At 36.0% G+C, this 62,305-nt stretch overlaps 7 protein-coding genes and 4 pseudogenes across 12 annotated transcripts in view; 5 read left to right on the top strand and 6 right to left on the bottom strand.

Annotated features, from left to right (window-relative positions):
* LOC145602507 (ABC transporter G family member 5 pseudogene) overlaps window positions 1–1,401 on the bottom strand; it is a 3,055-nt pseudogene extending 1,654 nt beyond the window's left edge. The window contains exon 1 of the transcript XR_014104563.1: window positions 1–1,401. This exon is cut by the window's left edge and continues 621 nt beyond it. The product of XR_014104563.1 is annotated as an ABC transporter G family member 5 pseudogene (transcript).
* A 1,450-nt stretch (window positions 1,402–2,851) lies between these two features.
* On the top strand, window positions 2,852–6,914 carry LOC145602848 (uncharacterized; annotated as a pseudogene). Its single transcript, XR_014104630.1, has 6 exons — window positions 2,852–3,059; window positions 4,546–4,611; window positions 5,320–5,394; window positions 6,055–6,184; window positions 6,253–6,369; window positions 6,467–6,914. The product of XR_014104630.1 is annotated as an uncharacterized LOC145602848 (transcript).
* Window positions 6,915–7,568: 654 nt separating this feature from the next.
* Window positions 7,569–9,372, top strand: LOC145603118 (pentatricopeptide repeat-containing protein At2g21090 pseudogene; annotated as a pseudogene).
* A 715-nt stretch (window positions 9,373–10,087) lies between these two features.
* LOC145602243 (uncharacterized) lies at window positions 10,088–16,269 on the bottom strand. 3 transcript variants are annotated; one of them, XR_014104514.1, is made up of 7 exons: window positions 15,804–16,268; window positions 14,416–14,527; window positions 13,696–13,857; window positions 12,596–12,642; window positions 12,030–12,171; window positions 10,649–10,728; window positions 10,088–10,553 (listed from the first exon to the last, which is right to left on the bottom strand). XR_014104514.1 is itself a non-coding variant. In XM_081658418.1 (7 exons), the coding sequence occupies exons 4-7, from the start codon at window positions 12,611–12,613 to the stop codon at window positions 10,524–10,526; spliced, it is 270 nt and encodes an 89-aa protein (XP_081514544.1). In that variant the 5' UTR covers window positions 12,614–12,642; window positions 13,696–13,857; window positions 14,416–14,527; window positions 15,804–16,269; the 3' UTR covers window positions 10,088–10,523. The 3 variants fall into 3 exon arrangements, 2 of the variants coding, with proteins under 2 accessions (XP_081514544.1, XP_081514543.1); XM_081658418.1 differs by having other exon boundaries at window positions 15,804–16,269; XM_081658417.1 differs by having other exon boundaries at window positions 10,662–10,728; window positions 15,804–16,269.
* Window positions 16,270–16,808: 539 nt separating this feature from the next.
* Window positions 16,809–22,071, top strand: LOC145601631 (O-fucosyltransferase 38-like). Its single transcript, XM_081657685.1, has 11 exons — window positions 16,809–17,123; window positions 17,575–17,671; window positions 17,875–17,942; window positions 18,527–18,615; window positions 18,696–18,873; window positions 19,068–19,196; window positions 19,383–19,519; window positions 19,917–20,130; window positions 20,242–20,426; window positions 21,425–21,520; window positions 21,658–22,071. The coding sequence occupies exons 1-11, from the start codon at window positions 16,869–16,871 to the stop codon at window positions 21,773–21,775; spliced, it is 1,566 nt and encodes a 521-aa protein (XP_081513811.1). The 5' UTR covers window positions 16,809–16,868; the 3' UTR covers window positions 21,776–22,071.
* A 1,558-nt stretch (window positions 22,072–23,629) lies between these two features.
* Window positions 23,630–26,351, top strand: LOC145602515 (uncharacterized). The gene has a single exon (XM_081658706.1). The coding sequence runs from the start codon at window positions 23,799–23,801 to the stop codon at window positions 26,013–26,015; it is 2,217 nt and encodes a 738-aa protein (XP_081514832.1). The 5' UTR covers window positions 23,630–23,798; the 3' UTR covers window positions 26,016–26,351.
* Window positions 26,352–27,449: 1,098 nt separating this feature from the next.
* On the bottom strand, window positions 27,450–28,067 carry LOC145603150 (uncharacterized; annotated as a pseudogene).
* Window positions 28,068–29,741: 1,674 nt separating this feature from the next.
* On the top strand, window positions 29,742–33,831 carry LOC145602083 (uncharacterized). Its single transcript, XM_081658223.1, has 5 exons — window positions 29,742–29,880; window positions 29,977–30,022; window positions 30,370–30,561; window positions 31,093–32,865; window positions 33,315–33,831. The coding sequence occupies exons 1-4, from the start codon at window positions 29,850–29,852 to the stop codon at window positions 32,507–32,509; spliced, it is 1,686 nt and encodes a 561-aa protein (XP_081514349.1). The 5' UTR covers window positions 29,742–29,849; the 3' UTR covers window positions 32,510–32,865; window positions 33,315–33,831.
* Window positions 33,832–34,316: 485 nt separating this feature from the next.
* Window positions 34,317–39,439, bottom strand: LOC145602069 (putative inactive ATP-dependent zinc metalloprotease FTSHI 4, chloroplastic). Its single transcript, XM_081658201.1, has 3 exons — window positions 38,998–39,439; window positions 37,247–37,502; window positions 34,317–36,823 (listed from the first exon to the last, which is right to left on the bottom strand). The coding sequence occupies exons 1-3, from the start codon at window positions 39,301–39,303 to the stop codon at window positions 34,779–34,781; spliced, it is 2,607 nt and encodes an 868-aa protein (XP_081514327.1). The 5' UTR covers window positions 39,304–39,439; the 3' UTR covers window positions 34,317–34,778.
* A 1,944-nt stretch (window positions 39,440–41,383) lies between these two features.
* Window positions 41,384–58,586, bottom strand: LOC145602141 (peroxisomal nicotinamide adenine dinucleotide carrier-like). 2 transcript variants are annotated; one of them, XM_081658307.1, is made up of 12 exons: window positions 58,431–58,586; window positions 56,685–56,800; window positions 56,460–56,573; window positions 56,223–56,297; window positions 55,603–55,733; window positions 55,310–55,364; window positions 54,680–54,832; window positions 54,193–54,261; window positions 54,005–54,112; window positions 42,564–42,632; window positions 42,051–42,105; window positions 41,384–41,741 (listed from the first exon to the last, which is right to left on the bottom strand). In XM_081658307.1, exons 2-12 carry the CDS (start codon window positions 56,763–56,765, stop codon window positions 41,551–41,553), a joined length of 1,101 nt encoding a protein of 366 aa, XP_081514433.1. In that variant the 5' UTR covers window positions 56,766–56,800; window positions 58,431–58,586; the 3' UTR covers window positions 41,384–41,550. The 2 variants fall into 2 exon arrangements, with proteins under 2 accessions (XP_081514433.1, XP_081514434.1); XM_081658308.1 differs by lacking the exon at window positions 58,431–58,586 and adding an exon at window positions 56,903–56,923.
* A 332-nt stretch (window positions 58,587–58,918) lies between these two features.
* On the bottom strand, window positions 58,919–61,441 carry LOC145602736 (uncharacterized). The gene is made up of 5 exons (XM_081658903.1): window positions 61,168–61,441; window positions 60,581–61,082; window positions 60,195–60,396; window positions 59,541–60,026; window positions 58,919–59,417 (listed from the first exon to the last, which is right to left on the bottom strand). Exons 1-5 carry the CDS (start codon window positions 61,439–61,441, stop codon window positions 58,989–58,991), a joined length of 1,893 nt encoding a protein of 630 aa, XP_081515029.1. The 3' UTR covers window positions 58,919–58,988.
* Window positions 61,442–62,305: the final 864 nt, after the last annotated feature.

Below are 62,305 nucleotides of genomic sequence, written 5' to 3'. Positions count from 1 at the left end.
AGGAAAATAGGCAGTGCTTCTGTGGTGCAGGTCAGCAAAAATGTTAAGATAAATGCGAATAATCCAACCCTTTCAAATGCCCCTTCCAAATTATGCTTAAGATCATAGAATATGGAACCTAACACTAGCCCTGAAACCAACATCTGCAGGGTCCTGCAGGCAAACAGCTCTTTTGTCCTGAGAACAAGCTTAGAAAATCTGTGACTTAGGATAATTATTTCCCTCAACCTGGAGTTAGCAAAATTGTGGGTTTCAAGCTCAATTCCCATATATGCACTCTCTTCATCCATCACCTTAGATTGCTGAAAGAGCTGTTGAAGGGTCTTTCTCCTCTGCTGTGGGGCAGCTGCAGGAGCTGCTTGTTGCAATAATGATGAAGCTGAAATTTCTTCCTCTTGTTGTTGTTGAATTGTTTCCAGGTAATCAATTGCAAATTCTACGACATTACAATGAGGGAGGAGCTCAAGACCCATTAGTCCGAGTTTGGATCCAAGCCGATCAACTGTACCATGGTGCAGAACTGTGCCATTTGATAATAACAGGATTGAATTAATCTGCTTCACAATGCGAAAACCAGGTTGATGGATGCTCAAAATGATCGTTCGACCTCTAGTTTCTGCCATATTTTTCAACATATCAATAATTTGCAGTGCTGAGGTACTGTCAAGCCCTGATGTTGGCTCATCCAGGATTAGCACCTTCGGGTCATGGATCACATCAACACCAATGGAGACTCTCCTGCGCTCTCCTCCAGAGATTCCGCGTATCCCATCATTTCCCACCCGGGTATTCGCCACATGATCAAGTCCTAGCTCTTGCATTAATGACTTCACCTTGGAGCTTAATTCCGAAGGTGGGAGCTTCAGCCTTAATTTTGCACTAAACATCAGTGTTTCCTCCACAGTAAGGAGTGGGAAAAGCATGTCTTTCTGAGTAACAAACCCTGAAATCTTGTTAAAGTTGGCTGTTTCAATGGCATTGCCATTAATGAGAATTGAACCAGCTTGTGGGGTGAGCTTCCCTGCTAGTATCTCAAGCAATGAAGATTTCCCTGCACCACTCGGCCCCACGATAGCGAGGATTTCCCATGGCTTTGCTCTGCAGCTCACCTGGTTTAGCACTGTTCTAACGCCAGAAGATGATGTTGTTTGATGACCTTGTTGATCAGTCTCTCTCTTGAAGATGCTGAATGGGTTTTCATTGTTATGGCTGTAGATTTTGTAAGTTATGCCTACTGCTTCAATCTCACACCCTTGTTTCTTCATTGAGCTCTAGTCTCTAGAAGAATATTAGGTACTCTCTCGCTCTCTTTCTCTCTGTCTGTGTGTGTCTTTATAGATTCTTCTGTATTTTTCTAATCTATGTTTCTGAAGTTTTATAGCTGGAAGTGGCGGAGTTGAATATGTTGGTTGTTATTTCACACAAAATCGACGTAACACATTCTTTATTGTACATCCTGTTTTTAAAGTCGGATTTTAATAATATTCATATACGGAGTAACAAGGTAACACCAATATATACACGTATATTCAAAACACATTCAGTTTTAAACATAAAAAATCTAGCTCTAATCATAGTTACTAAAAATATATTGTACACCCGATGCACACAGGACGGTATAGCATTCTCGAATAATGGGGTGTTTAATATGTTTTGGCTGGAGCCTGGGGTATAACTGAAAACAGTGAGTGGTGTTCTACTATGCTCTTGTGACTGATATATTGGATTCACGTGCTCTGTTAAAAGTAGCAGTTGTTTCTTATTTGCGTCTTGAAATGAAATTGGAGGTTGGCAATGGAAAATTGTATAGTTCACATGCTAAGCTAAAGTTTGGCATTGGCATTATTTATTTGTAGTTTATTTAGTTTTGGTTGTTGTTTTGTGATTTTAATAATACTGTATACATTTGTAATTTGTTTGCAATTATTATAATCCCAATCTCTAGCATTATGGAGTCACGGGTGTGACAATTTTTTATTTTCTAATACTATATGGTTATGGTCTATATCCTAACATAGTTACAAAGTAAAAGTAACATGACTAAGAAGCACTATAAGTCTATAAATACAAATACAAATACCAGTAGATTTTTTTTTTTTTTTTTAATTCTCTGTTTAAGGAGTTTATAGTGATTGTGAATACTTTTTAATCAACCAAAAAATAATCATTGATCAGCCACAATTCCACTAAAGTAAAATTAAATAAATATTCATGTACATCAAATTGAAATTAAAATAATTCATGACATTGGTGATTAGTGTTTATATCATGAGCCATAAATCATAATAATTTCAAATAAATAAATAAGAAAAATTATTATGTTTATATCATGCACAGGGTACAACCGATTGTACAATAAAAATTGTTTATCGTCATAGCCAACAAACAGACACTTGACAGTTGACATGCTTAGATTTTCTATGGGCTATATTCAACTTTTTCATGCAAATCATAGTGTTTTACACCATTAGTCCATTACTCATCTATCTATCTATCTAGTCTAGATATCTACAAACCATGATTTATTATTGAGATTGACCGATTGAACAATAATAACCTTTCATAACAACACCTTCCGTTAAATTGCTCGACCTCAAAACTGGTTATTTTATCGTGATTTTTTCTAGTAAAGACAAAGTGGTTAGTGTCTTAGTGATTTCTTTTTTTTTGATAAATAAATAAATAAATAAAATAATAAAAAGAAGGAAAAAAAAAAAAAAGTGGTTAGTGATTAGTTTGATTGGGTTGGGCTAAGAACCTAAGTTGCCAATTAGTAACTAACCGTAGACTCGTAGAGTAGGAAAGAACCCAATCACTTAATTTTGGGTCAAACGCCATTTTTGTAAGAAAGGCTTAACTTTGTTAGGGTTTATCTGATAAATCTCAACAAAAAAAATGCAGAGAAGATGTACGACGCCATTGATGCACTCACTTCGAAGCTTCAGCACCACCACTAGTAGTACTAACACTGATAAGATCGTCGCTTCTGTGCTCTTTGAGAGGCTTCCTGTTGTCATCCCCAAAATCGACCCTGTTATTTACGCTTTTCAGGAATTCTCGTAAGCCCTAATTTTTTCTACCTTTTTTTCGATTTTCAATTTGTTGAAGTGAAAATGTTTTTTGTTTTTCATTGTTTGTTTGATTTCGGGATCAAATGAGGTTGGGATTGAAAAAATTGGTACTTGATTTTTGGTGATTGAATGATGAATTTGATGAATTGCTTAAATGTATATGCTAGAACGAATGTGAAAGTACGAAGTAAAAGTTTGGAGTTACGATTGTGATTTCTGAAATACATTTTCGAAAGAAAGAAAGATTTATTGGGTGCATTTTTAGGGGTTATTGCCTTTTTGCTTGGTGATTGAATAAGTAATTTGATGAATTGCTGATATTTGTAAGGTTGAATGTATGTGAAAGAACAAAATTGGACTTCTGAGTACGAGTTTATACACTTTAGTATAAGTTGAATTGGGTGCATTTTAGGGGAGATTTTTGCCTTGAGATCAGAAGAAGTGGTTAAGAAACTACTATGAGTCACTTTACCTATTGGTGCGTCAAAAGTAATGTCATTTTCTTTTGCTCAGAAGAATATTAGTGTTGGAAGTTTTGAGAGAGTGGAATACAAGAGTAGAAGTTAGTCATACTGGAGTTAACTTTAATGGATTGAACTTGTGGAAGTTAGTCTTTTTATTTGAAGCTTAAGAAGATGGTTCTAGTCTACCAAGAATGAGGATGGGTTGAAACAGCTATGGTTAATAATAGATTAATAGTCCGTAGCTCTACAAGTCTAATTTATAATTGTCAGCGAGATTGACTATTAGTTTGAACACTTCTAAATAGTATATACATAGTAGGCATTTGAATTGCTTTAAAGCGGAAACTGATATGTATCATGTTTGCTTGAATTTTGGATGATTGCCTAGGTCACTGTTACATTGGCATTGGGTTAGGATAAATATACAATCTGGCAATTGTATTAAGACTCTTTGTTTTATCGTGTATCTTCGCGTATGCAGTCGTGTTAGATACTTAACAGCGTGCATGGCCTCATGGGTATGGTCACTTGGCACTTTATTTTGGACAAGAAAATAGCTGGTTTTGACACTTGAAACGTGTCCAACGCTAGTAGCCATTGGGATTTAGGCATATGATTGGTATGGAAGATAATGGACAAGAAAAATATGGTATTTCTAGGATGGTACTAAACCTTATAGAGTGTTCTCGGGAAAGAAGAAAGGAAGGGGGATTGGTAGAACTGTAGAAGCTTCATTTCAAGTTCTAACATCATGAATTTCCTCAGTGGCTCAATTTTTTATACATGGATAATAGTCATGCAACTCGCTGCATTTTTTGAGATCTCCCATCTGTGAATGAGTGAAATTTAATACTCCGTAATTATGATCAAATGATGCAAGATTTTTCAGAAAATTATGCTATTAAAGTAATAATTTCTGCATATACTGTATTGTAGTAATTTCTTCTGTATTCTATATAGGAAAGTTATTCTGTACCTCCTTAAGTGAAGTTTTCTTTGATTATGTATAGGTTTCGATGGAAGCAGCAATATCGACGGGTATACCCTGATGAATTCTATAAGAAATACGAAGCTCGGTAATTGCTTGGTTTTATAATCTCTGATCTCTCCCTCATCTAGGTTAAAGTCATGAAATTGGATATATGTCTCATAGGATAATATGGAGACTAATTGTTGCAATTTAGAGTTGATGGAAACTATTATCCGTATATCATGTTGTTACAGTTTATGAGTTCCTCCTTCTGTTTCATCACAATTACCATATTTGGTGGAATCTAATATTTGTTGCATGCTACAAAAAATGGTTTGGAAACATAATCTACATATATGTCTATTATAATGTTAACAACTTATCTGGCATGATAATTAGTTTACACTCTCTGTGTAGGTGAATTATTGTGCCTAGATGGCTTGTCATATTGGTGATTCTATTTACAAACTTGTTTACTTTTGTTCTGTCTTAATGTGCTATAGCTGTTGCGAAACTGATGAAAGTGAATTACAATCTAACCCACTAGAGATCAGATTGATGTAAATAATTCGTTTGTTTGCCTAACTCTGTAATCTAGCTCCAAATGAGTAGAATTGTGGCTTGTAAAAGTTGTGAATGACCTAAGCTAAGAACATTTAAGTCTGTGACTAACTAATTACAAATTTAGGTTAGGTGTTATAATATATGCCTCTTCAGTAAGTTCTTTTCTTGTTCTTCGTGGTGTCAACTCGTGCATTGTCCATAAATCTATTGCCTACTTATGTTGATTCTTTTTGTTTGCATTTTCTGGCAGAGGAAAGGGTGATTATCAAATTGACTACAAACCAGCTTAACGGATCACTGAAGCTGACAAAGCAAATGATAAAAGGTATTAGAAGGTGTTTCCTTTATACATAGCATTTTTGTGTTATTAATACATAAGATCCAATCAGATAGGCTGGCAGAACAGTACTTTGGATCAAGGGTGATTTTGGTTTAGTTATTTTGTAATTGCAGGTGCTGGCTACATACAGCCGACCCCCACCCCCATCCTGTCATGAGCAAGAGCCTCTTTGTAGGTTTTATGTCTTTGTTGCAATTTGATGCATAAATTTTACTTGATTACTCATCTTTCTGAATATTGCTCTCTTGTTTGAAATATTGATCAGTCACATGATATCCTATAATTAACTGATTACAAAAGACTGACTCACCATCTTATAGTATTTTTGCCGTTGTCCTCTATTCTTGCTTTATGTAAATCACTTGTCGTTATTTGCTTTAGCTGCTTCATTCACATGATTTCAGAGTATGCTGTCAGTTTTTACCTGCTTAGCCCAAAACTTCTTTTCCCATAGCTTTTTTTTTTTTAAAAAAAAAAATCTTTTGTGTGTGCAACTTCTTGCTTCAAAGAGCTTCATATACGACCTTTATCTTCCTGTTTGAAAGAGTGGGGATGTATTTCTGTGAATTGTTATTGTGGGTCTGGAATCCTTGATATATGTTTATGTATGATAAACATTATACCATTTCCTTTTTGTCCTTTTAGGTCATTGCAAAGAGCTCTTGATCGGAGGCTCTATCTTCTCCTTCATGGAACTTCTTATGGCTCTTCTGATGGGAAGCCTGTTTGGCATTTTCCAGAAAAGGTCTATGATAATGAAGAGACGTTGCGGAAGGTTGGTAATCTTAGAAAGTGGTATCCCTTTTTTTTTCTTCTTTTCTCATAGTCCACTGCCCATTTCAGTGTGCAGAGTCTGCTCTACAATCCGTTCTCGGTGACCTTACACACACATATTTTGTCGGAAATGCACCCATGGGCCATATGGCTGTACAGGCAGCTGACAAAGCAGATCCATTGAAGGTGTGTGTCTATGTGCTACACAAATAAACTTGCATCTGTTCTATTCTCATGCCTGAAACACAAATGAAATATCTTATCCTGAATAATTTTTTTATAGCAGAGATTCTTCTTCAAATCACAAGTGATTTCAGCGAACAAGATTAACATTGGTGGATGTGATGATTATGTTTGGGTGACCAAGGATGAACTATTGGAGTATTTCCCCGACCAAGCTGAGTATTTGAAGCAGATGATTATTAGTTAATTGGCATATAAGGATGACCATAGATTTGAGTCATATTGTAGACCTCTTTAGCCTTCAACTACTGGAGTATATGTATTGTGATCTGTGGAGTTGTCCAAAATTCCTGCTAAATTGTGACTTTGTGAGGCAACAGATGATTAAGCTGTTCCGAGTTTTGTTTTGGTTTCCTTCATGGTATCTCAGCAGGCATCTGAAGTGCAATCTTTTGAAAATAAACTATGCTTCTATTACTAGGCTAATGAAATTTTGTTTGTTAATCTTGTAACTATGACAGTTTGATTTATCAAATATATCCAATGATCACTGAATAGGATTAACTTATTAATGCAACTATGCTATTTATATATCAAAATCATGTTTTTTAAGTCGTTCATATGTTATTATATTGAAGATCCTATATCTCCTTTCAAATTGGCAGAGGATCCTATGATCAATAGATATGATGTTACTTATACAAAATTATTTACCCTTTTTACACTTAAAAATTTAGTTGACTAAGAAAAGTTCTTTTGCTTCTAATAAATCACATGTTAACTTTACACTATTCATCTGCAATTGTTAATCACATAATTTTAATCAATAACATATAACTATATAAAGCTCAAATGTAGTTATAATAAAACTTTTTTCTATTTTTATTACTACATTTTTTTACAATGATCAAAGTTGTGTATGGAGGATTGGAGGGAGTAGCTTTTGGAGTCATTTTGCATTTAAGACATTCCCTACACTTGCCAAGCCTCTAATTACAAAGGGATAATATACCCTTCGCCAGTTGATCTAAACACTTGGTGGTGTAATACACTCGTTAACAATTAGACTATTAGACATGTATAGTAGCAAAGAATAATGAGAGACTCTAAATTGATCAACAATTGCAAACACCAAAACAAAATCCAACCACCAAACTCTACTGTGTTTTATCTAGAAACATAGGCTTAATTTATGACCCAAATTAACCAAATAGCTTAATTTCACTATTTTCACTATACATGTTGAACACTCCTAAACAATGTGCATCATTCTTAACTCACTGCATTGCAACCAAAGACCTGCAATTTGGCAGAATTCTTCACTCTCACTTCATAAAAACATCCTTCATTCTCAACTCTTTTATCTCGAACCGCCTTGTCGAGTTATATTCCAAATGCAACTCCATTGAAAGTGCCCAGAAAGCTTTTGATGATCTCCCTGAGAAGAATAGTTTTTCTTGGAACACAATTATATCTGGGTATTCCAAAAATGGTCTTTTTGATCATGCACACCAACTGCTTGATAAAATGCCTGAACCAGATATTGTCAGTTACAACTCTGTGGTTTCTGGGTTAGCCCATTATGGGTTTTATAGTGAGTCTTTGTGTTTTTTCAAGAAGATGCAAAGTGTGTGTAGTGGGTTTGGGTTGTTCTTGGATGAGTATACAATTGTCAGTGCTGTTAGTAGTTGTGCTGTTTTGGGTTTGAAAAATATGCTGCAACAACTTCATAGTGTGGCAGTTGTGCTTGGATTAGAGTATGATGTTATCATATGTAATTCTTTGATTGATGGTTATGGTAAATGTGGTCATCCTGATTTATCTCACTCGATATTTGCTCGAATGCCTGAACGAGATATTGTGTCATGGACTTCGATGGTTGCTGCCTATGCCAGAGCGTCTAGGATGGAAGATGCTTGCCTGGTTTTTAAGCAAATGCCTGTGAAGAATTCAGTATCTTGGACTGCATTGATCACGGGTTTTTCTCAAAGTGGAGGAGGAATTGAAGCTCTTGATCTCTTTGATCAGATGCAGAAAGATGAGGTTCCACCTAGCGCCTTTACATATGTTGCTGTGTTAGGTGCTTGTGCTGATTTAGCACTTACAGAAAAAGGGAAACAACTTCATTGTCGAATCCTTAGATCAAACACCAGAGTTCCTTTGATGAATTCGTTTATTTGTAACGCTTTGATTAACATGTATTGCAAGTGTGGAAACATGAGATCAGCAAGGCTGGTTTTTGAGAGGATGCCGGAAAAGAATGATGTTTCTTGGAACTCCATTATAAATGGGTTGGCTTATAATGGACATAATGAAGAATCGCTTGAAATGTTTGAAAGGATGATTGTAGCAAAAGTAAAGCCTAATGAAGTCACATTTCTTGGAGTGTTATCTGCTTGCTGCCACACAGGTCTAGTTGATGAAGGCATCAGAATTCTTGACTTAATGACAAAGTATGGTTTGAAGCCAAGACCAGAACACTATGCTATCATGATTGATTTGCTTGGAAGAAAGAACAGACTTAATGATGCAGTAGAGCTTATTGAGAAAGCTCCTGCTGTTTCTGATCATGTTGGAATGTGGGGTGCGCTCTTAGGTTCTTGCCGGGTCCATGGAAATACGAGTCTTGCTCATAAGGCTGCAGAAATGCTATTTAAGTTGGAGCCAAGTAATGCTGCTAGATATGTGATGCTGTCAAACGTTTATGCAGCAGGTAAAAGATGGGATGATTCTCGTCATGTGAGAAGGCTTATGGGTGAGAAAGGATTGAGAAAAGACGCGGGTTTAAGTTGGATTGAAGTAAAGAATATCAGGCATGAGTTCGTTGCCAAAGACATGTCACATAGTTTTCGAGAAAATATATATGAAGTAATCCATGAACTGGTGGATCAAATGAGTGAAGTGGGATATTCTCCTTGTGTTGAGATAGGTCTTGAAGAAGATGAATTGTGTGATTATGATCCAGGTTTATTTTATGACTTAAACAAATACTGATTATTTTTGAGCTCATGCAATAGTGTGATTTCATCACTCTTCTTTTTCTTCAATTTCAGCTGTAAAATCATCTACCTCCTCAACCTATTTGTGAAACCAAAAAATGAGGTTTTGGGAGTAATACATTGGGTCAAAATTATGCAATAAGTGTAAATAGACTAACTACGCATGTTGTATACATTGAATTCAAGTTTTTGCCTTTATATTTAAATAGTATAAATTCTCCAAACAATTTAGAGCATGTACAGCCGTTAACCTTTGGGGTTGGATAATGGGAGAGAGAAAGTGTAAATACAATAAAAAGTTAAAGGGAGAAAATTTTGCGGAAAATTTGCAATAACCAGGTTCTAGAATAAGCGGTTATTTACATGTAGTTATAGAATAAAATATTGCAACTTGATGGTTTTTATGTCTACCCATGATGACGTGACACAAAAAGATTGTGGCACCCATGGATATAAGAGAGAAATTGTGTGGTGGGATTGGGTACGACTAATTCGAATTGATTGAGTCAGACTCTAGTTAAAGGGAAAGTTCTCCCAGCAAATGATGTTGCAATTCAAGCTCTTATTGGTTTATTACTTTATTATGGTCAATTTTGTTGAGCTTCACCTTCCTTTTACTACAAATCTACAATGGCTATCTATAGACTATAGGTACATGATTTTTGTTTATAAAAAAAAAAAAATTAAAAAAAATAATAAAAAAAATTAAATAAAACCACACAGAGGAATTCATCATAGATTGAACTAAAAAAGAGTATACAAATTGTTACAAAACTTCACCTAAGTCCTATGTAGAGAGCAATTTGTACCCTTTTGAAGTTGAGTACAAGAATACACTTTTCTCTAAGACAAGTTGTTAACAAAGCTGAATTAAGTGCCATCAGCATATATACAAAGCCAATTAAACAATAAACACATTCCCTGAACCTAAACATCCTAATGTATTTCTTCATTTTGTTCCTCTGGAAACAGCATTATATGGAGAGGCAAGTTGTCATAATTTCAAGAGACTATACATTCGTCGTCATTCAACTCCCAAAAAGACCAACTTCTTGTTAGCAGGCTTCGGTAACAAAAAAATTAGCTACAAAACACTACTTCTATTTTCTAAAACCTCATTCGCCAAACAACAATTAGCTCTTTTCTTCCTCTTCAGTGTCACAAAGAACAGCTCCTCTGTTTTTGGCTCTGCAGGGAGTACAAGACATTGATTAAGATCAAATTTTCAGCAATGTAAAGCACAAAAAAAAGCAAAAAGGTCAACGTTAGCAGATACAGCATACCTGCGGTAAGCACCTGCGGTATGCAGGTACAACACGATGAACAACTTTAGCAGATTTGCCTTCAGCAACAGTCTGTTTATCTGGGGTGAAGTAGAGAATACAAGAAGTCAATTTGTTTTCAAAGCATTTACAAGGCAGAAGTAACAATTACAATAGCAAACTACAGATCTGGGCTGATTTAACAAATGCTTGTCAAGTTAAGATTATTCGACATAATTGAGGGCTAAGTAAATGATATTCCATGGTTCAAAATTAAAGTTTCTTTTGGGTGCTCCTCATTATTCATTTACTAAAGATTCGCCAGCTTTGAGCAAGAGAGTAAACGCTTAATGGCGTGCCATGGTGGCGGGGTGAGTGAATGAGTTCTATGAGTGAGATTTATGTTTGCATTTAGATGTAGGAAAGTAAAATAAGTAAAATGTGAAGTGACAATTAAAGAATAATAATTTGTGAAAGTTAAAGTGGTAGGTACCATTTCCAAAAATAGTAAGTTGAGTGTAAATTAAAAGAAACATTCAAAAAAGAAAGTGAGAAAGAAAGAATGTCATTTGTAAGTTTGAGCAAGGTTAACTTATTATGGTCTGCTGCAAAAATTTCATTAAATGGTGAAACAACTTCCTGTGAATTTGTTTTGAAGAGCTAAAATTTGGAGCTTCTAATTTCCCCTTTGCCAAAGCTATTTTAGGCTTCTGTAGAAGCAGAAACAACATAAATTATATGCCCCACCCACCCATCCCAACAATTGGCCTAATGTCTGTTTTCTCAAGTTGTGAAGCAATGTGAGAAACTTGACCAAAAGCACGTAACTCCTAGTACAAGAAAAAGGAAGCCAAAGATAAAAGGCCAAAGTAACAACTGAAAAGCCTTGTTTTTGACTTGCAGTTCCTCTTTTTTTTTTTTTTTTTTTTTTTTTTTTTTTTTTTTTTTTTTTTTTTTTTTTTTTATGAAAAGCCTTGTTTTTGACTTGCGGATCTTTTTTTTTTTTTTTTTTTTTTTGCGCTAGAGGAAAATGATTGAAGACAAAAAAATCCCAGTAATGTAGTCAACTGTGCAAGGAGGAGTCTGCTAATCAAACAAAAAATTACATTCACATAAGAAATGAAAAGTCTCCAAATGAAACATGTTAATACTCCGTATTATATTCACATGGATGTTTGGTTTAGAGAAGAAAAGGCTTCAGATAGAATGGGATTATAGGAATAAAATTTGCTTGTCTAGGGGAGTAAAAAGTATCAAGATGAAGGAATAGATGATGGAATAATCAAGAAAAGTATATTCACCAAACAACTCGAAAGTAGTTTTTAAGAGATGTTTTGCACTTTTACAGGAAGGATCATACTAGCCTCTCCAAAACAAATATTAGTTAATCAAAATTACATACCTGAGGAATTCAGTGCAACAGTAACAGATGAAGAGTCAGAGTACATAGGAGAAACTATATTTCCAATCCCTGTTGTTTTCTGTAGCCTTTGTTGGTCCGACTGCATCATATCAAGCTTCCTCTTAATTGCTTGGTTCTTTTCCTACATGGGATGGAGAAAAATATATGATGGTCCAAGGAAAAAAAAAAGGGAAAAGAAACTTGAGATTGATGCGCCAGAACATATGATGCCAGCCAATGCAAATGTTAATTCATCCACATCTACTGAGGTAAGCAATTGGCACAAGGAACATTAAGATCTGGATGAGAAGCAACGCTTGAAACTTGAATAAGACAATACAGCAAAAGAAAAGTAAAATAATTATCAACAGCCTTCAAAATCCAGGATTTATCGTATCTCTCTTTAAAATCGACTATAAGCATTCAGTGCAGCTATGAATGAAAACAAAATTAGCAATGACCATGTGACCAATGAGTGCCATGACCTAGTCAGAAATCCTAAGAAGCAGATAATGCAGCAAAAGATATATTATGAACTACAGGTTATACTAAAGAAACTAAAATACCTTTTCTGCAGAAATCATTTGGGTCAATTGACAGCAGCGCTCTTGCTCTGGATGAACATTCAAAACCAAGTAACCAACAGTTTAATGACAGTTGAACAAAAGTGTAGCATGAAGTTGACAAGCAAACATGAAAGCAAAAAAATTCAAGATTCTCATAGCAATTTAGCATTGTAATGCATACTTCTCAACCAAAATATAATATTTCACCTATCCGTTCCAACGAGCTTGATAAAACATGCCATCTTTATTACATATTTCTTTTAGTAGTTCGGTACTACTTATCTATATGCTCCTATCAAGGGTCTATATAGAACTACCGATCTCCAAGTATAGCAGAGGTAATGTTTCACAAAGGCACAAAGCTATCTCCCAGATTTGCAAATAGCCTCGAGGAAGACACTTTTGGGAAATTGGGATCAAAATGAAAAAGAAATAATCATTTTTTAAACACTTGATGCAAGATATACTTACTCTCACAAATCAAGATAGAAGGAGAAACGGAAGATGAAATCACTATATATGTGAGTATTACCATTTTTTTCATGGATACTACGTCACCAATCCTATAAGTCTATCCTCCTTTGTTTGGGGTTTGGGGGGGTTGAGGCTCTGTGGTTCAGTTAGAAATTATTTGAATTCCTAGCTATACAAGTGCGGAATTCAACTCACAATAGAAGTAAACAATTTTTTAAATGCGGAACTCTACTCAGAATATTAGAAAACAATGCTCATTCAACCTACAGGTATGGGTCAACACCAACTACCTTCAAGCAGCTTTGTCAGGCATCTATATACAAAAAATATTCATGAATATATGTCTGTCTTTTCTTTTCTTCTTTAATAAGGACCTTTCAAGTCGTGCTTACTGCTTAAGACATTGCAAATTTCAGGAGCAAATATCTTTCCCCTCAATTTGATTCAGAATTCTAGTCTCACAAGTTTATATTTGATATCAATTCAAAGTTCCGACAAACCACCACATAGTTAGTACTAACTAAAGTTAAAAGTTAAAAGGCTTGGCCCATAGACTAGAACTGAAGTATAATCTCTCAGGTTTTAATTCTGAGATGTATTAAATAGCAAATGGGAGCAGAAATAACCTTTTACAAAAGAATCTTGCAGGATACTGTATGCCTTGTAGAGCTCCAACGACAGATTTTCCACAACTCAACTTGCAGAAGAAGGTCCAAGCTTAGTCAGTGAAATAGATATTAAGGGCATTCCTTTAGTTTTACGAGCAATCAACTTTGCAGATGTAACCCCTACAATGAAGCAAAAATTGACACTATATTTGCAGCATGAGTCAAGATCAAAAGTTGAAAGAAGTATGAAGCAGATATGGAGGATAAATCAGATGTCGGATCACACATAGATAAATATAATCATAAATCACATAGTAAGAAAATTCAGTCAATTATGGGGAACAAATCAAGCTAGCCCGGCAACAATCTTATGAAAAATGGAAACATTCTGGAAAAATGCTACTGATGTAACAAAAACAGCATGTTCTTGTCAGCATCATAAGTTCAGATCCCTAGAAAATTGGTAAGGCACAATCCACAAAAACTTGACTAATAAAAAAAATTATCAAGATAACAATTCAATAAACATTTACGAAGGAGAAAGTGTAGCGTGTAAAAGGATCAAAAGAACAGAATGCAGAAGGAATTCATTTTACTTTATTAGTATGGGTGGTTCAATAAAAAAAAGTTAGTGCTTCAGCAATTCACTGAGTGTTTCTTTATAACAAAAGAAAACTAAAGGAGCTATGCTGAAACAAATTCCTCTTGTGAAACAGAAAAGGGTAGAGAATGGATTACCGCTTAATTTAGGCTGCCAATCCATAATAAGCTTCACATCTTTTGATTTTAAAGAAGCAATTACATAATTCATAAAGTCGGAACAGGAACCACTGATGCCTATGCTATCTCTCTGCGCATAGATAAAACAAGTTAGCATGAATTATGAAACAGTGAAAAATCATGAGAGGCATTAAACTTTAATCCACGTAAACTCATATGTCGAATCTCACACTATCTAGAGAAATTAGAGCATAAACAACCAAAAATCCTCTATCACGTGCTATATTCAAATAACATACTATAAACATTTCTACTCTTGCAGCAGGACAAAAGGTCGTACAGATTAGAAAGGGGAGAATATGTAAAAACGATTGTGACAATATTTTTAGGATTTTCTAATTCCCTATAGCTGACATATGATGTGCAAGTGGGATATTGAACCAAAGTACAACCCATAACAGTGAAATCTGCAAGAAACACAATAATAAACAATAGTGACAGATTACGACCTCAAATTTAGTCATAAGACATAAGTCATAACAAATTGCTTCCTTAATTTATTCACAGAAAACAACCAAATAACCAAGGCTTCCCTTCCACGGAGTACTTTTGTTGATACTATCTTCTTATACTAGTATATCTTTATGATACTGCCTTCTTAATTCACCAATGTCCACCTCATAATGTCTTTCTAAACTATGTCCAACTCATAACCATTGTCTTTATAGTACCACCAAAATATTTTATTGCCAATTTCTAGCCCTAAAAGTATACTACTTACATATAAAACCCTTAACAAATTATAGATAATTCGCCGATATCTGGTAAATTCGATACCAAAAAAACATTTTGGAACCAATTTGCCTAACAACAAATGATATAACTAGCTATAATCATAGGTTAAGAGGGATAATTCAACACCGCAACAAACTATATGGAGCAATGTGATCCTTATACTTCAGTGATATAATAATAGCATTTGAACAACATTAAAATATACAGGCATATGGTATTCTGAAAAAACACCCCCAAGATTGTCAACTATACATACAATGATCAATGGACATGATTATAGAACCCAATTCTCAAACCAACCTCATCACAACAGGGTTTTTAAGGTTTTTATCCAAAAATTAGCTGTAAAATTACCCAGAAAACCTCTACAAGTATTAACATGTATATGAAATTCTGAAAAATACCCCAAAAATGCCAACTTTCACATACAAGGACATGATTTTAGAACAGATTTCTTAAACCCCATCTCATCACAGTAGATTATATTTTACTTTTTGGGGTTTGATAAAAAAAATATTAATAATTATCAAATACCCAGAAAAATTCCACAAGTTTGGATTTTTGCAGCTTAAATTTCTGAAAAAATAAAGGGAAGAAAGAAGAATTAGTACCATGTCATCCAGTTGGTGAACAGAGCGAAGAGCCTCCCAAGTGTAGGAACGAAAATCAGTGACATGAAAAGCGAGGTGAGAGGAGTCAACTGCAAAAACCCTGAACAAATATGGGTTCAACGCCGGAAATCCATCGCCATTAGAGGTAGCAGAAGCTTCAAACTCTGGTTTTGCTTCGCCGAAAATGGGTTGAAATTCTTCCAAATCAAACCCCATTTTCATGGATTGGTCCTCGAACTGGGAAGCTGGAGGAGTTGCCTAAGTAGTCTATAATTGTGTATTGTGTATTGTGTTTTGATTTTTGAAGGAGAAGAGGGTGTGTGACCTTTTGAAATCCTATGATGCAATTCTTAACAGACTAATCAGTACTGAAATTTCTCAATTCATATTTGGTTATTAAAATTAAAAGAACTTCAAAAAAAGTATAGATTAATAGTCAATTACAATACGGAATGAGAGTTTGAAGATTAAACGGTTGGATTAGGATTGTCATTAAAATTCATTAAAAATATGGCTACAATGTAATTCTAATCTACAATGTATGATGAATACGGAGTTTGATCCAATCAATCATACAAAATGATCACAACAAATGTTCAAATGATTTTTGGTCGGAATACTCTCAATCATATGTATGTAGATGTGTTAAAAACTAACTCGATGTAAAACTGACGCGAAAAACTCACCGTGACTTCATCGAACCCAACAAAGACACCTAAATTACACCTATTAAGCTAGCATGCCCAACAAAAATTGATAAATTCAGCTCGAGCGTTCATAAATCCATCCCGACTTCACCAAACCCAACTCGAACGCCCAAATTGACACCTACCTGTACCCGACTAGTATGCCCGACAAAACTCAGCTTGAGATACTCACCTTAGCACCTGCTCGTACTCAGTCATTCTCGCTAGTCACTACCACACGGTCCCAACTCCCAAGGCCTGAAGGCCATCAACGAGCAACAAACGTTCTGCCCTCCCAAAGAAAACATTGTCGGCCAAATAAAAAAGAAAGAGTGCACCAAAAAAAAAAAAAAAAAAAAAAAAAAGAAAGAGCAAATTTATGCAAATCAACCGCGCTAAATCAAAGAAATCAAACCCAAATCTTCTGTCACTTAGCTCAGTGAAGATGCGGAATGTCAGAGTTTCATCCAAGAAATCATCTTTGTTAACTCGCACTCTCTATATAATCCTTCTTTTTGCCATCTCCATCTTCTTTTTTTTCCTATATTCCAAGGATGTTTTAGAAGATGAACAAAACCCACTTTTTTATAATGATTTTCAGTCTAAGTCTAACCCTCATCATCAATCTGAGCAGGTAAAAATTGATTCTTTTTACATGGGTAATCCCCAATTTCAATTAATTTGATATTGTTCTGTGTTCTTGAGCTTTTTTTGTAATTACAAATTTCTGCCTTTCTGGGGTTGTTTTGCCTTGTGATTTTATGTATGAATGTTGATTTTGTTTCATTAATCATTATTATTCTATTGTTGGGGTTTTGATCATTTGGGGTTCAGGAGATGATTAGATGTGATGAGGTCTGTTCAATTTGCTGTTAATCTTTGTAGATTTGTCTATGTTATTGAAGTTGGAAATTTTGGTTGGGATAAAAAGTTGATGTATGTTACCTATTTTTAATTACTGTAATATTTGTTACCTGTGCTCTAGATTGACATTCAAATGATAAAAAGGATACTGAAGAACAATTAACTGTTTACTGGTATCTCTTTCTATGTTTTAAGTAATCTGACGTTGCTTCTATCTATAGATAAGGAGTCCTGTGCACTTTGTTGATGAGCAGTTACCAGCTCGGACGTTCAGCCGTGACCTGCGCCCTTGTGTCAAGCCTACTGCTAGATATGAAGGTTAAATGTTTAGTAGTCATTCTTGTTTTTTTTAAGAAAGTAATAGTTGGGATTATTGTAACAGAAATTCTTAATTGCTGCTGAAAACTTTTGATCTTGATCGCTATCATGTCAATGTTTGCCAATGGGATATTTCCTTGACTACTTATTAAAGCGTAATAATATACTTACTAACTTGGTTCTGTATTCTCATATATGGTCAGTTGCTCAGGAATCTAACAGATATTTGACTGTAAAAAGCAATGGAGGGCTAAATCAAATGCGTACTGGTGTAAGTTACTTTGGCTTTTTTCTCTTACGATTTGTATAAGCTGGTATAGCGGCTTTGTTGAATTCATTTGCCAAAGTAAGATGCTGGCAGTAAATTATTCGAATTAGGTTTTAATCCGTCTGGATGGAAAATACTTGTAATAATTTACCTAGAAATAGAATGCAATTTACCAAAACCTGTGCTAGTGCATACATGCTTGAAAGCTTAATTTCTTGTTCATGTGTATTTGAAGTATACATGTGTGAGTTTGCATGCATTTTTTGCAATGATGTATTGATGTGTACCTGATTCTGGCCTATTTATTTGAATGTTCATATATGCACATATAGCAATGTTGTTGAATATCCACACAATTAAGCATAAGCACATGATTTTACTCGGTTGCAGATTTACTCCTGTACCTTTTCTTGTTATTGATATTGATGTAAATGAAGCAAAATTCCAATCAGTGAAGCTTGAATTGTACTGAATCATAACCATCATATTGGGAAATTTGCTTTCTTTTCCAAGTTGTTTAAGCTTTCTTCCATGTTCTATTTGTTTGCTTTTTTATTCATTGTTGTAATAAATACTCTTGTCCCTAGATTGCTGATATGGTGGCTGTGGCACGCATTATGAATGCAACCCTGGTGATCCCCACTCTGGATAAACGTTCATTTTGGCAGGATTCAAGGTCTCTTTGGCAGCCCTTTGTAAAAGCTCTTCTTTGTTTCTGCTCTGTAGTTTCTTACCGTATTTAATTTTCTTGATCAGTGTATTTGGGGACATATTTGATGAGCTCTATTTCATGAGAAGCTTGCATCAGGATGTGAGAATTGTGAAGGAACTTCCTAAACAGCTGGAATCTGCTCCTCGAGCCCGCAAACACTTTGGTTCCTGGTCAGGGATGAGCTATTATGAGAATATGACACATTTGTGGAGGGAATATCAGGTGGGCCTTTTGAATTATTTATAGCTTCTTTTTTTTTCTTTTTTTTTTTGTGGTACTTGGATGAGCAATTCTGTTTCCATATTCTGAACTTTTGGGGGAAAAATGATCTTGAGTTAAGCAAACCAGTGTAAAGCATCTGGATGGTGTTTTCCCAAAGTATAATGGAAATTGACTTGTCTAGTCATAATATTCAGGTGATTCATGTTGCAAAATCAGATTCTCGGCTTGCAAATAATGATCTGCCTCTTGACATTCAAAGGCTCCGATGCCGTGCTCTATACCATGCTTTACATTTCTCTCCTCCTATTGAACATTTGGGCAAGGTGAATTTCTACATCTACTTTACCTTGCTGTCTGGAGAAAACAGATTTTGTGGAGAAAGCCATTAAAAGAACTAGTATTTGCAAGAGCTTTCCATGTTTTCAGTGTTTCCTTTAGAATGAATTCAAGAGGCACACTATGGGGTATGTTTTAAATCAGGTTCTGACTTTATGGCAGTGACACCACAGAGGCTTGTGGAGCGGCTAAGGTCACGTGGGGGTCAGTACATTGCTCTTCATCTTAGATATGAGAAGGACATGCTTGCTTTTACTGGGTGTACCTATGGTCTTTCTGATGCAGAATCTGAGGAGTTGAGGATTATGAGGTACTGAAATTTATATTTGCAAACGCCAAATGTATATGAAGCATATGCTTCAAAGTCGAAATCTACTGCTAGAAATGCTTAGAAGCACTTCTGGTTTGTAGTAAATGGAGCTTTAGTTGTAAGACGAGGACTGGCAAAATATAGATTTCCCAAAATTGCTGCCTAAGGAGCAATAATCTACAAAAAGCAACATAATGGACATAATCTAAATGAATCGATTTGTAGAACTTGATTTGGTTCGGAGGGATACAAAAATGAATAGAAAAGTTTTCATGTCAAATGATGTTTGTGGTGTGTATCAATAAGCCTTCACACCACCACTATTACATGGAAGATTTAACAACCTCCCATGTTTTTTTACATAACAAACTGATGCTTCTCTGCCCAAAATTGTCAGGGAGAACACACACCACTGGAAAGTAAAGAAAATAAACTCCACAGAGCAGAGGAATGCAGGCCTTTGTCCACTTACACCCAGGGAGGTTGGGATCTTTATTAAGGCTCTTGGTTATCCTCCGTCAACGTTAATCTATATTGCTGCCGGAGAGATTTATGGTGGTGCTAAGCGATTGGCCGAGCTGACTTTGCGATTTCCTAATGTGATATTTAAGGTATGCACTAAAATTACATGCTTTTCCTTGGTAATTGACCCCCAGCATTTTTTAGGACATTTGTAGAGAAGCTATCTTGGATTCCATCATTAACTAGTTCTCTGTTGGCAGGAAACGCTGGCTACCCAAGATGAATTAGGAGCTTTTTCCCATCATGCTACTCAAGCTGCTGCTATTGATTATATCATTTCTGTGGAGAGTGGTGTGTTCATTTCTTCTCATTCAGGGAACATGGCAAGAGCAGTTGAGGGTCATAGGCGGTTCCTGGAGCACAGAAAGACTATTACGCCTGACAGGTAATCAGCTGCTGGTTTTAAATACCAATGAGTCTTTATCTGTCCTTGGTCCCTGTGATGGTTCATTGCTTTTTTGAGGGGAATCAAACCATAAGATGGTTTATTAAACTATCCTGAAACTAGAACCATATTTCCAAAATCCAAATAAAATTCCAGTTATTAGAACCAAAAGTTATCAGAAGATTTGGTTTGAAGCTAGAGAAGCTCTATTGTTTCTCTGGTTGGTTGGGGCATGTCATATCAGTTGTTTTGTTTAAGTAACGACTATTGAAACATAAAGAAGTTGCAGTTTCTCATAGTTTGCCCATCATGTTGGTCAAAAGGTTTTCCTTAAATGTCAATAACTATTCTGTTTATAGTTAATATTCTCGTGAATTGCCAACATAGGAGGTCATTTGGGGTCAATACTAAAAACATTGTAAACAATAACAGTCTTCCATTCGTTCGCTTTCACTTTGGTGGTAGGTCCCTTTGGATTGACATGTTTCTAGGGAGCAGGTGGTGGGCTGTCGTGAAGGTTTAGGTTGGGGATTTGGCAGTGAGAAGGGCTTTCTATATCTATTGCAAACATGGATGATTCTATTCATTTTTGCATACAGCTGTCAGGATGTCTGAATTTCACGTATATCTTATCAATGTCAAGCTGTAGTTTATAGAATCTGAAAGAGTAAACTTGATTCAAACAATATCAAATTTAAATTTTTTGGTTAAAAACCTGAATACCTTGGACCATTTTTTAGTCAATAGGTTATTTAAAAACCCAAGTAATGATAATTTTATATAAGTACCTTCAAAGATTTAATGGATGGTAAAGGGATCCCTTGGGATTTTTTAAGTCTATGGAATTAAAGCAAATAATGTAAGATATCCTCTGCAACTGCATAGATTTTGCTTTAGACAACAAACCGATCAGTAGTGCCACAATTACTGGAATGTTCTATCTTGTGTTTTATTTTTGTTATTGTTTGTCATATTATATGTTGACCTGTTTTCTGCAGGAAGGGTCTAATTGAAGTATTCGATAAGTTAGATTCTGGACAACTACAGGAAGGGCCGTCCGTATCCAATATTGTCAAAAAGATGCATAAGAATAGGTAAGACTTAAGAGTATAAGAGCTATACTTCAACTGTGTTTAGGAAGTAGGTCATTAGCCATGCATTCAGCATTAATTTCTTCTTATATCGTGCCATATTGGTAAGTGTCACACTCTCATTCTCTTTGACATTACAGGCAAGGGGCTCCAAGGAAAAGGAATGGCCCTCCACCAGGAATTAAGGGCAGAGCACGATTTAGGTTTGAAGAATCATTTTATCAGAATCCGTACCCAGAATGCATATGCAAGTCATAGGATCATTTGCTGCAACTTGAACATGAATTCTTTTCTGTGAATCTGCTGGTGGTTTTGATTACTCCAGAGCATTTTTTTGGGCGTGGCCTGACTTAATCACGATTCACGAATGTGCAAAAATGAGCTAGGATGTGATGTTACTTACCCTTTGTTGTATAAGTGTTTTTTTTTTTACAACTTCTTTTTACTACAATTTTGTTATCATCCCTTTTGTTAATTCTTTTTGTTTCATTACATCATTTAGAGCTCTGAATTGGGTTAATGTTGTATATTTTATATTCTGATTGCAGCATCATAAGCTAATTAAGATTCAATTTTTAATACATAGTCACCGACTCAGCTTTTGAACAACGAAACTTCTTCTGAATTCCATAAAGAGCACCCGAAAACATCTAAGTTAAGAGATAAACTGCTAACATTATTAACATCAGAACTCAAGCTTGGGTGAGCTGCCGGAGGTGGTGCAAATGAATTAATTAAGGATTAAGAACTATTAATTACAATTTGACCAAATAATAATGTCATTAAGAGATTAAGTAGGCTGATTAGGAAAAAATGTATTAGTTTTAGGGTAGTAATTAACAACTTTTTTTTAAGAGGTAGTAATTCACAAAGACTCTCTTTTTAAGGTAGTAATTAGTTTGGGGCCCGGGCAATACCCCGGGTTATGTTTAAATAATAAAATTAAAATGGTAAAAGTTGGGATAGAAAGAAAGCTACAGTAGTATTTGTTTTACAAAGTAAGGAATTACATATAATGCTTAATGAAAAGTTACAATTCATATATGAATGTTAATTAAGTTACACAGTGACAATAATTGCAAAATAGTATTAATGAAAAGTTGGGAATTTCAAGGATGTAATGGTTCAAATCTAATCCAAATTAAATATGAATGCATTGTCATGTCATCATATATGTAGCGCTATGACACATGTCGACAAATTTTCATAAATTAAACTTTCATTTAAAAAAGTGCTGTAGTAAGTAACTAATAACTGTAAAATTTTGGGCAAAATTGAGCTTGAAACCGCCAAAGAATTTAAAAAAAAGAAAACACTCACTCACAAAATCAATCCTTGAATTTCCTCCTCCTATAGCAGCAACGAATTCTGACCTAGGTTTATACCATTCGTTGATATCTTGCGCAATTTCATCAGAAATTCTTTGGTTGTCTTGATCGTGATCTTGGGTATAATCGTAATCGTGCTTCCAATTTCAGGTAATCTCTGATTTATGATGGTTGTTTTGATTCTATTTATTTATTTATTCATTTATTAATTTTCAAGAATCTATCAAAAGCAAGTTTTTTTTTGTTTTTTTTTTTGTGATTGAATTCTGATTTAAGTATTTAGAGAAATTACATGCAAATTCATAAATTTTGATTATAAGATAAAAATTCACAAGTTTTGATTATAAGTAGAGTGTTCTGCATCATTTCCCCTTCCAAACTGGTGCGTGAATTGATCTGCGTTGTATAAAAAGATTGTAAGGGCGAATATTATAAAGGCTATGCAATTCAATGTTGGATAAAATTCTTGTGTACACACGCACAAAGCACCTTCAGTTATATACACCCGGGTGTATCGTACACCCATGAGTATCTGTTAACATTTTGATGATTGTTTTCATTCAATCATCAAATGAAGTGCAAAAACTAACCTCGGGTTAGTTGGGTGTACGGTACTCCCGGGTGTATATAACAAATTCCACGCACAAAAATTATATAGAAATGAAGAGGGTATGCAGAAAACGGACCAGAGTACTAAGCAGAACAACAATGAGAGTACAACTGATCATCATTCATCAATAAACTGAAGTTGCAGATTTTTACTACTGGATAAGGCCACAGTATCTGCACCTCTTATTAGTCCTGCCCACCATATAATAAACTGAAGTTACTAGCTAGAATTAGCTTGGTGTTCTTTATATATAATCTATTAATAATCTGCATAATTTTACCAGACAGACTTTGAATCTGAATCTATTCGTTTCTGTTTTTTATCTTTTGGAAATTTATAGAGGATGGTTTCCGAATCCAGTACAGTTGGTGTTCTGCCCTCCAAACAAACATTACAGCATAGCCCAAGGTTACTGCGGGACAAGGAGTTAACTACAAGGTTAAGTTCCCAAATTAATTTTTCCACTCCATCAAAACCAAGCAATTTCCATGGTGAGCCACAAATCAGTAGGAAACGCCGTCGATTTTGTGAATCACAGCCCAGTTTTCAGCAGCCGGTTGCTACTAACCAGATTTGTCTAGGCCTCAGTGATGAGAATTCATCAATAAAGCGAGATGTCCCTTTTGTTAATTGGCCACAAAACTTTACATTTCAAAGTCATGAGGTGAATAAGTTTGTTCAAGGCTCTGAAACAAAACAGCCTTCTTTTTTTGTTAAGAATCATCATGAATTTCCAAGGAAAACATCACCTTTTGGAATTGGAATGAACTTGAACAATGCCGGTTTGTTTGCTGTAGATGGAAATAATGCGGGAAGTGATAAGGAAGAAGTGGATTCGTATGTGGATTTTTCCAAGGCAATTGAGGATGCAATAAGCAGAATTGAGTCCCTTATTCCATCACTTCAAAAGCTTGTTAAAACTGACCAGTCATCGGACCAAACGAGTGTTGATAATCTGGGTATGCCCAATATCTCAAGTTCAGCAAATCCTTTAGGCAAGGAAAGAGACTTGGTAGCAACAAATGAGCTACGCCTCACTGACAATTCGGCTGTATTTGGTGAAAATATGCTTTTTAACCAAGGGAGTCCAATTCTTAGAAAAGGCAACTCTCCAGCTCTTTCTCAGGTCAAATGGAGCAGGAATATTGATTCTGTAGGTCATGGTGATGGTATGCGACAACAGATGCTTTATCAGAACGGAAATTTTGATCCTATGAGAGGTGAGATCAAATGCTCGAATGTGACGCATAGATTGGTTGATAAACCGTCAGGTTGGGTATCAGCTCAAAGTGATGATAGAATGAATGGAGTAGAGTTGGTGAAGAACTCAAATGCTCAGTCAATCAGCCAGGTTCCTGGGTCTATGTTTAAGGCTGACTTTGGTAGACCCGAGTCACTAAAAGGTAAATTGAGTAGGAATGAATCTTTTTCAAGTCATACCTCAAAACATGTACAAGGTTTGAGGCTCATGCCACATCAGTCCTATCGTGGAGAGGCTATTGAAAGAGAAGTGACATTGAGGCCCTGCACACAAGTTTCATCTGCGGGGTCTACAAGTTCCATGAGACATGACAGAACAAGTAATGCGCGTCCTCATCAGAAATGGAGTCCGAGTCATACAAGTGGAAGAATTGTACAAGAAATGGGCCAATCATCAAAGATGATTAGGTCTAGGGATTCTTTTAACAGAAATAGTCTAATCAGGAAAAGTAAGGGGTCTTTGCACAGCAAGGTTGTACCTCATGATCAAATCTCAGAGGAAACGAGTTTGAATTCATGCACTTCTTCTGGCTCAACAACTCAACAAAGTGGCTCGCCGTCTTCTTTGAGTGGGAGTTATGAATTATCAGGGAGTGATAGTTATGATAGTGGTGAAAGTGAGCCACTGCATGAGAAAGTAGGCCACTCAACAAGGATGAAACAGCCTGAATATACTGATAGTACCACTTCAGGATACGATGATACTTCTTCCTATTCTAACAGTAGAGATGACTACTCTGATGCAAAATCCTCGTGCCAAATGAGTTCAGAACGGTTACATAAGTGGGACCCACAAAAGGAAGGAGGAAAAAGGAAAGGGAGATTGAGGAGACTTGGAAGGAAGTTAGGGATGATATTTCACCACCATCACCATCACCACCACCATCATTATAGGGATGAGTCTGATGCACGTCATGCTAGATCATTTTGGAAACGACTTGGAGAGATGTTTCATCACCCAAAAATTGCCAATCATGGTCTGAAACTAAAGTCAGAGAAGCCAAGAAAATCTGAGGTCAAGACTTTGGTGAAGAGGAAACAACCAAAACATGTTCATGCACGTGTAAGTGGGTTAATGAAGCACATGAAGCATTCTAAGAAACCTAAACAAGTGAAGAATGGTTTCAAGGGGCTTGGAAGTGGCCGTCATGGGGTTAAAAAGAAGAGGAAAAAACTGCTTTGGTGGCTGAAAACTCATGGGGGAAGAGGCAGAGTGAAGGTGCCCAAAAAAGGAAAGGTCAGGCTCGGAAATTATAGGACAAAAAGTTTTGCTGCAGCTAAGATGATTTTGAAGAAATGAAAGTGTCTCATTGTATTTGTATCAATTATGTATATGTATGTTAACAATGTAGCATTGATTTCTCAAAGTTGCTTCATGTTCTTTTGATCAAAGCATGAAAATCTCTTTCATATCAAGATTTAAGATAAATTGCCTAGTATTTTCTACATAATGTATTTTTTTTTTTTTACTACAATTTTTTATCATCCCTTTTGTTGGTTCTTCTTGTTTCATTACATCATTAAGAGTTCTGAATTGGGTTAATGTTGTATACTTTACATTCTGATTGCGGCATCATCAGCTAATTAAGATTCAATATGTCACCAACTCAGCTTTTGAACAATGAGACTTCTTCCGAATTCCATAAAGAGCACCCGATAACATCTATATTAAGAGAGAAACCGCTAACATTATTAACATCAGAACTCAAGCTTTCAGTCATAGATAGCATTGTTTTATCAGCATTATTGTTTCACTCTTCCAACATCAGATTACAGTTGTTTATTTTGTGCAACTCTCCTGCTTCTCATTATACCAATCTCATCAACGTACCTATAGTTTGCTGATATTTGATTTTTAATTCATGTATTAAAAATACTTTTGAATATTCGTTAATTGAATCGAGCAATCTATTGAGTGTTTCTTTTAACAAAAGAAATAAAAAAGGTTTGAAGAAGCTATGCAGAAACTGAAACAGACTCCATCAAGTGAAACAGAAGACAATCTATACTTCTATACTTTATTAGTATTTAAAAAGCCAAACCACAATCACCTATATGACACATGTCATCATAATTCACCCTTATGCCACATAACACATCCATTAATTTTTTTACTTTTTATACTTCCTTTTAAAGTAAATGATAAAATAAAATGTTATTGAATGCTAAAGTCTTTATGCATTCCTAACTTGCAAATTTGAGTAAGAAAATGGAGTGTTTCATTTTCACTATAAAAAAAAAAGTTGTACTCCTCTCTATACCTCTTTTAATGTAAAAGTTAAAATAACAAATTATTTAATATTAAAATCTTTATGTATTCCTAACTTGCAAATTATAAGTAAGAAAATTAAGCAAATTGTTACAAAAAGTCACCGACACATACAATACAAATAAGCAACACATTTCAAGAAAAATAAAATGAGCTACAACCCGTTCGTTGAACGAGCCAAAAGGCTAGTTACCACTTAATTTAGGCTGCCACTAACTTATTCATAAAAAAGTTTTGAAGTACCTTCACATCTTTTGATTTTAAAGAAGCAGTTACATAATTCATAAACTCGGAGCAAGAACCACCAATTCCTATGCTATCTTTCAGCACAAAAATAAAACAAGCTAACATGAATAATGTAACATTTGAAAGATTAGGCATTAAACTTTAATCCAAGTAAACTCATATGCCCAATCTCCCACTGTTTCAAGGAATCATCAAATTAACAGCAGAATTATAACCAAGTTAGAATCTATCAGATGCTCGAGCTGTGATAATTTTAAGCCTTGAAAATATTTTGGTAGCAGGGGAGCCCATGATAAGGCGGCATAGACAGTCCGTTGCAATTTTGATAGCATCATAAGAACCCACAATGTGAATCTTATTAGCAGCAACTACAATCCTAGTTTTAGTAGCATTTTCAATCATGAATTTAGTCTTGCCACCTTTCCCACAAATCCTTCCAATGGCTCGAGTCAAGTGATCCCCCTTAAGTGTACGCTTGACATCCAGCATATCGATTGTAGACATATGAAAATGATCATACTTGAGAAAAACATCCCTTACTTGCTCAGGTTCAAACCCCAACATAAAAGCTTGAACATAGCTAGCACACTTGTAAAGGTTGCTAATGTCAGGGGTATCAGGCATAGTCTTAAGTTCAACCTGCTTCGCCTTAAGATTCATACGGATGTCTATTTTCATCTCATTGCGAATGGGCTCGTAAATCTGGGTTTTCCATGCTTTTACAAGAGGTGTGCGACGGTGTGGTGGTGCAGGCACAATGCAGAACTGAAGCTCAACACTGTCTGAGACTTCCTGAGGCTGAATGGCCTCAAATTTTGGCTTCCTTACCAGTTCCATATTTCGAAGAAAAATATCAATCTATACAACCAAAGAGTATTAGAACCTTTTATATACACTCAGATGCACATAGAGGTACGTGCATCCAAGGGTGTTTTTTTTTACTCCTGGATGCAAAATAAAAAATTTCAAAAGAGTATAAAACCATGAACAACAATCGGGCATTAAATTAAACCAACTTTGAGTTCTGCTACGAGTATTATAAAACATTATATTATGCAAATAATATGGTTGAAGAATCCCTCCAAAAACTTATTATTAATTTGGCTATTTTCACAATAATCACAATTCACACAGGCAACAAATAATTATATTATTAAGAAAATTATACTTTTAAACACCACTAGAATTGTTTGCTTAACCCCCTAAGGCCACTAATATAATCACATTGTTCATTTCAATTTTTGAAGAATATCATATTTCATAATTCATTAATTTCGTTCTAGGTTCTTTAACACATTAGCAACCAAAATCTAATTCAATTATGAAATCAAATTCTTCTCGCTTAAGAATATGAATAATAAAATTCTAACATTAGAATAATTAAAATATAACCAATATATAGTTCGATAATCAATCCACCTTTGAAGAAACCTGAATTGTATTTAATTGTTGACAATTAACGCTATATTGTGAAATTAATATTTGATGATTAAATAAAGTTACAATCTTACCTCTGAAGCTGCTTCAATGGAGGAAAACAACACAATGAAGAGAAAACTTTCGTTCTATATTTCTGTGTGTGTTTCACTGTGTTACCTAGCGGCTACTCAACAGTCTATACTTAATTACTTATGCTGTTATGCAGTTATGTATAGTAATTAAGGGTTATATAGTCATTAAAAGTTAAATGGTCATTTTAGTCAAAGTTTTGACTTTTGAGAAATTATAGTGATTAGTGTGGGTATTAAATTAAAATATAATAATATGATGTATGATCAATTGAAAAGACAAATAATAACCTATGTGGCTATGTGTATACAAGTATTTTCTTTCCCCTTTTCCCATTTCTTTTTCCCTTGCTAGTCTCTCTTTCCCGGCCTCTTTCCCTTCCCCTCCTCTCAAAGTAGTTAAGGGATTAATTAAGCCGCCATGAGGGCTAGTCAAGCACAACACAAAAATGGTTTGTTCTAGTACGAATACGCTACAAGTTTGGCATGGTATTAAAGGTACACTAATAGGCTATGGGCATGCAAGAATACTATTTTTTTTTAAAAAAAAAAAAAACTAGCACAAACACGACAACTCGACAATTATGTCGACTGGATCACTTTGAAGCAATTTCCAAAAAAATAAGAATATTCAAGGAGCTTTTAGGCACGACATGACATGTGGGTCGAGCATAACTGAATTCGATTTATGTAACATAGGTACAAACCCAACACAACACGACTTTTTTTTAGCTTAAACATTATCGGCTTAAAACACAAAAAGTTGGTGATATTTGGATTAATTAGCCTTCATGGACCTCAACTTTATGTGTTCAATTTATTTATGTCAAATTTAAAAAAAAATAAATAAATAAATAAAAAAAAAAAAAAAAAATTCAAATGTCTATACAGCTCCACAGTCCACACTAATGTTATACATTTACATTTTACATTACATGTTGGATTCGTCATTTTTATGTCAACAAAAAATTCAATCTTCATTCAATCCCTAATTTACATTCTCAAAATCTTTCTCTTCCTCCTACTTTCCCCAATTCATAATTAGGGTTAATTTTTTCTGGTTTTGGAAGACCTTGAATCCTGCTTTAATCGGAGCTTTTCGAGCTCATTCATGGCGTGCGCATCACATTACTCTTTCTTTGGTAAATCTCTCTAAATCCCCTCTTTTTTTCTGAACAATTTTTATCATCAATCAATACTTTAACCTGGATTTCTGCGCTGTTTTTCTGGGTTTTCAGCTATGGCGGCGGCGAGATTCAGCTCACTCTCTTCTCCGCGCCATCCGTAAGCTCTCTTAATTTCTCAATCCTATGTTTTTCGTTTTTAATTTGCTTTATTTTGGTGTAAATTGAAGTACATTGTATAATATTTCTTGCATTTTGTAGTTTAGGGTTTTATTGAATTTCTAATTTCATGATAGTTTAGTTAAAAATCCAGTACTTGATTGTGCATTTAGTATTAGGTTATGGCAATTTTGGTTGTTGATTGTTGCGGGAATTTGCCAACTTTGGTGTAATTCATCACTCTGTAGATCATTTCCGTAAATTTTTGTTTATCATTTGTGTGATTTAGTTGATAAATTGTTTATTGTAGTAGTTCTTTGTTTAAAGTTATTATTTATATATGTACAGGATATTTGGATATGATGCAATTGTCATGTTTGTTAAAGATTTAGCCATGAATGTACGAGAGTCTTGCCAACAGATGGTTCAAGGTTCTCCTTCAGGAAGCAATGGCTTTGACGAGGAAGAAGCGCCTCAAGCTGTTTTTAATGTGTTGGATGGCATTTTAAAAAGCACCTTGGATCGTTTGAAGACCGTAAGGTGACCTTTTGTTGCAGTGTCTTTAATTTTTGCCATTTTTGATGAATTTTTAATGCACATATCATCGTATTTTTTGGGTTTTCCCCCTGTGCTAAATTTATTACTTTTTGTCATGTTATGTTTTGCAAGATTGCGGTATAAGTGAACATCATAAACTACCTAAAATCTACTGTACTACTAGAGTGAAGGATTTTTTTGCTAGTTGCCTAATCTTCTCTGCAGCTATAGCAATTCAATGTATATCTATTATTGGGAGTGATTGTGTTGGATTATATCTTAGTTGACTATCTGTTTCCTAGAATTGTAGTTGCGATTCCTATTCTAAGAAAAAATAATGGCTTTAGTGACATTTTTCTTACCCCTAGTTTACTGATTACATGTAAATTATTTACGCGACATTGGATCGTAACATAATACAAGTAGTTAAGAGTCTTAAGCCCCATGTTAGGTTTATTTGATATAGGCCATATGGACCCAACTTGTCTTGGGCGATGATTGGATTATTGAATATATATGTGATTGATGCTGCAGGGAAACCTTGTCATTACCTGAAATTATCTTGGCGAAGATCTCCACAACCACTGATTTCCGGGAACTTGAAGCTGCTATTAGGCTTTTAAGTTTGGAAGGTAAGTTAGACGTTGCCCTTTGGCTTCGAAGCAAGCTTATCACAAATCGTTATGTTCCTGATGTGATTACACACAATCACCTAGTCAATGCATTTTGTAAAGTTGGTTGTTTGGAGAAAGCTGATTATCTTGTTAGAGAGATGTTAGCCCAAGGCCCCTCTCCTAATTGTGCAACTTTCAACACATTTATCAAGGGTTATTGTTTAAAGGGTGATGTCGACAAAGCTTTGTCTTTGTTTTCCTCAATGGCTAATTATGGAATCAAGCCAAACAGGATTACTTGTAATATACTTATTCATGCTTTGTGTAAAGAAGGTTTGGTGGAAGGAGCTAGGAATTTCCTTGCAGAGATTTTAAAAGATGAGTCTGAGAGGACACAGATTGATTTAATTACGTCTACCATACTAATGGATAGTTATTTTAAGAATAGAGATATTGCTGAAGCTCTTGATCAATGGACTAAGTTGTTGCAAGAGGGTAAACAATTAGATGTTGTTGCTTTTAATGTTCTTATACATGGTTTTTGCTCAAATCAGGAAATTAAACTTGCATTTTGTTGTTTTGGCGAAATGATCAAGAGAGGAATACAACCTGATGTAGTCACTTGTAATACCTTTATAAGTTACTTCTGTAAATTTGGAACTTTTGATGAGGCGTTGAACATGCTTAGTGTAATGCTAAATATGGGAGTGGACCCTGATTGCATCACTTATAAGATGGTTGTTCAAGGCCTCTGCTTACGTGGAGAGGTTGACAAGGCAGCCAAAATCCTCAGCTGTATGCTAGAGAATTCCACTGTCCCAGAGCCTGTTATTTGGAATTCCATTATCTATGGTTATGGAAAATGTGGAGACATCAAGAATGCACTGTCCATCAGAGAAAAGATGGTTGCTTTTGGTGTTCCCCTAAATACATACACCTATAATGCAATGATATATGCCTTGTTGAAGGAAGAGAACATCAATGAAGCTCTATCTCTAAAAAGAGAGATGGATCAAAAAGGACATTCTCCTGATCTAGTGACATACAACATGTTGGTGGGTGCCACTTGTAATCTTGGGCTAATCCAGTTTGCACTTCAGTTACACGAAGAAATGCTTAGGAGGGGGTATCTTCCAGATGTTGTGACTTACACAGAACTGATCAAAGGTTATTGCTTAAAGGGTCAAGACAAGGAGGCAGAAGAAATTTTTTTCAGGATATGGAATTCTGGCCTTCAAGTTGATCACGTCCCATGCCACATATTGGTTAAAAGATACTGCAGAGCTGAAGGGCTTAAGCAGTCACTTAGCCTCTTTGACAATCTATTGGATGGGTAGGAATGGGCATAAGCAGGACACTTAATGTGCATAATGCCTTTAAAGATTATGTAAGAAACTGTTATAAAGTGAGTAAATGATGCATCGTCATCTTGGACTATTATGACCTGAGATTGAGATGGCTTGGTCTAGATGATGAGCTCTCAGGTTAAAGATTGGAGTGCAAGCCAATTTGAGCAGATGGGAGTGAATGATGATTGATGATCCCTCTGATGAAATAGTACTGCTTTGTGATTCAAGTAAACGATATCAAATCCCAGTGTTGTCAAACATTTGTCACCTATGGGCTATTGTCCAAGAGTGCTTACAGACACAGTAGTACTGCAGCTGAGAAATTTGCAGTGTTCCATTTTGAGGTATGTGCCTTAGCATCTTTCATCTCTTTGTTCTGCGAACAGCTTAGCTTATATTGGCTAGGAAGAAAATTTGCAGTGGATTTTGTATGTTTTAAGTCTGACTAGAACAGTTGAATTTGTGCCTGTGCATAGTGTTGTTATAAGAGAAGAACATGTGATTACATCTGGCCTTTTCTGGAAGTAATTTTGGGTAGTGCAAATGTCGTTTGGCCTTTTCAGAACAGAATTATTGTTTTAGCTATATCGATTTCCTTTTTATTTATTTATTTGGTGTGCTACTCTGACTTCTAGTTGATGCTAGAACCACTATACAACTCTTCATTCTTATTAGACATTTATACTCGTCTAATGCTCCCTTCAAATTTTACACCTTTCATCTCCTCAATGAGATACCTACAACAGTTATTCACTTATTCTTAAAGATTTTATGTGTCTTATTTGATAAACAGGTACACTGGATGCCATAATCAATATGATTTGATATGAAGGTTTTCTTAGATTTCACAAAGGGATGAGCACCCAGAAAGTGCAGAGTGTTTTTGCTGTCAGGGCTTATCAAGTGGTGAGGAAGGGCTTGTCTAGGCTTTTACGATTCCAGCAAAAAACGAGTCCCAAAGTTTCATTGATGGTGGTGGCAAAATAATACATGGAAGTTGGAGACAGAGGACAATATTGATGTACATAATTTACTCTTCTTGATGAAAAGTGAAATTTGTCTGAGGTGTAATTGTAACGATTGAGGCTTGAGCTGGCTGTAATAAAAATATTGATTGCCATACTGTTTACTGTTATATTCGTGAAATGTAATATTCTGTTATCAATTTATCATAAAGTAACAAACTCGTGAACAATTGTTAGATTAAGTGTATTGCTCTACTTGTTTTCTTGAATTTTACTTCATTAGGGAGGGGATTGTGAAAATTTTGTCCCCCATCATATGTACTAGTTGTACACCTGAAATTAACAATTGTCAAAACTGCAACATGATTTTCAATACAAATGCCCTGACTTCATTTTCCAGAGATTGAGCTAATTTCAAAATTTTTGAATAGATTCATTTTAGTCTTACCTTTTGTTGCTTCAATCTCTCCATTCCTACCAATGTGAGTTTGCTGGATGCAGTTCAGTAAATTAAAATTACAAAGCCGAAAGTTATCCTCATTGAGACCTTCCCCATAACATCTATGATTCGATTCATTAACCCTTGAATGCTAATTTTGGAGGTTAAAATTCTTCGACATTCCATTCTTGAAATCAATTATGGTTTTTAATGCTTAATTGAACTGTTTGAACAAGCCTTCACATCACGAAATATGATGCAAGCAGCACATATAGTCCTTAGGACTAGCCACGTCTACCTCATAGGAGAGTTCCACGACCACGAGTGTGACTGTCTGAAGATTAGTCCTGAATGAGCAAGCTACAAAAAAGGAAGGAGTCTGTAGATAACGTTTTCCAGAGAATTCTAATGGTGGCATAAATTTTGATAAATGTATTCAACTTACGTATCATTCCTTCTTCCCTTGACAAAATAATTCATGGTACAATTTGCAACATACAGCTTACTTTGCAATTTTAACAACACCTCACACACCAACAGAGCCACCCCTCCTCCCCAGCCCAAAAAAAAAAAGGATTTTAAGAACAAGTTAAGGGCGTATATGCTCAAAATAATGACGCCGAACCCATCTGAAAGCCTAAACTTGCCTCGATATGCAGCTTCTTGACTTCTCCCTATCTTAGTGTACCTGACGAACTACTATTGATGCCTAATCCAATCAACTGCTATCAAAATCTGCTATAAATGAGCATGTATTGAACTGTATGGATACGATGATCTCATTTCAAGCTGCAATAACATCCAGCAAGAGATACAAGATGTAAAATAAGTCTTCTGCTTAAGAATCGTGATATCATAGGAAATGGCTTGCCATCAAGAGTGCTGGCCTCTCCTTTTCTTCTTCAACCTCATTCAAAACTTCATCTCTTATCTCCTCAACCCTTTTATCCCAAATATCATCTACTAGCTTCCAGGTTTCATCACTAATAACTTGGGTTTCCATGGGACGAGGTGCCCCAAAGGTTGAAAATCCCACATTACCGGGTGCAAAGGTAACCCTCCCTGGACAAGTGATACCATGTATACCCCATCTTCCAGCATAAACCAAAGCACCGTACTCGTCAACAGGATCAACAGCTGGCTGAGAAATTCGGGGAGAATTTTCATAAATCTCCCATATTTTTGAGGCATTAATCTCTCCCTTATCAAGGAGTTCATCTGTTATTGTCTCCACAGCAGCACAGTGTTCCCTCAACACCGATGAACATTTCTCAATAGCAAAACGCATGTATTCCTCTCTTAGAGCTTCAAGTTTGGGAGCGAGATTTGGGACAAGATCGCGCTGATGTCTATAATATGCTTTTCCAAAAGCTGTCATCCCTGTTTGCAAAATCAAAAACTCGGCTAATCTTGAAGCTTCAAGATTAGCTTTGGATGAAATCCAGCACAAATTGTCTATCCCAAAGATCTCTTCTTCAATAACCCTGGGAGCACAAGCTCGAACAATGGAGTTCACATAATCTGATTTTTTCAAGAACACCCTTCCAGAAACTTCAGCATAACGCATACTAGGCTGGCTTTGAACTGAATTAATGTTGGTCTCAACAAAAGGACGATATGGGTCAGGAAAATAACAAGCCAGGACGGCAATAGCTGCTTCTCTGTAGGCTAATCTCACCTTCAACTCCTCTGGAATTTCCTTTGTATCTTCTATTCCAGTTTCAAATGTACCCTGTTGCCTTTTCAAGGCCTCCAGTAGTTCTTCTCTGCCAATGTGGTCTTGATCTTTCCTAGCAGTCAGTATTCCAGCTTCATTGAGAATATTCTGTAGCTCTGCTCCAGTAAAATCTTCAGTTAGCTCTGCCACTTCCTGCAACAGAACTTCTTTTTCCTCTTCGGAACGAAAAAACTTGTTTCTTGCATGTACCTTCAATATAGCCAATCTGCCATCTTTGGAGGGTAGACCAACTCTTACGATCTTGTCAAATCTTCCTTTTCTCAGCAAGGCAGGATCAAGGATATCTAGTCGATTGGTAGCTCCAATGACCAAGACCTGTGATGTGGAAACTTTAAACCCATCCATTTCAGTTAATATTTGCAGCAGACCTTGTTCTCTTTCAGCCCCGCCACCTCCAATGTCTGGGCCACCACGCTTGCTACCAATAGCATCTATCTCGTCAATAAAAATGATAGAAGGAGAAAATGATCTAGCACTAGCAAAAAGGTCCTTCACCCGAGATGCTGCTACACCAACAAACATCTCTACGAAATCAGTCCCATTGGCAGCAAAGAAGGGAAGTCCTGCTTCACCAGCAATAGCTTTAGCTAATAATGTTTTACCAGTTCCTGGAGGGCCATGAAGTAACACACCCTTGGGGCAATAAATGCCTTTATCCTGAAACTCTTCTTCATTTTTTAGAATCCGTACAATCTCTTGCAATTCTCGTTTTATATACTCTTGGCCAGCAAAATCATCAAATGTCACTCCTGTTCTTTCTTCTGCAGATATAAATTTTGCTCGGCTCTTCCCCAATGATCCCAATGCACGTCGCTTAAGGGGTTGTCTCACCTTTTTGCTGGGTTTCCCCAAATCACAAGGGATTAGCTTGGCATATATTGGCCTCGTCACACTATCAATCCATAGATACAGCATTATGGAAAGAGCTAGCCTCATAGACCATACGACAGCTGTTGCAACAGAAGAATAGACTTCTGCAGGCACTGTATTCTCATTTATTACATCAACACTTACCAATTGCTGATGCAACTTATGCCAAACATCATTCCAACAATCAATCGGCATCCGGTCAACTATGTGGCGCTTAAAAACAACTTCCTTCTTCGAATTTTCTTCAGAGAATCCTTTAACCGTCCCATCTTTGTAGTGAGGCAATATCACTGCATAGAAACCCATGAGCAACAAATTTAAAGATCGATTTTCAGGAGCTACAACAACATAGAGCTATAAAAGTAAAGATCAATTGAACATAAACTCTTCGATTTTGAGGGGAGGGCCATTACATATTAATACTAATATAGAGCTACAACAACAATCAGTTTCTTAGAGCATGATCACTTAATAATACTAATGTAGAGCTACAACAACAATAAGTTTTCTTAATTTACAAAATATCAAAGCGGCCACTAATAAACTTCAAAGTGCTTCAGAACAACTACCCCCATCCCCCGTGAACTGCCAAGCAAAGAAAGCACAACAAAGAGGAAAACATAATTTGGGGTTGGGGGAGGGGGGGGGGGTGGAGGCAGAAAGATGAAGGGTACAAAACGCAAATGAATACAAAAGAGACATGTTTTTCTAACCTGATATAGTCTGGCCAAAATTTGAGTATTCCATAAATTTGACATTCTTTGTGTTTAAGAGACTCATAAATTCACTATAACCAATTTTGTGTGAATTCACAGGATCCCACTCAGTTCCTTTCAATTTCCCACGCATAGTCAACAAGGTTCTGCTCCATTCAGAGGCCATTACAAGCTGCCTCTCCAACTGCACATTTGCTTTGTTTTCAAACTCTTCCTGCTTCTTTATCCTTTCTCTTTCTGCATCTCTAACTTTCTGAAAAATCTCAAATGTTGAGCAATCATCTTAGCAGTGCAACACGCATAGGTAAAACTTACAGATTGCGGCTCAACTTACATACACTACACCACAAAACTAATATTGTGGTCGTACTTCCAACTGCCTAAGAAAGATAACTAAACTTTCAAAGCAAAATAGTTTTACAAGAGTAAGATCATCATTATATAACAGCCAACAAAATGCTCACATTGAATTGCCCAGACACAAGTATGAGAAACAGGGAATGGTTTTATGCGAGTAAATCATTATCATCATAAAAAATGGTATTAGTCAACAGAATGCTCACATCAAAGATCAAACCGCCCTAGCCAAAAGTATTGGATACAGAGAATTTCAAACACATTTAATTTTGCTTCAAAATACGGGATACTTATTTTGCCACAATTGAGGTGTAACATAATCCATAACCATATCAAACTATCTAACAACCCTAATTGTATCGTGAAACAAAACAAGTAATTTCACTTCAGATATTTGATCACTTGCTTTTTCATGTGTGTCTCAAAATTATGTGATGATAATGAGTACAAGCTTGGCAGCTTGGGTAGCTCGTCTTAGCTTGCATCAGCTCAAACTATAAAGTAGATCTCAGAAATTTCAGACAAACCTCAGCTCATGACTAGAGCCTTATTAACAAGCTTCAGTGATGAGAAAATTGTTTTAAGGTATGATTTACACGTTTCCAGATTTATTTTAAGCTTTGATATTCCATCCAACAGTTTGCAAATTTTTTAATACTACGTATCCTCATTAGTAATATGCTAATATAACAATATTACTCATATTATAACCCATTTTTAGAATTTATTCGTTGAATTTGCTTATGAGTTTTCAACAGTTGTACCATGGACATCCTGTTTGCTACTTCACAATTATAACCCTGTCTCTCCAAGAATAGGATAGCATACTAAACTAAAACACCATTAAAGAGCTCCCCTCGAAGTTCGATTAATCCTCAAACACTGATCATACAACATGAATATCAATCTTAGAAACTAACAGTCCTTCTTCACTAAGCCAGTAAGCATCCAATTAGCATTTAAAAGCAGTACTTAACCAATTTCGAACAACCAGACATTCATCAACTTCCTACCATAACTATGGTATTAAAAGAAAACCTTTATTCTTCCAACAAACATAAACCCAAAAAAAAAAAAAACATAAACATAATAATATAATCACTAATTTCACCCTCATCATCAATTCTCAATGTTAATTCAACTACATTTCAGCAATATTCTTGAACATAAACCAGAGCCCATTTCTCTAATTTAACCGTTCTCCCCAAATAATGGTAACAATAATTAAAAATTATACTCATTTTTACAAACATTTCAGCAATTGACTCTAAAATATGAAAAATTAAAAACCCCACTTATAAAAAAATATATATATATATTTGTTACAATAATAATAATAAGGAAATTAATAAAAGATAAGAAATTGATAGAAAAAATCGAGTGGATAAGACCTGAAAAAGCTGAAATGCCTCAGTGTCATCTTCTTCAACTTCATCTGCTTGCGTATTATCTCCAGTTGATGTTAAATTGAAGTTGGAATTGCAATGGGTTTTAAATTTAAGGGTTTTTCTAGGATTCGAGAGACGAAGGAAGGAATTAATGGAGCAAAAATTGGGAGATTTTGAAGAAATTCTCAACTTAGAAGAAGATGAAGAAGAAGAAGATTTAACGGGGTTTTGAGGGGAAATTAAAAAATGGGTATTATTGAAGAAGATGAAATCAAAATTTTTGCAGAAATTATTGGTAATTGTCATCATCTTCTTGCTGTAATTCTAATTCATAGGATGAGATTTGAGAGGAACTTCACAGTTCACAGTTGACAGGAGGACATTTTTCAGGGGTTTTGGGATGAACTCAGTTTGAGCTTAATGGGGTTTTCTCTCTCTATCTCTCCTTTTTTGGGGGGAGGGAGGGGGGGGGGGGTTTAGGGGTATTTTTGTATTTCACTTTGCTTCAAAATTATAATTTTCTTTCTTAATTTCAAAATATTCGGACCAAAAAAAAAAAAAAATTATTTGGACTCAAATTAAACCAACATTCAAATTAAATCAACTTAAGTAGAATACTAGTAAGTAGTAAATTAATGATATCTAATCCAATTTATACAATCTATAACTAGTATTATAAAACACAAACTGCTAACATTATTTAATGATTTTTTAAAAAAAAAAATTACATAAAAAAAAATGTGTTATCTTATCTTTAAATTAACACACAAATTCTAATTTATAAGCTTATTTCAATTTTTAATTACATATTACTATATTAGAGTAATTAGACCTTTCTCACTATTTTGTTATGCTTTGAATCAATCTCAACTTCAAGTCGGACCATGAACATAGCATGGTCAAGTAACTTGCGAGCAATTAGTACTCCGTATTGTATGTTGAGTTGATGACCTAGAGCCCAATCTTTTTATACGTAGTATAAACTTATATAGTACAATCATTGTATGGTTCATCAAGGTGGATGAGAGCATAACGTGTTCTGGTTTAACATTCTGTTCATTATAGTATTTATAAATATAATGAGCTTTAAAATTGCTAACTTATCAATGAAGCTTGCATGTAAGTACAAATAAAAAGAACAAAAACTTTTGCATGCCCCCGGTTTACAATAATTTTATTGTATATCGAACATTCTGCGAAAAGTAACTTTTTTTTTACAAAAGTGACCCTTTTTGTTCACAAAAGTGACCCCTTTTATCTACAAAAGTGACCATTTTTTCACAAAAATGACCCTTTTTCACAAAAGTGGTCCTTTTTTCCTCAAAAGTGACCTTTTTTATTCACAAAAGTGGCCCTTTTTTTTCCATAAAAGTGACCCATTTTTTCACAAAAGTAATTAAGCTACATATGCAAAACAGAGTATCAATCCACATCTACTTTTATGAGCCGCACCATTCAAGTAAAAGTAAGCCCAAACGAAGTGATATCAAATGTTCCAAATCACAAATATTAATGCTTTTTCCTACGATCAATCAAAATTTACATATTGACTTACTGATTATATGTTTTAGTCATTGCTCCTTCCACTTTTCCAAATTATCACTCGCTCAATTTTCCAAAAACTTTTTCAGTAATTCCTTGTCTTCATCACCAATTTTTGGATAATTAAGTAAGCTCACAAATGGCGATATAGTGTGGTTATCAGCAGCAAACTCTTTATTTCTCATTAAGCTGATATTCTGTTGCTTTGATTCGAAATTTTCTGCTACTACTTTGATCTAGAGGATTTGGCTTCGTTACATTCGGAAGCAAAGAAGAGCTTGATGCTGCGATCGAAGGAATGAACGGCCAAACACTCAACGACCGTCAGATCACTGTTAACGAGGCTCAAGCAATCAAGCTCGAGGCAGTGGTGGCGACAGCGGTGGCTCCGTAGTGGGCGAAAAATTAGTGAGAAGAGAGAGAATACTGATTTACAGTAGCGTTATTGTACATCAGATGTTTTTGAACATTTGTGTAAAAAGAATATAGGCACAATTTAAATGTTCTTAAATCTTATTATGGTCTGAAACTTGTACTTTGCTCTATATCTCACTCCAGTAGATCGGATAATTTGCTTGCTAATTAAGTTGCTAACGCCTATCAAGTGTCAACAAGCAACTAAACCAAAAATTATGATCAAAGTATTTCAAGTATAATTATGATCGGATAATTAAAAAAATTCACCAAAGTAGTGAGTTAGTGACTAGTTGTATGATAATTTTTTTTTTTTTTTTTTTTTTTTTTTTTTTTTCCCCTCCCGTTTGAAAGACTGCATAATAAATTGATAAAATCATTGTAGAGACACATGAAGTATTACATATATTTTCTGTCTATATGCTTAGATAGCTACTAAAAACGATTAATTTCTTCATTTTTCCATCATTTTTTTCAATAATAATAATAAATAAATTATGTACATTGATATTTTTTTCTTCCTATTTTTCAAGTTTCGAACAGTTCTGATGTCCAGGAAAAAAAAAAAAGTTTCATTCAGTATTATATATGTTAGTAGAATCATCTTAGTGCATTGAGTCTGATCTTGCGGCTCTTATATGCTAGAATCGTAAAAGCCTTGACAAGCTCTTCCTTCACCATGAAAAGTACAGAGGCAGCGAAAACACTCTGCACAATCTTCGTGCTCATCCCTTTATAAAATCCCAGTAATCCTTCATACCGGATCATTTTTACAATTGCATCCAGTGTACCTGTTGAGCAAAGAATTTGAAGAACACCACCAAAATAAGTGTCTTATAATCTATAGAGGAGAAATAAGCATGTCAGAAGTTGAAGACATTAGATTAAAGGTTGAAGACCAGCTGATAATGCATCGGGTGCCTTAGAATGTAGTCCAGAAAATGAGAAAATTGAAGTAACTGAGTAAACTTGCAAATTTGCATGAAGCAGACAACAATCTAATGGGGTACAATTGTTTAATAAGAAAAGAAATGTCACACAATTGACAATATCACGCATTCTATGTGAAGCCTCAAAGCTAGTATGCATATCAAACGCACCTGAGTATCTCAGTGAGACATTACTGCCAATATCTTGTTTTGCCTGTAGTCTTGACTGCAAAATTATTCCAAATTCAACAGTTAGTTAATATTTCAAAAGCCTTTAAGATGATGTGAAAAAATATTCTTCAATTAAACATAATGTACATATCAGGTTGAAGAATCACAATAGCACATGACTGTTCACAAACAACATGGACTTTTAACCCAGCATAAAATTATAAATAGTTATGAATTTTTTATATAGTAGGAATCAAGTCATGAGATGATTCCCAGGCAGTTGGTAGCAAAGGCAGGTCACAAGGAGGGTGTTGCAGCAGTTGGTAGCATATCCAGATCACAAATTACCTACATCATGGCAGTGCCAGACAAACAGCCTGATTGTTTATGCCTCGAATCCCCCCAAGGAAAGCATAAACAGGGTGACTAGAGAAATAGACTACTGCAATTTAGTAGCTTCTATTTTGAAATAAGCATTTAGCAAAATCTTCAATATATCAGCAACCAAAATACCTTGACTACCAGCAACGGATATGTTGTAACAGTTGCACCGAGTTTAGCCACAGCACCAAGAAAGAAAACCTGTTCACATAACAGTTAACTCAGATTGTCAACACCTCAATTGATGATACACATCTTGAGAGAAATTTAAAAGCATGGTTATAAGAAAATTTGCTGAAACAATCTAGAAGATGGGGAAAAGCTTGGGAATAATAGAGGGATGGGTTTTTGACACTTTTTACATCCCATAATACCCTTATTGTGCTTTTTTCAAGGTTTGGGACCGGGACTAAGTGGTAATTGACCCCATGATGGAGGGGGGGGGGGGGGTGTGACAGTTTGTGTTGCTGTGCAAGGGATCAGCCCAGACCATGGATCACATACACTCGTAGGCAGCCCAAGAAGAATATTCCAGCAACTTGATGCTGAGCTGGAAATCTGTTATGAGTTTGTTATGGGGTTTGGATAATGTGGTAATTTTGGGAAATAAGTTGTTATTCCTCTTAGCTGTAGTTGAGGCTAGTAACTGATTATAAATAGGAATTTTGTAATAGAAGGAAGCATGAAAAATATTGATTAGAGTGAAGTTTGTTGGAGAGAATTCCTTCCTCTCAAAAGAAGGAGAGTTGTATTGCATAATTACACTGATTATCAATACATCATATCAATTAAGCTTCCTATAATTTCTGTGTGTGAGAGTGTTCTCTGTTTTTCTAACCTGAGTCCTAGCAACTTGGTATCAGAGCAACCACGATCTCATCGGAGTTTAGGATGGCTCGCCTTACCCATGCTCAGCGTTTGGACCTGCTCGAGCAGGAGATTGCTGGTGTTCCGGGTCGGGTTGCTGAAGAAATCGCTTCGGCATTGGCTTCGTTTAAGGCTGATCTTACCAGTCAGTTGGCTGCTGGCTCGGAGAGGAATCGATCGGAGAATCGAACTGAGAATCGAGGATCGGGAATGAATGGATCTCCTTACCAGTGGGATAATCCATTCGCCAGAGCGCCGCCGCAGCTGGAGGTTGGCACTGGTGGAGGACAAGGCTGTCAACCTAATTGGAAAATGAGGAAACTCGATTTACCAATTTTTGATGGAAACAATCCAGATGGATGGATACTTCGTGCTGAGCGTTTTTTCCATTTCTATCGCCTCAGCGCGGAGGATCAGCTGGAGGCGGCAGTGGTGGCTCTCGACGGTGATGCTTTGTTGTGGTATCAATGGGAGCACCGTCGCCACCCGTTGCTCACTTGGGAATCCTTGAAGAAATTAATACTTCGGCGCTTCCACACCACCGCCACCGGGACGCTCCACGAGCAGTGGCTGGCTCACCAGCAAACTGGCACGGTGGCGGATTACCGGCGACGCTTCATTGAGTTGCTTGCCCCGTTGGATGGAGTTCCTGAAGAAATAGCTAAGGGCCAGTATATTAATGGGTTAGATGAGAAGATCCGAGTAGAAGTTCGGATCATGGATCCGGTCACATTGGACCATGCAATGGAGCTGTCGATGCGGGTCGAAGAAAAAATCCGGGTCAACCCGAAACCCAGATACGGGGGAAATCTACCCACGTGGAAAGTCCCTTACCCCACCCAACGCTACTCTCCAAATCTATCCTCCCAAAACACGAACCCAACCCATACCACAAATACGAACCTAAACACAATCCCTAACCTAAACACATCCACCCAGACCCAACCAAACCGCCTCCCATACCACCACAAAAACTCCGGCGATATAAGGAGGTTAACGGAAAAAGAGGTTCAGCAGAAGCGCGAACAGGGCTTGTGTTTTCGCTGTGATGAGAAGTGGAATTTGAACCACCGTTGTCGCCGCCGCGAACTAAGTGTGCTCCTCACCATTGATGATGACGAGGTTGAGGAAGATGAAGCTACTGAGTTCGCCGCTGTTGAGGTACCTTCCCCCCCTTCCCCTCTGTCTTCTTCTTCTTCTCTTGACTCGAATCCGGGGGTATCGATGTGCTCTATAATGGGGATAACAACCCCAAAAACAATGCGAATGATAGGCTCCATTAATGGAGGCAAGGTGGTAGTGATGGTGGACCCTGGGGCCACACACAACTTTATTTCAGCCTTAGCAGCACAACAATTGAATTTACCAATTTCAGTTTCCAAGCAATTTGGGGTGACATTGGGTACGGGTGAGACTCTGCAAGGGGAGGGAATGAGCAAGGGAGTAGTACTGACTTTGCAAGGGATTTCTATTATGGAGGATTTTCTTATCTTACCCTTGGGCAATTCTGATGTAATATTAGGAATTCAGTGGCTTGAGAAATTGGGCACTATTGCTTCGAACTGGAAGAGTCAGACCTTGAAGTTTCAGGTGGGTGGAGAAATGGTGACTCTCAAAGGTGATCCACTTCTAGAGAGGACTTGTATCTCCCTCAAAGCAATGGTTAGAACCTTACAAAGGGAAGGACATGGTGTTTTATTGGAGTTTAATCAGTTAGAGGGTCTACAGGAGACTAACCCCCATATCCCTGATGTTCTCCGCCCTCTCACTGATCAGTTTCAGCAAGTATTTGAGATGCCATCAGGGCTGCCTCCTTCCAGGGACATTGAGCATGCTATAGTATTGAAGAATGGAACTAATCCTATTAGTGTACGCCCTTATAGGTATCCTCAATACCAGAAGGATGAGATTGAGAAATTGGTACAGGACATGCTCAAGGCTGGGATTATACAACCCTCTTCAAGTGCCTATTCTAGCCCGGTTCTCCTCGTTAAAAAGAAAGACGGCTCGTGGAGGTTTTGTGTCGATTACAGGGCCTTAAACAAGGAGACAATTCCCGATAAATTTCCAATACCGGTGATCGATGAATTGCTTGATGAACTCAATGGTGCTAGTGTGTTCACTAAGTTGGACCTTAAATCGGGGTACCACCAAATTCGTGTAAGAAAGGAGGATGTGCCCAAGACTGCCTTTCGCACTCACGAGGGACATTACGAATTTCTCGTAATGCCCTTCGGCCTCACCAATGCTCCTGCAACTTTTCAGTCTTTAATGAATGAGGTGTTTAGACCTTTTCTCCGGAAGTTCGTGTTGGTTTTCTTTGACGATATACTCATCTACAGCCACTCTATGGATGAGCATTATCATCACTTGCAGCAAGTCTTGCACACATTAGCCTCACACCACCTTTATGCTAATATGAAGAAATGTGAGATTGGGAAGGAGAAAGTGGCGTATCTAGGCCATGTAATTTCAGCAGCAGGAGTGGAGGTTGATGCCTCCAAAATTAATGCCATGATCAATTGGCCTGTGCCCTTGACTCTCAAAGCCTTGCGTGGGTTCTTAGGCCTTACAGGCTATTATAGAAAATTTATCCAAGGATATGCTGAGATAGCTCGTCCTTTAACTGATCAGTTGCGTAATGAATGTTGGGGATGGACTGCTGAGGCTACTCAGGCTTTTGAAGCCCTGAAACTAGCTATGACCAGAGCACCTATTCTAGCCATGCTAAATTTCTCCTTGCCTTTTATCATTGAAACAGATGCCTCAGGCTTCGGGTTAGGGGCTGTCTTGCTGCAAGGAAGTCACCCTATTGCGTATTTTAGCAAGGTTTTGGGTGTTCGGGCTAGAGCAAAACCTATCTATGAAAAGGAGTTAATGGCAATTGTGTTTGCCATAGAAAAGTGGAGACATTACTTGTTGGGGAGACAATTCATTGTGCGCACTGACCAGAAAAGTTTGAGGTTCTTATTGGAGCAACGGGAGGTGGGGCATGCTTATCAAAAATGGGTGAGCAAGCTTCTTGGTTACACTTTTGACATCCACTACAAACCTGGTCCTACAAATAGGGTAGCAGATGCACTATCAAGGCAACAACCTGCAGAGGTGGAGTGTGGCACTCTAGTGGCAGCATGTGGGGTGAGTTGGGAGTATGTGAAGTCGTTTATTGACAAAGATTTAGGGTTGCAAAAGCTGATTTCTCAGTTTCAGGAAGGTGGCACTGCTCCAAAGTGGTTTTCAGTTGAAAATGGAGTACTAAGGTACAAGGGAAGGGTAGTAATTCCTTCAAAGTCTGAGCTCACAGCTAGGTTACTCAAGGAATATCATGACTGGAGACTTGAAAACATATCAACGTTTGGCAGCCGAGTGGTATTGGTCAGGTATGAGAAGAGAGGTAGCAGCCTATGTTAAGCAATGTCACGTCTGTCAGCAAAACAAGACATCAACTCTCACTCCTTTAGGATTACTCCAACCTTTACCAATTCCGGACAAGGTATGGGAAGACATATCCATGGACTTTGTTGAGGGTTTGCCTAAATCCGGAGGGTGGGATTCAATCTTAGTGGTGGTTGATCGCCTCACTAAATATGGCCATTTTATTCCTTTGAAACATCCATACACAGCTCAAGGAGTAGCACTTAGTTTCATGAAGGAGATTGTTAGGCTTCATGGAATGCCCTCCTCTATTGTCTCACATCGGGATAAGGTGTTTCTGAGTGTGTTCTGGTCTGAGTTATTCAAACTGCAAGGCACTCACTTGCGGAGGAGTACATAATACCACCCCGAGTCAGATGGTCAGACAGAAGTTCTCAACAAGGGAGTTGAGTCTTATCTTCGTTGCTTTGTCAATGGGAAGCCTAAGTGCTGGGCTTCCTGGTTGCCATGGGCTGAATACTGGTACAACACAGCATTCCATACTGCCACACATTGCACACCCTTTAAGGCTTTGTATGGGAGGGACCCTCCTCAATTGGTGCGCTTTAAACCAGGTAGCACTTCTGTCTCTTCCATTGAAGACCAGCTGTTGGAAAGAGATGCCATCTTGGATGAACTAAAATTTCATTTGGTTCAAGCTCAGCAATATATGAAGCAATATGAGGACAAGAGCAGAAGGGAGGGTGAATTTCAGGTTGGGGATATGGTGTATTTAAAATTACAGCCATATAGACAACACTCTTTGGCAAAGCGTGGGAATGAAAAGTTGTCTCCTAGGTTCTATGGACCATACACAGTGCTGCAAAGGGTTGGACAGGTAGCTTACAGGTTGCACCTACCTGATTCTGCCAGGATTCACCCTGTTTTTCACATTTCCCAGTTGAAGAAAGCCATAGGAACAGGACACTCACCATCACAGCTTCCCTCACAACTTACTTCAGACTTGGTTCTTGATGTAGAGCCAGAGGCAGTGCGTGGGGTCAGGACTTCTCAGCAGGCTACAGAGGTCTTAATCAAGTGGAAAGGCTTGCAGGATTTTGAATCTACCTGGGAGCAATACACTGAAATTGATGACAGGTTCCCCTCTTTCCACCTTGAGGACAAGGTGCAGGTTTGGGAAGGGGGTATTGCAAGGGATCAGCCCAGACCATGGATCACATACACTCGTAGGCAGCCCAAGAAGAATATTCCAGCAACTTGATGCTGAGCTGGAAATCTGTTATGAGTTTGTTATGGGGTTTGGATAATGTGGTAATTTTGGGAAATAAGTTGTTATTCCTCTTAGCTGTAGTTGAGGCTAGTAACTGATAATAAATAGGAATTTTGTAATAGAAGGAAGCATGAAAAATATTGATTAGAGTGAAGTTTGTTGGAGAGAATTCCTTCCTCTCAAAAGAAGGAGAGTTGTATTGCATAATTACACTGATTATCAATACATCATATCAATTAAGCTTCCTATAATTTCTGTGTGTGAGAGTGTTCTCTGTTTTTCTAACCTGAGTCCTAGCATGCTGGTGATGATGAAATGAGTTGATTGATTATTCACATGAGATAAGATATGCTACTTACATTACAAACATGAGTAGTTTGTTCAAATCTATCAATGAACCCATCACATCATATCAATCAACACACATAAGAATAGTAATATGATCATCCAAAGTTACTATTGTCAAATCAATCATCACATCATATCATGTGTTCTTTTCTAAGACTATTGTCAAATCACATCACTATTATGGTTATATGACATCATTTTAACTATATGACATCACTTATATAACATAATTATACTTTTATTACATCACTATTGTCTAGTCACATCATATTATGACATCACATCATTATAAATATAATTATATAATATGACATTATTATAGTCAAGTCAAATCACTTCAATATACTTTTATGACATCATTACAGTCAACGCATATCACATTACTACACTTATATGACATCTGTTTATTTCAAAATTTCATGAATTTCAAAAAAGAGTCAAAAACTCATTCTTGGTACTTTATAGACATCTTTATCGGTGCCTTATGGTTTCTAACCTCTTTATATGACCCCAGGAATCACCCCACGCATTCAGTTCATTTTTTTTAAAGAATGTCTAAATTTGACCCGAAACTGTGTATTATAGCCTTTAATTTTGAGCAATTTTCCACTTTTTTTTGATCCGAAAATAAAAATTGCTGAAATCCTTACCATGGATCCTAATACACACCGGGGGTCCATTTGGGTGGGTACAACCATCCAATATGCCTTTAAACGATCAATTTACCCGATTACAATTTGCATTAATTTCATAAACTCAAGCCTACCACGGACATTTATGACAACGTATAATGGTCATATATGGTTCCAAACGGCATTATATGACCCCGAGATTTATCCCCTAGTATCTCAGACTTTTCGACACCGGGTCTCGAAACCTCAAAAATTCCTCAAAAACGTGTATTATAGCCTTTAATTTTTAAAAACTTTGACTTTTTTCGGCCAAAAATAAAAATTGCCGAGATTTTTACCATGGACCCTAATACCCTCCGGGACTCCAATTGGGTAGGTGGAACCATCCAATTTGCCTTTAAGCATCCAATTTACCCGTTTACAACTTCCACCGATTACATAAACTCAAGCCTACCACGAACAGTTGTGAATCATGTGATTTTGTATTTACAGAAAGAACCAAAAGCTACCAAAAGAAAAACATAGGAAACTATAGAATAAGTTGCATTAGGGATTGGTAAATGGCTATACGCTGCACCCAGCCTCACAACAAAAGACAAATTAGGTCACTCCAACCTAACCGCTAAGAAAACTGAGGTTCAACTACATTGGGGGGGACAGTTTGTGTTGCTGGTGATGATGAAATGAGATATGATATTTACATTACAAACATAAGTAGGTTCAAATCTATCAATGAACCATCACATCATATCAATCAGCACACATGTGAATAGTAATGTGATCATCCATAGTTACTATTGTCAAATCAATCATCACATCATATCATGTGTTCTTTTCCATTACTATTGTCAAATCACATCACTATCATGGTTATATGATATCATTTTACCTATATGACATCACTTATATAACAAAATTATACTTTTATTACATCACTATTATCTAGTCACATCATATTATGACATCACATCATTATAAATATAATTATATAATATGACATTATTATAGTCAAGTCAAATCACTTCAATATACTTTTATGACATCATTATATTTTTATGACATCATTATAGTCAAGTCATATCACAAGACTACACTTAGCATCTTTAAATTTCAAAATTTCATGAATTTCAAAATAGAGTCAAAACTCATTCTTGGTACTTTATAGACATCATTATCGGTGTCTTATGGTTTCAAACCTCTTTATATAAGCCCAGGAACCACCCCACACATTCAGTTCATTTTTTGAAAAAATGTCTAAATTTGACCCGAAACTGTGTATTATAGCCTTCAATTTTGGACAATTTTCCACTTTTTTTGACCCGGAAATAAAAATTGCCGAAATGCTAACCATGGATCCTAATACACACCGGGAGTCCATTTGGGTGGGTACAACCATCCAATATCCCTTTAAACGGTCAATTTACCCTATTATAATTTGCACTAATTTCATAAACTCAAGCCTACCACGGACATTTATGACAACGTATAATGGTCATATATGGTTCCAAACGGCATTATATGACTACGAGATGTATCCCCTAATATCTCAGACTTTTCGACACCGGGTCTCGAAACCTCCAAAATTCCTCAAAAAACGTGTATTATAGCCTTCAATTTTTTAAAACTTTGACTTTTTTCGGCCAAAAATAAAAATTGTCGAGATTTTTACCATGGAATCTAATATCCTTCGGGACTCCAATTGGAAAGGTGGAACCATCCAATTTGCCTTTAAGCATCCAATTTACCCGTTTACAACTTCCACCAATTACATAAACTCAAGCCTACCACGAACAGTTGTGAATCTTGTGATTTTGTATTCACAGAAAGAACCAAAAGCTACCAAAAGAAAAACATTGGAAACATCAGAATAAGCTGCATTAGGAATTAGTAAATGGCTATACGCTGCACCAAGCCTCACAACAAAAGACAAATTAGGTCAGTCCAACCCAACCGCTAACCGCTAAGAAAACTGAGGTTCAGCTACATGGGGTGACAGTTTGTGTTTGTGTTGCTGGTGATGATAAAATGAGTAGATTGATTATTCACATGAGATATGATATTTACATTACAAACATGAGTAGTTTGTTCAAATCTATCAATGAACCCATCACATCATATCAATCAACACACATGTGAATAGTAATATGATCATCCATAGTTACTATTGTCAAATCAATCATCACATCATATCATGTGTTCTTTTCCATTACTATTGTCAAATCACATCACTATTATGGTTATATGACATCATTTTACCTATATGACATCACTTATATAACATAATTATACTTTTATTACATCACAATTGTCTAGTCACATCATATTATGACATTACATCATTATAAATATAATTATATAATATGACATTATTATAGTAAAGTCAAATCACTTCAATATACTTTTATGACATCATTATATTTTTATGACATCAATATAGTCAAGTCATATCACAAGAATACACTTATATGGCATCTTTAAATTTCAAAATTTCATGAATTTCAAAATAGAGTCATAACTCATTCTTGATACTTTATAGACATCATTATCGGTGTCTTATGGTTTCAAACCTCTTTATATGACCCCAGTAATCACCCTACGCATTCAGTTCATTTTTTGAAAAAATGTTTAAATTTGACCCGAAACTGTGTATTATAGCCTTCAATTTTGGACAATTTTCCACTTTTTTTTGACCCGGAAATAAAAATTGCCGAAATCCTTACCATGGATCCTAATACACACCGGGAGTCCATTTGGGTGGGTACAACCATCCAATATGCCTTTAAACGGTCAATTTACCCGATTATAATTTGCACTAATTTCATAAACTCAAGCCTACCACGGACATTTATGACAACGTATAATGGTCATATATTGTTCCAAACGGCATTATATGACCACGAGATGTATCCCTTAGTACCTCAGACTTTTCGACACCGAGTCTCGAAACCTCCAAAATTCCTTAAAAAACGTATATTATAGCCTTCAATTTTTGAAAACTTTGACTTTTTTCAGCCAAAAATAAAAATTGCCGAGATTTTTACCACAGATCCTAATACCCTCCGGGACTCCAATTGGGTAGGTGGAACAAACCAATTTGCCTTTAAGCATCCAATTTACCCGTTTACAACTTCCACCGATTGCACAAACTCAAGCCTACCACGAACAGTTGTGAATCATGTGATTTTGTATTTACAGAAAGAACCAAAAGCTACCAAAAGAAAAACATAGGAAACTTTAAATGGCTATACGCTGCACCCAGCCTCACAACAAAAGACAAATTAGGTCAGTCCAACCCAACCGTTAAGAAAACTGAGGTTCAACTACATGGGGGGACAGTTTGTGTTGCTGGTGATGATGAAATAAGTTGATTGATTATTCACATGAGATATGATATTTACATTACAAACATGAGTAGTTTGTTCAAATCTATCAATGAACCCCATCACATCATATCAATTAGCACACATGTGAATAGTAATATGATCATCCATAGTTATTATTGTCAAATTAATCATCACATCATATCATGTGTTCTTTTCCATTACTATTGTCAAATCACATCACTATTATGGTTATATGACATCATTTTACCTATATGACATCACTTATATAACATAATTATACTTTTATTACATCACAATTGTCTAGTCACATCTTATTATGACATTACATCATTGTAAATATAAATATATAATATGACATTATTATAGTCAAGTCAAATCACTTCAATATACTTTTATGACATCATCATATTTTTATGATATCAATATAGTCAAGTCATATCACAAGAATACACTTATATGGCATCTTTAAATTTCAAAATTTCATGAATTTCAAAATAGAGTCAAAACTCATTCTTGGTACTTTATAGACATCATTATCGGTGTCTTATGGTTTTAAACTTCTTTATATGACCCCAGTAATCACCCCACGCATTCAGTTCATTTTTTGAAAAAATGTCTAAATTTGACCGAAACTGTGTATTATAGTCTTCAATTTTGGACAATTTTCCACTTTTTTTGACCCGGAAATAAAAATTGCCGAAATGCTTACCATGGATCCTAATACACACCGGAGTCCATTTGGGTGGGTACAACCATCCTATATGCCTTTAAACGGTCAATTTACCCGATTATAATTTGCACTAATTTCATAAACTCAAGCCTACCACAGACATTTATGACAACGGCATTATATGACCCTGAGATGTATCCCCTAGTATCTCAGACTTTTCGACACCGGGTCTCGAAACCTCCAAAATTCCTCAAAAAAACGTGTATTATAGCCTTCAATTTTTGAAAACGTTGACTTTATTCGGCCAAAAATAAAAAATTGCCGAGATTTTACCATGGACCCTAATACCCTCCGGGACTCCAATGGGTAGGTGGAACCATCCAATTTGCCTTTAAGCATCCAATTTACCCGTTTACAACTTCCACCGATTACATAAACTCAAGCCTACCACGAACAGTTGTGAATCATGTGATTTTGTATTTACAGAAAGAACCAAAAGCTACCAAAAGAAAAACATAGGAAACTTTAGAATAAATTGCATTAGGGATTGGTATATGGCTATACGCTTCACCCAGACTCACAACAAAAGACAAATTAGATCAGTCCAACCCAACCGCTAAGAAAACTGAGGTTCAGCTACATGGGATCAATAAGCATTCCTTACAAAGTTACAAGACCGACTATGAGAGAGGCTTTTGGGTGACTAGTGAGTCAGTGACTTATTCCAATCTTTTTCCTTAACTTATAAATTTGCAGATAGGCCATTCCCTCCTTCCCCCCACCACCCCCCATCGCGCCCCAACTAACCCCTTAGGCTAAGAGTAAATGTGCAAGGAAGGACCATATCATGCTATCTACATTGGCTTCAACTCATTGTCTTTAATAATATAACCCAAGGGAAGATTTCTAACATAAATATTTTGAACAGAGATTCACTACTCGGTTGGCCATTGAGGACAGCACTGTGTAAACCTTGCTGAAGAAATCGCAAGGTGTGATGATTTAAGTTGAATTCTGAGTTTCCAAAAAATAAAATAAAATAAAATAAAATCTCAGCATCAACTTACCTCCAAAGCCGTTATTTGCTTCACTCCATGCTTGTTAGTTGCTCGTTTTTCTTTGAGAGACCTTAGTGAAGTCTCATAAATCATGAACTGGATTGATGGGTTGCAAACCTGAAATGGCTCACTATTGTTACTTCAAAGTCAGAAGATTTCCTTTGTTATTATTTCTCATGGATTGATGAGAGACTAACCATTATCAGAGTAGGAATAAGGCCCTTCCAAAATCCTCGAATTCCTGCTTCACTGTAAACCTCACCTGCCTGTCACAGGTTTAAAAGGAGGATTCAAACAACTATCCACAAAAATGAAAGTGTAGTGACTTAAATTAATTTTCCATTTTATTATCATTTTTTTTACACAAAACATGTTTCTTGAACATTGACATCCTAAAGATCAAGATCCAAGGGCCCAGCCCACAATTTCTTTTCCAGGGGTCACACAAAATAGAAGGCTATTCACTGGGATAATGAATTTGTTCAGAAGTATATATAGTCAAACACCGCATAAATAGCATTAGAATGATACTTCTATAATGTGGTCCAACATGTGGTGACTTTTACAAAACAGCTCATTGTTTAATGAACCTGAATGTGTTTGCAGGAAGCTATCTTGCACCTTTTTTTTTAATATATAATGAATTCAAAATTAACAAAAAAGATCATGTCCACCAATACGTACAGCTTGCAGTGTTCCATATGGTTTCGGTTTTGACGATTCAAGTTCAGCCAACTTTACTAGCAAGGTGGATGCTGTCGCACTGTTTTCAGAAGCTTCCTTCAAAAGGGCATCCCTTTTTCTCTCCATTATGTTTCTTTCTGCTTGGGTTTGTGTCTAAAAACAAAGATGCTGTGAGACATTAGATAAACCATGAACTCTGAAGTACATAATGCACACTCTGCAATTTCAAATGTGAAGCGTAACCAAAGTTCAACCTCAGAAAGAGTACAGGCAATGCGGGTATGAATAATTGAAGACACCTATCTATCATTTTCATCCGGAAAATTCCCAGTTATTCTAGCTAAATTAGTAAGGTTTTTAAAAACACGACACAGCACAATTTGCTTATTGTGTACCTTGAATTTTATATTCAGGGGTCTTTAATTTTCTTCACAGCCCATATTCAAATCTTTAAACCAATCTATTCAGCAGTACTGATGCCCTACCCCCCAAAAAAGAAAGAATATGCATGAAGCTCAAACTTTATTACGGTAAGTATGCTACTTAGGATTGCCTCCCAGGGAATCAAGGACCATCAAAATACATGCTTTGTCATACATCACATTATGTAAGGGAATACTCTGAAAGAACCTGCATGCGAGTGACGAGTACCCACATTGGATTTGTCAGCAAAACATTCAAGCATCTGCAAATATATAATAAAATATAAATCACCTATAAAAAAAAATACAATATATACACAAGTACTATAAAGGAAATTTCTTGATTTTTACATGAAATGAAAGGATTTAACTCTTATTCTCAGAGACGAAACTCAATTTTGGTAAACAATTCCAGAGGAAAACTAGAAAAAGAATTGTAAAAAAGCAACCATAACTAATGCGCCAAAAATACTAAAATACAATGCATCCAAACGGTTTTACCCGGCCATAGCTGCAACAGCAAGCCATGAAATCATTCCAACATTTCCATCACCCAACCCTTTTGACTTGCGTGCTGCTGCAATTGACTCGGCCTTGTTCTTGAAAACTTGGTAGAAGTAATAATAAACACCCTGGAATGAAGAAGATGAGAAGTAAATAGAACAAATTAACATTTAATACAGTACATAATAAACTTTGTCTGGACAGGCTATGATTACAAAACACAGAAGTATAACAGTCAAGCACTTGGCTTGTTGAGAAGGTGACACACCCTTGGGGCTATTAAAAAAAAGAAAAATAATTAAATTTAAATAGAACCTAGTACTCTAATCCATATATCCCCAGTAGATCATGAGCCTTTTTGGCTATACTTATCTCCAAAAATATCAAGGAGGATGCATAACAGTTGAACATGATAATGCTGCCAGCCATTCATGGAATAAGAAATTGTACCCAGGAACAAGGTTGAATCTCGTCACTGAAACTGGCCATACTTTGAAATTTTCATTTTCTTTTCACACTTCAGCATAACAGTTTACTTCTTACAATTTAGATGCACAATTTACATGACGATTGTTTCCCTAAGGTAAAAGGTAGAATTTCAAAGAGTATAGACTGACCTGTGAAGCAATAGTTCCAAATAGGGAAGGCTTCAGGCCACTGTAAAGTCCACCCCAACCCTCAGTTTTAATAACCTGAACATTTAAAAGAAAAGAATCAGGTTGCCATTCTTGTGAACTTTGACTTAAAGTAAAAAATCAGACATGGATTTGCATCAAGCAAGTATGAAATTGAAAACTGATTCATTTTTTCAACAAAGAAATTTATCATAATATTATTAGTGAACTAGAACTAGCCTGAAGCAATTGGACAAGTGTGCCTCCAGGACGCTGATTTCCAGAGGGAGAGGTTCCATGGCCACCATCAAGCCCTTTCTTGACAACTCTCTCAGTTTGCTGGCGTGTATTAACCTACAATCACAAAGCCACAACCAATTCTACTGGTGCTTTATTAGTTATATGTACAGATTCTACACTAGAAACTTACAAACATAAACAGAAAAGTTACACCAGATTTTATACCGTTTGAAGAGGGTATGTTAAAATCTGAGCAATTAAACCACCTCCTGCTCCTGCAAGTCCATTAGCTAAAGCGCTCGACATGCCTTCTTCTGATCAGCGCGTCACAAGAAGAAGCACTGCTTTTCCCAGAAATGTGGATAAAATAAGAATTACAAATCTGAATTCCAGAAACAGTATTTTTTATTATTTTTACACATGCAGTGAATTAGTAATTTTACCTATAGGTCTTGATGTCCTATACTAACAATTTCAACAGGTTGTTTAATTGTTATTTTTCTAATCCTACCGCATTCTTCCCATATGAAATAGAAAGCTTCTCTTCACATACTATTTTCTCCCGTCGAGTTACATCTATTTCCCCACCCCCCACCCCTTTTCCCCACCTTGTGAAAAGTATTTTAACGAAACGGATTCTGGGGTTCCTTTACTTTTGTACAATTTTAGTTACTGTGTAATCATCCATATATCTTTCCTCCCCAGTTCATTAGCCAAATCTTTCGAAAACTCTTTGCTTTATTTAGTTAGTTGATCAAGCCAAAAACTACAGACTCATCCCTCTAGGATTGGACTTAAAGCTCTCTGATGAGGCCAATCCCCATTAATGGCAATTTTTGGTCCCACTCACTCCAGCAGCTCAAAATCTGATGATCTATCTACGTTGACTAAGAAAACAAAGCCTTCTCTTTTGTAGAGATTAGAGAATAAGGGACTCATTGCCAATTTTTACTACTTGTATATGGTATAGCTTAGTCAGTAATAGATAAATTATGTTACTCAGGCTCTACATTTCACCTAAATTACCCGAGTCAAGTATTACTCCAACAAAGATATGGACACTTACACTTCACATTGGACTAAAGCTATGTAAGATTTTCATTAAATGGCTGACTCAAAACTGGAACACATAATTTTTCCCTTATAGTAATCTAGTCATAGTTTAGATCACCATGTATGGATGCTATCTTTGGTACCCAGCAAACTGTAAGTTCTCTACACCTCGCACGACACAAAATCCTATTAAGACCACGAACTTCACACGAATCTATTACCAACAATAATCCAATTAAGGTCTTGCACTCAAACTTTTCCTAGAATCAAATAATCCAAAATGCAACAAACTCCTATACATAAACTAAAATTCATCAATCTTTCCCCAACCAGCACCCATCTTCTCCTTTCCTTTTGTATCACACACACAACATACACTCATAACAATAATTTGGATCAACACCGGTATATAATATGATCTTAGCCGGACTCAATATTCGACAGTTAAATTGATAGGGTTGTCAATCACCTTATGTCCCCATTTTCTTATTTGGGGATTATAATTCCTAATTTCCACATAAATATAAAAAAAAAAAAAAAAAAAAAAAAAAATGTCATAAATCTCCTGTAAATTAATATAATTTCAGTAATATTTTTTTGCCAAATCTCTTGAACAAAATAATAAATTTCCTGATTTTTCTAACTGGTAAGCTATCGATCAAAAAACCAAAAACATAAATTTCAGAAGAAAAAAAAAATTAAAAAAACCCATATTCATAATAACTGTATAGGATTGCTTCAAAAAAAACAAAAAAATAATAATAACAACTGTATATGATACAGAATTTAGGGGCAACCCAAAAGCAATGAGAATTAATTCTACCAAAATTCGAGATTAAATTCAATGAATTACAGAAAATAATGAAGAAAATATTAATCAGGCTACAAAAAATGAAAAAGGGGATAAGAGGAAATTACCATGAATGTTGGAGAAGCAGTGCGTCAATATTATTTTCCGATAGAGACCAATTTAAGAACAATTGAACAAATGGATAACATTTCTTTTAACAGCCAAAAATTACTCACTGCTTACTCAGTTTGTCTCATTAACATGTTCTTTTACAAAGTTGGGAATTTGGGATATTTCATATTTGTGATTTTGTGTCCATGGCCCGGCTGCGTCTAACTCGGCCGTGTTATTATATAATATATATTACAATAATTTCTCTTTAGTTGACACGTTTTTTTAGCTATATTTGTCAATGTATAAATTCAATTATTGATATCTTTAATTAACGATAAACAAAAATTATGTTATATACCACTAGTCCGCCATGTGGTCAGGGTATATGTATTACTAGTAAGCCATATGGTCCTTAAAACTCGGTTATCTAATTAGAAGTTGTTTGCAGTCAGCATACAAGTTGTATGTCTTCGGAAGACAGGAAATAAACAATGCTCTTCTCTATTTTATACATTAATGACTTATGTAATTGACAAAAACTACAGCAAAAAAAGAAGCTTAATTGAAACTAATTAAACCCTATACAATAAGAATTGTGGATCGATGTCACTTGGTATGGGACGTTCTTCGGGGCATATTGGTAAACAATGAGCTATTTTCGTCGCACTTTTCAAGTATGATGCATACTTATGTTTTATTACTTGTCCTGCATTGTAGTCTTCAACTCCATTGTGATTATCTAGGCTTAGTACTTGTACATCACTAGCTAAATTTTGAGTAAAGAAATCGCAATTAATATCACTTTCATGCATGATTTCCTGATATTTTTGCTTGCTAAAAGTCCATTCTCCAGTTTTCCAGTTGAAGTTGTATATTGCTAGGAAACGTTGCCCAAATGAAGCAATCAATTCTAAGGCCAACAAGATGAACTCGAATTCTTCGTTTGATATATAGTATGGAAAGTTGATCCTCGCCCATCCCGGCTTCACTCCTAGATAGCCCTAAAAAATACAATATAGATTATATTCAATATTCCAAATGTACATACTATGTACATATAACATTGAACTTATTAGTTGATACATGCAATGTATAATCATCATAACACGATCATTAAAACGTACCTTCTCTACATAAGATCTCAAGGCAAGTGAATGATTGTGATCGATATTGAGCAATTGATGAGCATAAGGCCCAGCACAAGCACACCCTCCTCTAGCTTGTATTCCAAACAAGTCATTAAGTAGCTTCACAACAAACGCCCCGTGAAGTGGTTTACCTCTTTTCTTACCACTTTTTTCCCACATGTAAAGCCTACTATCATTATCCCCTTCATTAGTTTTCTCATCATATGTATATGTTGAATAGGAGTATACTTGAAACGACAAAATCGCTTGTCGTTTTGCTCTCGTGTTACCTAATATAAAGATCCTAGGATTAGGAAGAAGCCTTTCCAAGGCTTTTTCAATGAAGTAAGTCTCTTGTTTGTGGATCACTTCACACCCTATGTACTCCTTTACCCACATTGCTAAGGCTGCTTTGATCTTTTGGATGATTGGTGGAGTCCCAGCGTTTTCTCTCTCTTCCACATCATCCACATATATCGTGTTCTGCAATTTATAACACGCTGTTACATGACAACATGAAAATATATACTCTCACTGTCTGAAAATAATTGTCCTCTTCATAATCTATAACTCATCACAGCACACCACATATATCATTTCGATGTATATGCAATAAAATAGTATAATTGTATACAAAAACTAAATTCGAACCTTTTCAGTAAAGCAATTAACAAAATCGACTGTACCACCTCCACAAGTAGAAGGAGGAGAAGATCCCAGATAGTATAGAGCTTTGTTCATCATAAGAATGCCAGGAGACCCTGGTCCTCCCAGGAACTTGTGTGGGCTAAGAAATATTGCATCGTAGCCGTCAATCTCCCCTGATCTCATCTTGATCTCCACATATGGCCCACTACATACCACATACAAGAAATCAAATACAACTAACGCTAAAAACGTGTAAAAAGGTGTGTACGTAGATGCAAAATTTATTAAATTTATTTCAACGTGTGCAATGCTAATTAATACGTAGTTTGTTGTTTGTATATTCATACGACCTAGATACTTCATAACATGTTAAATGACAGAAATCGTACCTAGATGCGAAATCAAAGCAAACAAAGGCTCCATAACGATGAAGAAGAGTAGCAATCCTCCTAGTGTCCAAACAAGTCCCAGTAACATTACTACAAGCAGAAAATGAACCCAAAATTGGCCTTTTACTAGACTTATAATATTCAAGTTTTTCCTCTAATTCTTCAAAGTTTAACAACCCATCTTTATTCATCCCAATTTCAACCACTTCAACAAGACTTTGTTTCCAAGTTAGATAGTTAGAATGATGCTCATGTGGCCCCACAAAAACCACCCATCTTTCTTCATTACTTAGAATTTGTAACATTCTATCCCTTAAAATTGATGGCACAGCTACTCCCATGACTTCTTGAAGTCTTTTTATTGCTGATGTTGAGCCCGACCCACAAAATATTAGGGCATCGTTTCTACCTCCTCCTAAACACGACTTTATGTAATCGTTCGCTTGGGTTACCATCTTTGTTGTCTCTTGACCCACGTAGCTGTCACACGTGTGAGTGTTCCCTATGTTCATATATAAATAAAGATATTAATAGTTAAAATTGACAAAGAAAAAATTAAGTTTAGATGGAAAGAGGATTTTACGTACCATAAGAAGGAAGAACGTGTTGCATGACATATTCTTCAATGTAGCGTAGGCACCTCCCACTCGCAGTACAATCTAAATAAGCAACTTTGCGCTTACCAAAAGGAGAAATGAATTCCAAATCATTTCCAATTATGTTGTTCCTTAGCCAATCTAGCTTCTTCCTTGTGCTAATACCTTCCTTAACACCATACTTAGAGTAAAAATTTGGCACTTCATAATTATTAGAAAATTTATGACATTCTAATGAAGTACATGAAGAATTAAACATACACATTTTTATTGGATTATATGTTGATTTATGCCACTAGCTAATTGGTGTGTTGGGTTGGTTATATATCATGCATCTTATAATGTTGGTCCAAGTTAATATTTCAACGGGTCAACTACGTGTAATTGCAGCTGGAAAATCAATTACCAGCAACTACTTTATTTTGTATTTTAAAGTATCAATTAATTATGAAAAATAAAACACACAAAAAAAAAAACCAAAAAAAATACTCAATATGATATTAGTAAAATAAGTACGTAGTTTAATGGTGGGAGCTGCTGACATAATGAAAATATAATCAGTGGGTGAAAATCAAGTGATGGACTTGTGGTAAAATGGTTTTGCAATTTGCATGCACAAGCTGTAAAGTTGACTGCTTGCATATACTTTTTTTCCTTTTTTTTGTTTCTTCTTTATGTGGTTTTGATGATTTCATTGAACCAATTAGAACCTACTATTAATGTCATTAAGGGTTATTGTAGCCAATCTACATAAAGTAATTAACACTTGGCTATTACTTCCGATGAACTAGAAATAGAGGAAAGTTAGGCATTTACAAATGCATAACAATGGGTATTCATGTAATTATACATATGTACAAACGAATGCATATTCTGGTATCATTAGATGATCAAATGGTACCACTGAATATACAGTGATACTATATATGCACATAATGGTATTATATATATATGCATTCAGCTGTACAAAATTTATGCATAAATAGTACCACTGAGGATTCGATGGTACCATATAAACTTTCAGTGGAACAATCAACATGTGGTCCCTATCACGTGATACAATCTGACTAAAAAATAGGTGGGGTCCACCTACAGACCTCTCTCTTCCTATCTCTCTCCACTTTTCTCT

This window comes from Chenopodium album, chromosome 21 (assembly GCF_948465745.1).
Source record: "Chenopodium album chromosome 21, dcCheAlbu1.1, whole genome shotgun sequence".
In the NCBI taxonomy this organism is placed as follows: Eukaryota; Viridiplantae; Streptophyta; class Magnoliopsida; order Caryophyllales; family Amaranthaceae; genus Chenopodium; species Chenopodium album.
This window is presented reverse-complemented; position numbering and strand designations above follow the sequence as displayed.

Bases quoted from the DNA above. Each gene is read 5' to 3' on its own strand.
- LOC145602515 (XM_081658706.1), top strand. From the start codon at position 23,799: ATGGTTTCCGAATCCAGTACAGTTGGTGTTCTGCCCTCCAAACAAACA.
- LOC145602243 (XM_081658417.1), bottom strand. The intron at 10,729-12,029 runs GTATGTAATTTT...ACTTCACCCCAG, and splicing joins TGTTGCACTGAATTCCTCAG to ATAAACAGACTGTTGCTGAA. The intron at 10,554-10,661 runs GTGCTTACCGCA...TACTCCCTGCAG, and splicing joins GTTGTACCTGCATACCGCAG to AGCCAAAAACAGAGGAGCTG.
- LOC145602141 (XM_081658307.1), bottom strand. From the start codon at position 56,765: ATGTCGAGCGCTTTAGCTAATGGACTTGCAGGAGCAGGAGGTGGTTTA. The intron at 54,262-54,679 runs GTACGTATTGGT...AACCTGTGACAG, and splicing joins CATATGGAACACTGCAAGCT to GCAGGTGAGGTTTACAGTGA. The intron at 54,113-54,192 runs GTTAGTCTCTCA...GAGCCATTTCAG, and splicing joins TTATTCCTACTCTGATAATG to GTTTGCAACCCATCAATCCA.
- LOC145602069 (XM_081658201.1), bottom strand. From the start codon at position 39,303: ATGATGACAATTACCAATAATTTCTGCAAAAATTTTGATTTCATCTTC. The intron at 37,503-38,997 runs GTCTTATCCACT...GAGATTTTTCAG, and splicing joins AGGCATTTCAGCTTTTTCAG to AAAGTTAGAGATGCAGAAAG. The intron at 36,824-37,246 runs GTTAGAAAAACA...GTTTCTATGCAG, and splicing joins TTTTGGCCAGACTATATCAG to TGATATTGCCTCACTACAAA.
- LOC145602736 (XM_081658903.1), bottom strand. From the start codon at position 61,441: ATGTGTATGTTTAATTCTTCATGTACTTCATTAGAATGTCATAAATTT. The intron at 60,397-60,580 runs GTACGATTTCTG...TGTGGTATGTAG, and splicing joins TGCTTTGATTTCGCATCTAG to TGGGCCATATGTGGAGATCA. The intron at 60,027-60,194 runs GTTCGAATTTAG...TATAAATTGCAG, and splicing joins TTAATTGCTTTACTGAAAAG to AACACGATATATGTGGATGA.
- LOC145601631 (XM_081657685.1), top strand. From the start codon at position 16,869: ATGCAAATCAACCGCGCTAAATCAAAGAAATCAAACCCAAATCTTCTG. The intron at 18,616-18,695 runs GTCTCTTTGGCA...TTTCTTGATCAG, and splicing joins TCATTTTGGCAGGATTCAAG to TGTATTTGGGGACATATTTG. The intron at 21,521-21,657 runs GTAAGACTTAAG...TTGACATTACAG, and splicing joins AAAAAGATGCATAAGAATAG to GCAAGGGGCTCCAAGGAAAA.
- LOC145602083 (XM_081658223.1), top strand. From the start codon at position 29,850: ATGGCGTGCGCATCACATTACTCTTTCTTTG. The intron at 30,023-30,369 runs GTAAGCTCTCTT...ATATATGTACAG, and splicing joins CTCTCTTCTCCGCGCCATCC to GATATTTGGATATGATGCAA. The intron at 30,562-31,092 runs GTGACCTTTTGT...TTGATGCTGCAG, and splicing joins GATCGTTTGAAGACCGTAAG to GGAAACCTTGTCATTACCTG.